Raw genomic sequence first — 70512 nt, 5'->3', positions numbered from 1 at the left:
ATGCTGTTCTGTGTTTCTTCTATGATTTTGGGGGGTATTGTGTGATAGACTCTCTTTCTGTTTTCTGACCTCGGAGATCAAAATGATCAATTGGGTAATTATATATTTAATTTAATACTGGTTACGCACATGGTGACTTATATTTAATTTCAATGAGGAAATAAAAAGGGAGTAGAGAAAAGAGGTTTATGTAACTCAGTTTTTGGTCCGGTTATTTAAGTAAGAGAATAAAGATCACTTATTTTGAAGGCAATGGTGGACCCAAGATCTAGGCTTCAAATTCTTCTTTTCTTTTTCCTATCCTTCCCTTCATATATGAATCAAACATTGAAGAACAAGAGGATTTTGAACGCAGTATACATATGTGTTGAATAATTTCAAAATGTTATCCTTATTTTCTATTTTATTTTGTTTGAAAAGATCCTAGATTTGAGCTGCTTTTATTCTGTAATCTATTCTTCTGTTTTTTTAACTTGTTTTCTAATTATATGTTGAGTATGTCCATCCTTTTGACATTAGTTTTATCTTTATGATCCTTTTTTTTTTTTTTTTTCTAATTATCTGGTGGGTACTATCGTTATGGCTCAGTTGTATCTTCTCCTATCTCCTTCTCTTCTCTCTGAAAATTCTTCTGGGTTCTTCATCATCAGGTTTCTGATGTTAAGCCAGATATTGTGTATCTGGTTTTGAGAATTTATAGACAACGCAATATGTAACATGAAAATGAGAGTCTACAAACACAGTTCTATGATAAAATTATTAAATGGACTATATTACCATTTGCAGAGGTATTGTGTTTGATTTTTAAACTGATGCAGTTATTAAAATAGAGGAATAGACTCATGCTACAGAATTGGGGCAAGCTTGAGGTCATTTGAGGGTCAGGCCAAATATGATGAATCCAAGCTAACTTCACAAAGCTTGTCTCAGCTGGCTTCTTTGCATTACTTTAGTATATTGTTATACGTTTGACCCATTCTTCTCGTTTAAACTGTTCTTGATGGCATAGAAACTAAGTATAGATATGCTCTGTCCTATAATGTCTTCTGTGCAAGTTGAATTACAGTTAAGGAGTATTTGCAATCTGCGAAGAATCCTCATTCATGTAGACATTTAATAACCATTTCACGTTTATTCCTTTTTTTTCGTTCTTGATTTTACTTTATTCTTTTTTCAGTAGTCAAATTGCAGCTTCTATGCAAGTTTCTTTCTTGTGCTTTGTATTAATTAACCTGTAAGGTGTGCAAACTGAGTCAATTCATGGTGTGCGCTTTATATTAATTAACCCTTAAAATCTGTAAAATGGCTCATGTGATGGTGTATGCTTATAGCAATCTTAGATCCTGAGAATTTCAAGGATTTCAAACTTGCCAAGCGCACACAGCTGAGCCACAATGTGGCAAAGTTCAGATTTGAACTTCCGACATCTACTTCAGTATTAGGTCTTCCAATTGGACAACACATAAGTTGCAGGTACGAGTGATTGGGTTTGGTCTTATTGTGTTTGTTGTATGGTTCCTTTTCTTAGTCTTTTTGTTGATAATTTAATAAATGATGCTTAACTCATCAAATAGTCATCAAAAATGCTGATAAAATGAAAGGTTGTCATAGTTTTATCTTGCTTTTATCATTCAACCTCTTACATGAGCTACTTTATCAAATAGGGGCAAGGATAGCCTAGGTGAAGAGATTATCAAACCATATACCCCTACTACATTGGATTCTGATGTTGGATATTTTGAACTAGTTATAAAGGTATTTTCCAATTTCTTTCTGGGGTTATAGAGACATGCACATAGCATCTTGAGGTCCTTGACTTTATTGTGACACAGAAACAGAAAAAAAAAAAAAAAATGTTTATGTAGTTATTTTGAAAAGGTATCATATGTTGGATTTTTCTTTGTCTTAGATGTATCCTCAAGGAAGAATGTCACACCATTTCCGTGAGATGCGTGTTGGAGATTATCTTGCTGTGAAGGGACCAAAGGTACATGTTTTCTTTACCTAGTAATTTAGGAAATCTCAACTTATATTCCTATGCTATTCCTTAATGCTGTGATTTATTTGTGAAATATCTTTCTCTGATTCTTCCCAAGTGTTTTGGTTCTTTGAAAAGGTGTCCTTGACTTGGAAAAGATATGTTACCTTACTGCTAGAAAATATCTGATATTATTATATGGCTAACAAAAGTTGCCATTGTTCTTGTAGTTAGAAATATTAGAATAATAAATGTAATGTACATGCATCGTTTTCCCCATAGAAATTGCTATTTATCCCAACTTTTTCTCCAAATGTTAAAGAACCCAAAGTAAGAATTCCACTTAAGTTGGGAAAAAAAGTTGGGTTCTACAGCATTGTCATTTTCCCATATAGTTTGGAATATAATTTAAAAGTTGAAGAAATGCAATGTAGCCTGTCGAAGGAGTCCAAATCTGTTGTCCCCAAATTGTGTCTCCTCTCTGTCACCGATCTAGCTTAATGACATCTATCCTTCTACTTAACAAAAAATTAACACCATTTAACTCCTATCAAAACACAATAAAAAGAAAAAAAATATTAACTCCTCTTTGTCATCTTCCCCATCTCTTAACGGCCATCACTGCCTCGGCGGCCTCCATCACACTCCAAATTCTACATTACACCTCCACCACAACCACCACCATCGCCACCACCACAAACACCATACCACCACCATGCTTCCACCTCCACTTATACAACAATGCAACCACCATGCGCTCTCCTCAGCCTCAAATCGATACACATGACGGCAAGACTCCGTACCCAAGCCAGCAATTGCAATCAATCCTCTCCACTCCACTATCTCCCTATAACTGTTACGTGGTTCAACTACCTTGTCTTCGTCTTTCAAATTTCTCAACTTTACCTTGACTTTTATTTTTTTCTTGTTCTTTTTATTTCAGTCAGTTTGGTTTCCAAGAAATGACTCAATGAGATGAATTGGGAGCGGCATTTATCTTTTTCTTTTTCTTATTTTCTTTTTTTGAAATTGACGGTACTAATTTGCTTAATTTTGAAGTTTTTCTTTAAGGTAAAAGCTAATTCCTCATAAAAAAGATTCACCCGTTTTCCTTAATTTTTTTATTATGTTTTAACAGTGTTAACTTACTGTTAAGTGTAAGGATAGATGTCATTAAATGAGATAGGTGACAGAAAGGGGACACACAATTTGGAGATAGCAGATTTGGACTCCTGTCGAAGTGATGCCATTTGCTACAGTAATGAGAATTGATTTTTTTTTTTTAATTACAATAATTTAGTTATACGGCTATGAATGTGGAAGTAAGTAAATGCTTTTATGTGGGTTGTTTTATGTTACATTATACGATAGAAACATTATAGTGACCATATTACATAACCTGTGCACAATAGATGTATATTTTTCTTAGCCTAATATTTGTTAATTGATCTTGCATATCTTTTAACTGTTGCACTAAGGATTGCGATTTTTGCTACCTTTCTGAAATACCTTACTAAATGTGTTTCGTAACATAATTCATATACGTCTTATACATAATATTTTCTAATATGTTCCTTTTCTCCAAGTTGATCTCTGAAACTTTACTGCTTCCAGGGGCGTTTCAAGTATCAACCTGGCCAAGTTAGAGCATTTGGGATGCTTGCAGGAGGCTCTGGAATCACTCCAATGTTCCAGGTATGTATTTGTGACTACAAAAAAGTACATTAAGTTCTGTAGTTGCTCTAGTGTTGGAGAATGTTTTCACCTTATATGCATCGACTTTAGGTTGCTAGGGCAATTTTAGAAAATCCGAAAGACAAAACAAAGGTGCACCTGATCTATGCCAATGTGACACATGAGGACATTCTTTTAAAGGTATCCTGCTCTCCTATTTGTATCATGCATCATCTATTCATCTCTCCTCTCATCTTTGCATCTTTTATTTATTATGTTTCTTAGAGAATTTATGCTTTTGACAATTGACTGGTTTTGGCCATGCTTCTACCATGGAACCAACATTCCAGTTCTGTATATAGTGCCGGAAAGCTTGCCCACTAATTTACTTTGATTTTTTTTCTTAGGTGATTAAAAAATCCCCACTAATTACATGCTAGGTACACTTTGTTCAATTTTGTGGTTGACGATATGAGAAGATTAGGTATATCAATTAAATTACTTTTTAGAAGACACCTAATTATCACGCAAACCTCCTGGCTTAAGCACAATACGGTGGCATTTGGTTTAATGCTTGATTCTATAGAGCTATCCTATCTTCAAAATATTTTCATTTTCATGGTGAGATGAGTTCGTCTATGTATCTGCTTTGGGATTAGAATTGTGGATCTGCTTTGCGGGTTATAGAGCTATCTTCAAAATATTTTCATTTTCATGGTGAGATGAGTTCGTCTACATATCTGCTTTGGGATTAGAATTGTGGATCTACTTTGCGGGTGTTTTAAAAATTTGAAGAAAGTTGCTATCTAATTCTGAATAGATTACATAGAACTGGGAAGTAGGAATTGCTGTATTTAATCTGTGGTTGATGCATATCTGCGACGTGCAGGAAGAGTTGGAGGGCCTTGCTAGTAACTACCCTGATCGCTTCAAAGTCTACTACGTCTTGAATCAGGTTAGTTGCCTTTCTCATGCAGTATCTTTCAATATCATTTATCGTTCCTTTTCCTCCTTTTTCCTGGTTTTTTATTTATTTATTTAGCAAATCTTTGAATTTGATTTTATCTTCTATTTCTTTTTATTGGAGTTTTAGCTATGCTAGGGCAAAGTAAATTAAATTTCCATGAAATCCATTTCATTTTTTCATTGTTTTATGTGTTGCGAGAAGGATGGTCCTTCAGTCCCAGAAAAAAGGGATAGTCTTTAACATTGTCTTCACCTCCCAAAAGTGTAATTCTAACTTGAAGGAAGAAGACACTCTTCATGTTCTTCCTTGAATACACATGAACTTAGCTATTTATCCTATCCAATCCTATCATATGCACCAAACGAGGCCTATGTGTATCTTTGAGGGATGTAAATTCAACTATCTTTGGGGACTCCTTTTCTTATGTTGTATGTCATGATTGCCTACTATTATCCTTTTTCCTCCTAACAGAACTGCCTTTGAAAATTGTTTCTTCTCAGCCTCCAGAAGTATGGGATGGTGGTGTTGGTTTTGTCTCAAAGGAAATGATCCAAACCCACTTGCCTGCCCCTTCACCTGATATTCAGGTAATTAACTAATTGTTAATTAATTGATTATTATATTAATTCGTTTATTTTGGCGACATGCCCTGAAACCCTTGCAAACTGCAGATTCTAAGGTGTGGTCCACCACCTATGAACAAGGCCATGGCTGCTCACCTCGAAGCACTTGGATATGCACCTGAGATGCAGTTCCAATTCTGATCCTTTTCATGGGTTGAGCAAAGGATATATTCATGTCCTCCATTGGAGCAAGTGAATTTAACACTCTTGCTATTAAGTTGAATAGAACTGAGCGGTTTTACCCGGCAATGGTACTTTTTGTGCAATTAATCATACAATGTTGAACTCCTTGCAAGATTTTCATCTTTAAATGTTAAGTGGATGTGTTGGGATTGAAACAGCCCCTTATGGTAGATGATTGAATAAAGAGGAAAATGGTTTTGCTTAAAAGGAAACCAGACTCCATAAGAAAATAGTTGATAAAAACTCAGCATACCATATCATACACAATAAATCTCTCATACAAATTAGTTGATTATAACTCACTTCCCTATAAAACATAAATAACTCTTGCTCTACCCAAGACCTTCACAAGGTCCCAAAGACTCCCGGCAGCATTTTACTTGTGGCTCCGAATCAAGTTTGACCTTGAACTCAAGATCCAATGCAAGGTATCTTGCCAGTGGATTAGCAACTTAATCTAATAATTTATTTAACTAAATCATTAATTTAGTTAAATACAAACTATTTGGTATAATAATTGATAACCAGACCTCTTTTTGTCAGACTCATAGTAGATCTCAAGTTCAAAACTCATGACAACAATTGGTTAATAAAAAAACTCATTAATTTAGTTCACCAATTTGTTTGCTTACACATGTTAATAATTTATTTGTTAGATTAAATAAAGCATAGGGCTGATTCAGATTTTAAAAATATGAAATACTGCTTGCTATTTTATTTAGAGAACAAATTCAGTGAGTAAAGCCTATTGTCCACGTCCGATGTAAAGTCATTTTACACCTCTCCAATCCCAAGCCAGCTAAGCAAGCTAGTTATCAGTATTAAATTATTAATTTTTTTGGCCAATACATTTCATGTAAGAGTGTGTTGCATGAAGATACTATTGGCAAGGTAATCCTAAGCCTATAGGATGCAGTGCCTGACATAGGTGAACTTATAGACCACCCAATATTTTTTAAATACGATATATAATAGACCGCGATTATTCCGACCATTCTAAATTACTAAGTTGACTATATTTACTTTGTTTACCACCTATAAATTTGAATTTTTTAATCTTTGTTGAGTTAACCACCTAATATGACACAAATACCCCTAATTTCATAAAAAGCACAATCTTTACTCTCTAAACCCACCAATCAATCCTACCCCACCCCGCAGAGATCAAAAGTTTTGGTTGGTGCTTCCCTTCTCCGCCGCTTCCTCCGTCGTCGGTGCTTCCCTCCATTGCCGATTCCTCCGCTGCTGGTGCCAAAAAAAAATTTTGGGTCTTAGTATTCAATGGGAAATCACCGAATATATATGATATTCGGTGCCAAAATATCGAATATACTTACATAATTCGACAAGTCACTATCAAATGAAACAATAAAAAATGGAATACGTTTATTTGTTCGACAAGTCACTACCGAAATCTATACATTTATTCAGTGGCCATCTACCGAAGGTACTGGTTTATCAAATAAAAACGCGAACTAATAGTTTTGACACGCGAAAAAATTCAAGAAAACTTTTAAAAGACCAAACTTTCTTCATTTGATGACTCCAAATTGTCGTTATTAGTATCCATTCGTCAAAAGTAGGTGATTTGGGTACAATGAGATTGTTTAAAGTAAAAATCTATGTCTAGGGTTTTGGTTGAAGAGGGTGAAGGTTGAATATGGTGGTGGTGGAAGAGAGTGGAGTGTTGTTTGAAGATGGTGGTGTACGTGGGTGGAGCCAGCTTGTGGGATTGTTTAAGCAACAATCAATGTCTAGGGTGAAGGTGGAAGGTTGAAAATGGTTATGGTGGAATAGACCCGGCCTATATAATAGGTGGTATCTTAGCCCAAAATAGCCTAATAGCCTACTATCCTCCTTAGTTCTTATTCTTAAGCCATTACCGACCCAGCTCTAGTCATTCCCTTCCAAGGCTTTACTCATCCCATTAGGCCCAATTACCCAACCGTCTTCACTCTTCAGGCAATAACATGAATGTAGAACTTTGTCGTTGTTAATCTCTCCTCTTATTTGTTCCCAATATCTATTCTCTTCCTTATTTTTAAATTTTCTTTGATTCTTCTTCAGTTCTTTCTTCAAAAACTTTTTCTTTAAGTTCCCCACGAACTTAGCCCCAAGTAGATGGTGTATGTTTCAGAACTTTCTTTTAAATTCTCATCGAATTTCTAACTTTTGTGTTTAATTTAGGGTTTTAATTAGTCAAAATAAAATTTGTTTGGGTCTAATAATACACTCCATAGGCTAATAAAGTTTGAGAGCTGCTATTTGCACACCTTTTTCTCACTTTTTCTCACTTCACACCCCCACACTTCTCCCACAATTAAAATTTCTCATATACACACCCCTTCCAATTACCAAAATATCCCAACTTATACACACCCCTCCCAAAGTTTTCAGTTTAGTGCTTTAGCCCAAAACCCAGACAACACACACCTCACCTCGACACCTCCCTCAGCCACCCCACCGCTGGCAAGGTCGCCGGCGGCTCAACCCTTCCCTTCTTTCTCTCCCTCTCTCATTTCCTTTCTCTCCTTCCATTTCTCTTCTTCCCTCTGTCTCTTCTCTCTTTCCCTCTGTCTCCTCTCTCTCTTTCCCTCTCTCTCCTCTCTCTCTCTTTCCATACACAACACACCCCCTCCCTCGCTCCTCCCCTCACCCAACTTGCACACATGCATACAGACCACGCCGACCACCCATCCTACCTAGCTTGCCGGAGAAGAAAACCAACAAAAAATAAAATTTGCAAGTGGTTCAGCGGACTAGTGCCGAAACCAATGGTTTCGTTCGGTAGGTACCCGCCGAACAATCCTATTCTATTCGATGACTACCTGCCAAACGAAACCACCGGTTTCAGCGCTGGTTTGCCGAACCACCTACATATATATATATTTTGGATGTTCGGGGGTGGCTGAGTTACTGTCGCCGGAGTATGTGGTCGCAGAGAAAGGGAGAAAGGAGAGAGGGAAGGGAAGAGAGAGAGAGAGAGAGAGAAGGAGGTGGTGCGCGCGGGGTGGTTGGGTTGAAAAGCCAGAGAGAGAAAGGAAGGGAGGAGAGAAGGAAAAAGAGAGATAGAGAGAGAGGGGGAGGGAGAGGGAGGTGGGCAAGGTGTGGGCATGTTGCAGGCGGAGGGCCAGGGTATGGGTAGGGGGAGGGGTGGTGGAACGAGTAGGGGGAATGATGAGTGTTGCAGGGGAAGATGGTGCGGCAGGGGAAGGTGGATGGGAAAAGGGAGGGAAGGGGGATGACTAATTTGGGAAGAAGAGAGAGATGTGTGTAGTGTATTTTCACATTGGGGTAAATTTATAATTTCACTAATTAAGTAACAGGGGTGTGCATAAAGAAAAAAAAAATGGTGTGCAAATAGCAGCTCTCTAAAGTTTAATTAGCCTAAAAAGATCTACTGTTAAAAAGTTTTCGCATTACAGATTTTCAGAAACTTGAATCTTGACATTTTCTTTTTCCATTTATTATTAGTTTTTTTTTTCTTATATAGTGGAATTGTCAATTGATATATACATGCAACTAGAATTGTATTTTTAGCAAAATTCTCACTAGCTTGTATTTTTAGTCTACGCCATTTTAAATTCATGGGTCCGCCCCAGAGTCCCTCATCCCTTTTTCAAATAATGAATTGTAGAAAATAACGATTGATTTCTAAATTAAAAAAAAAAAAGCGAGGTGAATAAAAAAAATGCATGATCAATGTGACCTTAAGATGAAATGCTATTTACCTTTTTTTTTTGTCTTTTCTCTTCTCATACTTATATCACATATTTATTTCAAAATGTAGTTTCATTTATTTTCTAGATCATTCTGTTGGAACTAGCGCCTTAAATGTCATGTGTCATCCCCTAGCCTTACCATGTGGACAAAAGCAGTGATGCAGTTACTAATTCATGATCTGTATAGAATGAAAACTTCATTCTCGATTCTACGAGATAGATAGAGAGGTAGGAATTTATCGAACGAACCGCACTCCTTTGTATACGTCAGGAGGCCCTCTCTTCTATCTATCCAAGGGATGGAAGGGCAGCAATAGTTCGAAAGGTTGACCTATTCGGGAATCTCCGAATCTACGCTTATTTTCAACTCCCCGAAGCATTTCGTCGCTTACTACGCCCTTCCTCGTCTCTAGGTGCCCTATCTCGTAGGTACATCGTTTGAATCAATAGAGAACCTTTTTTTCTGTATTTGTATAAATGTATCTATATAAATTGATATTATCACATTCCAATTCCTTCCCGATACCTCCCAAGGAAAATCCCGAATTGTATCTCGAAAAAGTGTGGATTTTCAAGAAAGGGAATCTTATGATATGTTGGGAATCTTTTATGATAATCATCTACACCTTAAATGTATCTTAATTCCTGAAAGTTGGATATGATGGCCTTTACGTAAGGATTATATTGAAACCCTTTTCACTCCGCTTAGCCCTATCCTTCTCTAGGGGTATTTTAGTGATAGGTTCTATAAGAACTGGACGATCCTATTTGGTCAAATATCTAGTGAAAAACTCATATGTTCATTTCATTACAGTATTTCTGAACAAGTTCCTGGATAACAAGCCCTTTTGTGTATTTGTATTGTAAAAATATGTTATGTAAAAATAATAAATAAAATAATTAAATTATATATTTTATTATATAAATATTAAAATTAAATCAAAATAAATATATGTAAATATGTATTGTATTATAAGAAGTTTTAATTTAATTCTAAGTATTGACCAGGTCGGGCCCGCCCTTTTTGTTCCAACGAACCGTAAATAAAATGATTTATTTAATTTAATTTGAAAACTAAAATACTTGCTTGTTATTGCGATTGAAAAAATAATAAAGAACTATTTCGATTTCTATGATATAGAATCAAAGTGTCATTTGACAAGTCTTTCTTCATTTTTAAAGCAAGAAGCGATGAATCTTAAAAAAAAAAATAATAATAATTTAAAAAAAAAAAAAAAAAAAGGTAGACCTCTCGGCTGAGGTTAACATAGTTTCGGCTAAAACAAGAGCTTCGGCCGTACCAAATCAAGCAACAAATCTGGGCCGAAGTAAACAAATAGACAAGGAGAATCTAATGACATCATATGAGGGAACAAAGTCTAAAAAAGCATATTGATTTACCAACCAGCAAAGGATAAGAGGTGGCATGCAAAATGTTGGCAATAGTACAAGGATTAGGTGGGGGTAAAAGAGAATCAAGATAGGCCGTACAAGTGTAACACAACCCCAAAGAGGCCATCTGAAAACCTTAATCCCGAGAGCAGTATTAAAGCTAGCCAAGCTACAAAGAGAATGAGCATCATGAACAACCCCAACAAACAACCAAATCCCAAAGAAGGACCTCTGAATATTCAAATCGCTATTCACTATCTTGTCGCCTTAACTTAATTTCTTGGGTCATAGGTAGTTATTGTCTTTAAAAGTAAAGCCTTGTTGCCTTTATTTTCTTTTGTTGCTATTTGTCTTTATTTCTTTTCCCTTTCTAGTGTAATTTATTTATGAACAATGGAAATAAGTTCTTGTTTTACTTTTATAGCATGAGTTAAATGCAATAGTGTTTCTTAGATCCATTGGCTCTTGTCATTACTTCGCTAGTTCTAGTCCTTTTTAAGCATTCAAAGGTTATTTCTCATCTGTTAGTTCTAGTCCTTTTTAAGCACACTAGTTAAAATCCATTTATTTCCTAGATCAATTAACTTTTAGGCTTTACTTGCTTTGCTTGTTGTTTTTAGTATTCAAGACTCCTTGTCTTTTCCTTCTCACAAATATAGTGTGACTGGGATGAAACCATGGTTAGATTTGTGGTACGAACTACCATTAGCTACCAACTGGTCCAACCCCACCCCCAGTACATTGTCTTTAATTTTCATTTTAAGCTAGGTATTTTAATTTAGGTCAAGAGACATTGAGTTCAGTCCAGTATTTACTTCTTTTGAATTTCGTCATAGGGCTAGAGTAGGCACAACTAGATAAAGTCCTTGTTGGAAATAATAACCATGAGATTGATCATAATAACAATTATTATAGAAAACGAAGCGAAAAGTGTAAATTAAATTTTTTCTTATCAAACCCAAACCTTGGATGCATGTCGATCATATGATATATGGAAATCAAACAACGAACAATAATAGAAACATATCTTCTTTTGTTCATCGATGAAGCTATCTTTATCCATGGTGGCTTCTTCTACCTTTTCGATTCACCAAAGCACCACAAGTGTCGTGCCTCTAAGAATAGTCCACAAGGAAGTGATCAGGGACGGATCATCATAGTGGGCTGGACGTGCTCCAGCCCACCCTCATAATTTTTTTTTTTAAGCTATGTATGTATACAGCCCACAGCCCACCCCAATTAAAAAAGACAAAACACTACTTACACATATCCAGCCCCTGCCAACCTTAATTGTTTGTTTTAAAAAGCGAAGCCCACTGCTCACAACCCACCTAAATTAAAAAGGAGAAAACAAACAAACATCACCACAGCTCCCCAACATATTGTCGATCATCACAGAGACAGAAAAGTGCAAACAGCCAAAACTTTCTTCTCTTGTCTCTATCGCCGACACGCAGTGGTTGTGGCCCCAATCTCTCTAGTGCTCTACATCTGCTCTCACGTGCCTCTCTTTGCAAGTGCAACAATCAACATCTTCTCTTGGCTCTTGCCTCTTGGTATTTATAATTTCTAACTCTATTATATTTCTTTTGTTTTTAAATTTAATTTAGATTTAAATATTTGGGCATTGGAGCTGAATTTAGATTTTTTATTCTATTATTAGGGATTTAATTTAAGGTGTGAATTTAGTCATTTAGGGATTAAGTTATGCATATATTGAGACTCAATTGAATTTACAAAGTATTATGGAATGTGTATTTTAGTATTTATCAATTTAGGGATTTTCATTTTAGCATATCCTTACATATCATGTTTATAATATATGGTGAATAGGTTTTAGTTTGTCATGTCGGAGTCGAATCATCAACAAATTCCGAAGAAAAGAAAAAGTATTCTTTCATATTTTAAGAAAACAAACGATCCTTCTTCATCTACACCAATTTGTGATGAGCAACATCATTCTGAGTTTCAAAGTGAAAGAGTTGAGACTGAAAGAGTTGAGGCTGATCCAAATATTGAGATTACTACTAGTACTCTTGAACGTGATCCGGGATTACGTCAAGCAATATGGAAGTATCCTGTTAATGAACATGATAATGTTCGAAGAGCTTATATTCACTTAGGACCATGTCAACCGAAATTAAAAGATTACCCTTCCTCTTTTGACGGACGACAAATGCGCCGATTTCAAGCTTCTTGGTATTCTCAATGGCCTTGGCTTGAGTATTCAATTAGTAGTGACAAGGCATTTTGTTTTCCTTGCTTCCTTTTTGATACTAACCCGCCTTCTCATCCTACATTTACTATGGATGGGTATCCACATTGGAAAAGGGTTAATGATGGGAAAAAATGTGGTGTTCGTAAGCATATAAGGGCTGTAAACTCAACTCATCATCAAAATATGCAGAATTGAGATCTCTTGAAAAACCCCTCTACACATATTGATGTACAGATGAATACACAATCATCAAAACAAGTGGAGCAAAACCGATTGCGTCTTAGGACAACAATAGAGGGTGTTAGGCTTCTAGCAAATCAAGGATTGGCTTTTAGAGGTGATGATGAATCTAGTAGCTCATCCAATCGAGGCAACTTCATTGAACTTGTTAAAATGTTTGCGAAATTGAATACTAACATTGCAGATGTTGTCTTAGAAAATGCTCCTCATAATGGAAAGTATATTGCACCCGAAATTCAAAAGGAAATCCTACATATTATGGCTAACAAAGTGAGGAAGAAGATTCGTGAGGAAATTGGGGATAAACCATATTGTATTCTTGTTGATGAATCAGTTGATGTATCTAGTAAGGAACAAATGGCTATTATTTTGAGGTTTGTTGATTGTAATGGCCTTATTCAAGAACGATTTTTTGCCATTGGGAGTGTTCCCAACACTACATCCATAACTCTTAAGAATCATATATGCAAGGTACTTACTAGCTACAATCTTCAAGTGGAAAATATGCGTGGCCAAGGATATGATGGTGCTAGCAATATGCGTGGTGCATGGAACGGGTTACAAGCATTATTCCTTCAAGATTGCCCATATGCATATTATGTGCATTGTTTTGCTCATCGCCTTCAACTAGCTTTAAATGCTGCAGCTAGAGGTGTGTCTGATACTTGGGATTTTTATTCTATGTTAACTTCCATTGTGAATTTTGTTGATTCTTCTGCCAAGCGTCATTGTGAATTACAAGCTATTCGGCAAGAGGAAATTCAAGATTTGTTAAATGTTGGAAAACTTGAGACAGGTACAGGGAAAAATCAAATGTGTGTTTTGTCACGAGCAGGAGCTACTCGCTGGGGGTCTCATTTTCGTTCTAGTAGAAGCTTGATTGAGTTATTTGCTTCAACTAGTACAATGCTTCAAAGAATGCTTTTAAGTGGAATCAACAAAGATATGCGTGGGGAAGCCAATAGTCTTCTTAATTGGATGACATCTTTTGGTTTTTTGTTTAACTTGCTTTTGTTGAATAAGGTTATGGAAATCACTAACTTTCTTTCTCAAGCATTGCAGAACAAATCTCAAGACATTGTACATGCTTTGAATTTTGTTTCTAACAACAAAATTATTTCTCCAAGAGTTGAGAGAAAATGGATGGGATACTTTTCTGAAAACAGTGGAATCATTTTGTGAATTACATGAAATCATTATGCCTGATTTGGGTGCTCGTTATAGGGTGGGTACAGGTCGTTCTTGTCAACAAAGGAATTCTATAACAGTTGAACATCATTATTGTGTAAATGTATTTTATGCTGTTATAGATTTTCAGTTGGTGGAGTTAGATACTAGATTTAACCCCCAAGCAGTGGAACTTCTTACTCTTAGCTCATCATTGGATCCTCGTGATAGTTTCAGATCATTTAAAACTGAACATATATGTGATCTTGCTATGAAGTTCTACCCTCAAGATTTCACTCATGCTGAGTTAGTTAGTTTAAGAATGGAATGCCCATTTTATGAGGTAGACATGCGTTCTGATCCCAAGTTTCATAATACATCTTCTATTTCTGATTTATGTCATCAGTTAGTTGAAACAAGGAAGTCAGATTTTTTTTCCATGATATATAGATTGATTTGTCTAGTGTTGACTCTTCCTGTTTCTACTGTAACAACGGAGCGAGCATTTTCATCTTTGAAGATTATTAAAACTCGACTTCGAAACAAGATAGAAGATGAGTTTCTTGATGATTGTATGATTCTCCACATTGAAAGAGAGCTTTCTGATACTATAAGTACAGATTCAGTAATTAAGGATTTTTATGTTTTGAAGAAGCGCAGGGTTCAATTTGCATAGTCTTATCTTGTATTTGCATTGCATGTTTCATTGTTTTGTTGTTATTTTCTAGTCTATGTTTTTGTATAGATATGCATTTTGAGGGGTAAGGCTCACTATGTCCCCCCCTAACTAGGTGTATCTTTTTTATTTATTAATGAAATTTCATCGTACCGTCGATGTTTTTTTTAATTTAGCCTCCCCGAGTTCTAAATCCTGGCTCCGTCCCTGGAAGTGATCAAGCAAGGTAGATGAGAGAGGTGATCGGGAGTGCTAGCTTCCAATCAAATCACTTTTCTCTCTATGGTGGCCGGCTGCCCTATGGATGGTACAAGAATTTTTAATTTCGTTAGAAATTTAAACTAAAATAATTGACACTTTAACAAAATTTCGATAATTTTGTTTTGATAATGTTTCGAAACCTCACAAAAAAGGAAATTTTTGAAATTTAATTCCATGGTGGTGGTTATGGTGTTAGGTGGTGATGAAGATGGAGTTGGGTGTTTATGTTGGGTATAGAAAGTAGGATAGGCTGAATGTGGTATAGGGTTTTAATATGGTTATTTTGGGAAAACTTGTTGAGTATACTAATAAATTTTTTTAATTTGGAGTAAAAAGTGTGTTTGGGTTACTGATAAAAAAATTGTGTTTGAATAGCAGCACCCAATAAATAATCTAATTATCGACTATAAGCTCTCTAAAATGGGCTTTGGTTCTGTCATACTTGCACATGATTAAAATAAGATTCAATTTCACTGTAGCTATGGCAGACCAAGTCTTGGCTATAAAGTTTTTCTTAGGGACACTTTGGTACTTTTAACACAAATGGGTCATGTTGAATTCGAAATTTCTCAAAGATGAATTTAGTCAACTATAATAAAGATTAATACACGAACGTCTGTCGTGGAACGGATTGAGTGGCTGAAATTTCTTTTTGTTCTCGTCGAAGCTTTAACTCCTTGTTGATGGGGTGGATTTTATGCAAAAGCTCTCTGATGCTAAAGTCAGAGAAATGAAATTCTCTAATTGGTAATTAATCATTTTTCACTTCCCTCTCATCAACGATTTCCATGGGTTTTATAGAGACTTTCCTCATTAATTTCCGGATTTTGGAATAAATGGGGGAATTCATGGGATTTTCTTCCATTACTGTGTTGACCGTTGACTTTGATGATAACATGAGGAGTTATTTCTCACGTTTTCCTCCTCATTAAATCGCTCAATTAATTTTCGTCATCATATATTACTATAATAAATATAAGAAATCCTAATCACTCTTAATTATTATTTTAAATATCTAATTAATTATGAATTTATTTCCTCTTTTGACTGGGTCTCCTTTATTTTCAACAAATAGGAAATCGCCGCGTGTCACAGCGATTTTTTGCTCCAACAGATGCCCCATTTCCTTTTCTTCTGACATTCAAACTCCTTGAGTTATAAGGGAAAGAAAATTCTCTCTCAAACCATTCGCGTGGAAGTAGGATTCTTGATTTCTTGGGTCTATGCCACAAGTTATTTATCTAACCTTGAAGCACACAGGTTCAACACATCAACATGCGTTACTTCTTCTTTGTGCTGCAAGTCCTCTTTGTTTCTTCAGGACTTTTGCCTTGAGGCCGAGAAGAGAAAGTTGGCTTAGAAAAAGGCGCGTGACTTTGATAACCAGGTTCGAAAGCTTGAAGCTTCTACTTGTGAAGCTTTAGGAAAGTTTAGTTTGGCAGAAGTGGAGAAAGGTGCCTTGGCCGAACAACTTTTGTCTTCTCAAGATCGGTGCCTCGAGCTTAAGTCCAAATTGGAACTTCTGAAACGTGTGGATGTCATGAAAGACTTAGCGAAAGATGACGTCGTTCCCTATCCTCTAGCCTCGAAAGAGTTCGAGTTTTTTTTTCTCCCGAGGTCGAGGTTTAGGTCGTGGCCGTTTCCAATGATGAAACGATGGTTGATGCCACAACCTTCGAAGATGGCCTGTAGGAGTCTTAGTTGTGTCTATCCCTGTAGGATTTTTCGTGTTTGCCCCATCTTCAAGGGTCGGGACTTGCTTTGAGGACGGCGATCCTGAGTTTAAGCCTAAGTGCCCTGCCTCTCCTAACAAAGTTGATTATGTTCAACATCCTTCAAGAGATCTTTCATTGGCCTCAGAAAAACGTTCTGATCAAAGCCATGCCCCCGGTCCGACTTTAGAACAGTGTTATCTTACTGCTTGTGTAAAGCTCATGGCAGAGTAAACCGAGGTCGAGCGCTCGAGGACTGAGTTGAACGAAGCTAGTCGATCCTTGAGTGATGGACTGAATTTAAAACGCCGTCTGTCTTGAGCGACGTATTAATGTACGTTGGAATTTTTCCTTTCGAATGTGGGCTTTGCCTTGAGTTTTTCTCTTTGATGCTTGAGCGTGTACTTCATGAATTTTGCCCAAGTCTTTTTTGTGTTCTCGAGGGTTGCCCCTGAGCTTTTTGCCTCGAGATTTGCTTTTGCATGCTTTTTCTCGATTTTTTTGGCAATTTTTGTACGTTTTTTGTGCCTCGAATTGTTGAGGTCTTAAAATAGAGTGTTTCCATAAAGAACATTCATGATGTTTTCTTATTGAACTCATGCATTTACAACGAATGAAATGGAAATAAAGATTTAGCGTGCCTGACATAGCAACTTATTAATCATAAAAAAGTAAGAAATGGCTGACCTCATAGAAAGTGAGATCTAGCACACTCGGTACAACAGTTTATTTTGTATAAAAAATAAAAATAGCCAACTTCTAGAAATAATACTTTTTCAAATAGATTGCGTTCTATGGCTCCAGGAAATACTTGCCCGTTTACACTTCTCGAAGCCTATAATCTTCTTTTATGATGGTTGCCATGATCTCGTAGAGCCCATCCCATGTCTTCTTGAACTTTCCAAATTCTTGGCCTTTCTTCGGATTAGGCCTCTTATGGACTGGTTTATTTGTCTGACCCAATCTCCAACTCAGAACACCCTATTCTAGTCATGAACAGTTCCTTGTTGGAAACTTGGGTATGGTTAGTGAATGGGTAGATAATGGCGACTTGGTGACGATTTGAGGATGATTCCTCGAGGCGGATGCATCCGTCAGCTCGAGTGATCAGTTCTTGCATGTTCTTCGGGGGCCTCATGACTAGAGATTCGTGTAGCTTGCTTCCCTCGATTAGGCCTTTGCGAAAAACTATAGTGGCGGTGTGCATACCGCAACTGTCGAGGGTGGACATCTGGACCACGAATCGAGCAAGCTAGTTGCTCAAGCTCTCACATTTCTGTTACTTAGTGCTGAAGAGTACATAGATGTCGTTCTTCTGTTTCTGATTGCAGATGTACTGTGCGATGAATACTTCGCACAATTCAGCAAACCCCCTAATGGATTTTGGCTTGAGCTGCCGAAACCAAGTAAGGGCTGGTCCAACGAGACTCGAGGGGAAAACCTTGCACATCAAGGCTTCGTTGTCTGCTTCCAAGATGAGCTGCTATTGGTAATGGTAGATGTGCTCGAGAGGGTCGGTTGTTCCCTCAAACAGATTAAACTCTGTTTGTTGGAAACGCTTGGGCTTTTGGGCCTCCAAGATGTCGTCTGTGAAAAGGGAGTTACAAATACTTTTTGCCACCTCGAGGGTGAGCTCGGCGGGGGTTCTAGCCGTTGCATAATTCTTCATGATCTTTTGAAGTGGTTCGAGGTAATATATGTCCTGTTGTTTCTTCGTTAAGTGGGGGCCGCTTGGGTCCTTGATCTCCTCGATGTCATCTTGCTTGGTTGCCTTGAGATCAATGCTTGAGGTCGACGCCTTGCGTTTGTCCGTTCTTGGGCGAGGCTCCTTGTGATGTTCAGATGTCTTCGCCATTACTTCTTGAGCAATTTCTCGAGCCTTTTTGGTTTCCTCAACCATTCTTTTTATTATGGCCATGAGTGCTGGATCTTGGATCGAACTCAGGTCGATGTCTTCAAGATAATCAGCTATAGTCATTGCTCTTGCGATTTTGTTGGATTAAGAAAATATCTATCCCATAGACGGCACTAACTTTTGAATTCGAAATTTCTCTTTGAGAAATTTAGTCAACAATAATAAACATTAACACACGAACATCTAACGTGGAACAGATTGAGTAGATGAACTTTTTTTTTTTTTTTATCTCGTCGAAGCTTCAACTCCTCCTTAATGGAGATTTCCTGAAAAAAAAAAAAAAAAAAAAAAAAAAACTCTCTTGATGCTAAAGTCAAAGAAAGAAAATTCTCTAATTGGTAAATAATAATTTTTCACCTCTCTCATCAACGATTTCCATGGGTTTTTATAGAGATTTTCCTCATTAATTCTCAGATTTTGTCTGTTTTTCTTACCTTTCAAAATCATGGAATTAATGGGGGAATTAATGAGATTTTCTCCCATTAATGTCTTGACCGTTGACTTTGGTGATAACGTGAGGAGTTATTTCCCACGGTTTTCTCCTCATTAAATCACTCAATTAATTTTCGTCATTATTACTATAATAAATATAAGAAATTCTCATCACTCTTAATTATTATTTTAAATATTTCATTAATTATGAATTTATTTCCTCCTTTGACTGGGTCTCCTTTATTTTTGACAAATAGGAAATCGCCACATGTCACGGCGATTTTTTGCTCCAACATGTCATATGTTTTTATGTGTTTTTTAGAAAGTTGAAAAGGATTATATTATAATGGATCACTTTGATCCCCATTGTTACTTGCAATTGCAAAGGGTGTTTTAAGGATTGAAAAACTCTTTAAAATTACTCAAAGACGCTCACTTGATTTGTTAATCTAAATGACAATCGGTGTGTGTCCGTCAATTAGTTAAATTGTTGTGCGTGCAGAAAATTATTGGGTATATCCGATACACTGTTATGTGGTGTAATCAATTTAACATGTAAGAGTATTATTGAATGATATATTTATATTAGTAATGTATAATATTAATAACATCCACCCATATTATGAAACGTTGCATTAATTATAACATATAGCAGTGTATCGAATACACAGAATAATTTATCGTATGCTTTTGTCTAGAATTCCACAGTTGCATTTGTATTTATAGTTGCCAATTGATATATATATATATATATTTTTTTTTTTTCAACTTGAATTTGAATCTTAATATTTGTGGGGTTGATTAATATATTTTTATTTTTTATAGTTAGGGTTCTTTTTTATTAATGGGAGCGGTTCTGTTGCGGATAAATGCGGGTGTAAAAGCTTGGCCGTCAGATCTAATGAATGGCTTAGATTTAAAATTTTAAAAAATTATTTTTTTTCCCCTCACCAGTGAGTCCGTAAAACCTCCCCCCCACTCCATTTCTTTTTTTCATTCTTCTTCTCTTCTCGTGACCTCACCCTCTGTCAGTCTGTCTCTTTCTTTTTTCATTCGATTTTACACCCGCATTCATCCGCAACAGAACCGCTCCCTTTGATTAATTACAAGTTTTTCTTCACAAAAAAAAAACATCGCATTGAGCCAATGGAGGCGTTAGCCATCCCGACGGAGACGTACAAGGTAGGGTTCATTGGAGCAGGCAAAATGGCCGAGAGCATCGCCCGAGGAGTCGTCAAATCGGGCATTCTGCCCCCCAATCGTATCTCTACCTCCCACTCTAGTCCCGTTCGACGCGAAGCCTTTCAGTCCTTAGGAGTCCAAGTCCTCCCTCGCAACTCCGACGTTTGGTCCCCTCCCCTTTTCCTTTTATTGTTTTTGTTTTTTTGTTTTTTTGTCCTGTTTTATATTAGCATATATTATTTGTCTTTATCAATATTGTTAACTTTTTTGTTTGGTGATTAACAGGTGGTTGAAGAAAGTGATATCGTCATTTTCTCTGTCAAACCTCAAGTTGGTATTACACTTTTCTCATCGCTCACATTTAGATATGATTTATCTGATATAATACACATTTTGATGTATTGGGTATTTTTTATTTTCTTCTTTTATGATTGAAACGTATCTGAGTTCTAGAGATATGGACATTGACTTGTTACATGGTGATTTTTGTGGTTCTTTACTGGATAATGATATTGTTGTGGCCTTTTTCTGTTCATGCAGTTAAAGATGTGGTTTTGCAGTTGAGGCCACTTCTTTCCAGAAAGAAGCTGCTAGTTTCAATTGCTGCTGGAATCAAATTGAAAGATCTGCAGGTCTCTCAATTCCAGCTCTTGTTACTTTTATCTACCTTGAATATGTGTATTGGCTAAATTGTTGTGTATTTCATCCATGAACCTCCATAACTGTAGTGACTTACCTTACTGTGTGAATTATGAATGAATTCTATTATGTTTTTACAAAAAAATTTTCTCTAAACATGTTACATGGGTTAAGTGAGTTAAGTATCAAACATGGTGTAGCCAAATATTTATATTAGGGTGCGCTAAGCTAATTTTTTTCTTAGCAACCAGTAACTCCCAAGTAATATGTAGATTTTTATTTTTTTAAGCGAAACTGGATGATATGAAGAATTCTATTAATGAACAAAAAAAGAGACACCTCTCTAGGGGACATAAACCATAAACAAAAAGAAAAGAAAAATTTCCAACAGGAAAAAATATGCAATGCCAACATAAGGGGAGTTAGGAATTGGGTCAACCAGGCATTATGATTTATTTTTTTACACATATAAATTTGTTTTGACATCTAGCTGAGCCTTCTACCCTCCCTCTCCATTCCCACAAAATTAATCCCCCTCCTTTCCTACCATTCCACATCAAACAACCCTTCATCTTATAGTGCTCTTTTGCCCCTTGCTTAAGTCTCATCTCTCAACCGCTGGCCAGCTTTCAATCCCTTCATCTCGCAGTCTCGTGGTTGGTAACCCCCTCTCATTTCTAATTGTTTTTTTCTCTTACATTTTAGTAATTTTCTTTATTTTCATTTTTTCCTTAATGTATAGAAATTTGAAATGAGAGAGGGGTTTACTGGTGACAAGACCACAAGAGGGAGGTGGTGACAGTGGGCCAAAAGGAGAGAGATTATGCTTTAGAGAGTGTCTAAAGGGCAGTGAAAGATGAGAGAATAGGGTGTTGGGTGCAGAGTGACAGAGTGTGGGCAATTAATTTTCTGGGAAGGAGCAACAGAGGGCAGAAGGCCAGCCTAATGTCAAGAGCAATAGGATGGCAGGGTAGGTGTCATTTTTCTTTTTAATGTTTAAACTTTTTTTCAAAGCCAAGCCAACTCTTAGCTCTGCCTCTGGTAACATTTTAGAAGTTGACTGTAAAAGAGTTCACATTTTTTATTCACAAAGATCTTCAAGGATTGCCCTTTCTTTTTCTAATGCCATATATGGATAAAATCCATTGTTCACAATTTTTTACTTGCAGTGTCGAATTATTATATAAGCATATGGCAATGACTATCTAATTTCATTTATGGTTAACAACGTTGAATTGACTTTCTATTTTGGGGAAAAGTCAAATTGCCAATGTTTAGTCCACTAAACAAAGGAAGAAAAGAGTAATATTACAATAAATACCTACTTTACACTGAAGGAGTAGTATGGCATGTGGACGCTAACGTTTGGTTCAAGTTTTTGAGGCTTGGGAATGGGAAATCCATTCCAACGTTTGGTGTTTGGTAAGTGCAGGGAAGGGAAATGGTTTCCTGACCCATGGGAATCTGATGCACCCAAAAGGGGGAAAATGAATCCTCCTTCGAGCTTGGATTTTGTTTTCCCCCCTTTTGGGAAAGTATTTATTGCACTTTTTTTTTTTGGCAAATATGCCCATGCTAATATTTGAAAATGCCAAATTTTATCCAAAACAACTCTTCACATTCTTTTTATTCTTTGTTTAATAGATGAGGGTATAATTGGAACACTAGACAATTTTTATTTCCTATTCCATTCCAAACCAAACATGGGAATGGAAATAAAAAGTTCAATCTTGGTTTACTTTCCCAACATTACCAAACTCAGTAATGAGAATCTTACATGCCCTTCCCCCTGGAAAAGGCATAGGAATTGATTTCCCAAGAAATCAATTCCGTGAACCAAACGGGCTTCACCTTAGAATTCATTCTTGAATTTTAAATTCATGTGACTCGTAGTTCCCCTTTAATCCTTTCTGTAGGTAAATATACAAGTAGTTATTTTTGGAAAGGTATCTTTAGATGCTTGTAGTGCCAACGAAGGGTAAGGGTGTTGCAAGTCAAGATCTGTAACCAACAGCCTAATTACCCCATTTATGAATGTGCCAACAATGAGAAAGAGTAGGATGCTGTTTTTGACAATAATAGTGCTGATATTGAAGTTGGAGAGATTCACAAGGCAGTTTCTCTTTGGATAAGGTCAATTGCCCACGGTTTACAGAACTTAGCCATTGCTAAGTTTAGCCTGTTCTCACCCTTCAAATCGTGACAACATGATAATGAAAACTGAAGTTTCTTATCTTTTGTTCCAGGAAAATGTAGGGCCATTTTAATAATGGAAATGGATCCTTTTCTGTAGGCTTTTTTTGATCGTGTTATTCTTAGCCATGCATTATAAATCCGAGGGTTCACATTTGATCCCATCCACACCCAAAAGGTTACAAATCCACCACTCTTTAGCTCACACACCCTTGAATTTACAATACACGACTAAGATTAAAAGTCAAGAAAAAAAAAGCACATAAAGAACAAACAGAGGATCTGGATCCTTTAATAATATGATTGTAGGTACACAGTATAATTTGTTCTGACCTGCATTTATTGATGATGACTGTAGTTTAGTGATTGCATGCTCTTAATACCAGGGAGACCCAATCCAGAAATGAATTTGAAAGATTAAACCTATTTGACATAAACAATTTTATCATTTTCTACTTTATAAATCATAATGTGAAATGCTATGGCTACCATATTTTGTGCTCACTATTTCTTCTTCTTTGCTGACTGCCATGCTCTGTGTGTTTGGTTTCTACCTGTATGAATATATTTTTTTGTCTTTCATGCATGTAATTGTATTTCTAAGTTTAATATATATAAAAAATATAAAGTTTGTGTCCTTAGCCTTCAGGCTTTCTGTATTTTATTAACAGAATTGTTCATTTACTTTAGGAATGGGCCGGTCACAGCCGATTTATTAGGGTAATGCCAAATACTCCTTCTGCTGTAGGCGTGGCAGCGTCAGGTACTTTGGCTATCCTTGCAATGTTTTAACTTTGCATTTATAACAAAACAAATATGTATGATATAAATTATTTTAACTAATTTGTAAACTATGATTGGTATTGTTTTTAACTTCATTAGCTACCGGCATGGGAAAGATTCAGTGCTGAAGAATTGTCTTCTTGATTGTGAACCAAAGTTTTATTTGTTTAAGTGAATGTGTTATTACCATGATGTGGTCCTTGCACTTATCAGCATTTCAGTTTAAAAATAATGATAATGGTAAATGGCCATTTTGTTTTAATAGGTTGATAGCATATCTAAAGTAATATTTGCTAAACTTAACGTCTTCTTCTGCTTTTGGAGCTCTTGCAATATAATCACTAGCAGTTTTTCACATACTGAACCACAGTATTTTTTTTCCTAATATTTTAGAAAAGAAAAAAGCTGGAATTATGAGAGCTAGACACCCTAAATCATGCTGGTATGACATGCGACATCAGTGGCAAGACTTGTGAAATGCTGATTACAATAATGCATTGGATTGATGTACATGTTTCTAATATGCTATTAAAGAAATTGATGCTTTTTGTTGCTTAGAAACTTCGATCTCCTTTATGGTTACCATATGTATCTTCCAACCTTGAAGTATCGCTCTGGTTCTTATTTCCTTTGTGAATTTTTCATATTATTGTTAATTTGGTGTGCCATATTTTAAGTAAAATGAAAATGGTTACGTCCCTAATCTTGTGTTCAAATAGTTCTGAGCTTGGGAGGAGCTGCAACAGAACAAGATGGAGACCTGATAGCTAACTTATTTGGATCGGTTGGCAAGATATGGAAAGCTGATGAAAAATTATTTGATGCAGTTACTGGCTTGAGGTATGTGACTTTGTGTCATAATGTAAAATCATACTGATTCATACTCCACTGCAGAATATCTTTACTCACCTCTTATTGCCACTAGACATTTTTTTTATATCTCTATTTCTCTTCAGTTTATCTTTCAGAGAGGTTCCTAGGTTCATTAATCAAACAGTTATGTCCACAAACTTGTACTTGTATTTGAGAGATAAAATCATAACTTGTGCTTTGATTACACCTTGGAAATGTACAGTGGCAGTGGTCCTGCATATATATTTTTGGCCATAGAGGCTTTGGCAGATGGAGGCGTAGCTGCAGGTCTACCACGAGAACTTGCATTGGGTCTTGCATCGCAAACTGTAAGTCCAATTGTACTGCATGGTATTTTATTACAAAAGAAATCATGTGCCATCATTACAGATTCATACCATTAGTGTATGTGTATCTTTTTCTCAAAAATTTAACCATGTAGGTCTAGATCTCCTCAAAATGGACAAATTGCATGAAATATATGATTGTAGATATTCACTTCAGTTTTAGAAGTTAAACCCTTTTACCAACATAGAAACAGTATATAAAGAAGGGAGCTGTTATTGGCACTCCCCCAAAATCATTCTGCACTCCATAATCTTTTATTCTTTTAATCTTATTTTACGGTTGCAATGCTACCCTTACTTTTAATGTTCTTGAACCCCAGCCCTTCTCTTTTTCCTGCTTGTTTATCTGTTTGAAGAACAGGACAGATCCAAACCCCATTGATGTCTCAGCTTCTATTTCTCCCAGCCATAGATCCTTCTTCATGCTTCCCTAATTGCCTTAAGGTTTTATTATTACTGCCGCCAATTTCTGCTATTTCTTTGATTTTGCTTAGTTGGATTGTTGGCTCTGAGAAAGTTCCCTATTTGGTTGGGAATATACTTTGGATTAATACTGATCATAAATGGGTTTTAGTGTCCACTCTACCACTTTATTGATGTTCTTTTTTTTGGGTACATTGGGGGCCGAAGCCCCAAAAAGAAAAACTAGACTAGATTAGCTCTAGCACAAAGAGTGCCAAGAGCATCAGTCTGCATAAGAGGACCAACATCAGGGGGGAGCTCTTTCCCCTTTTTAGCAGCAAATCCTGGAGGTAAAGATACATTAAAGAAAAACTTGCCACTAACATCATGTTGAACATCAATTCCCTTAACCTGCATGCCAACAGGAGCAATAGCGCCTCCTCCACTAAGACCTTTAGCCTTTGCCTTACTTTTGGACTTAGGCTTCAAAGCAGGAGCTTGAAATTCAGAATGAGCTTGAGAGCCAGAAAGAGTCTTAGAGCCAGAAGACACCTGATCAATAGGAATGTCTTGTAAAGTTGTTTTCTGACTATGAGACTTAGACTTACCAGTAGAAACAACCTTCACATTTTCCGGATCAACCAACTTAACAAACCTAAAAGGACCATCAGGAATAATTTTGGGTAAAATATCATTCTGAGAAGACCCTCCAAACTCAGAAGCATTCTTTAGAACATTAAATCTAGAACCAGAACCAGCATTAGTCATATCTTTACCAGGTTCTATACTAGTTTTAATCATTCTAGTACCAGAAGTAGAAGCACCATCAGCGGGGTTCTTCCTCCATTTTGGCTTGAGAAACATCCACTCACCATAATGGTTCTTTGGACCCTCAGTCCCAGAAAGAATGGGGTCACTACCAAACTTAGTAGAACCAGCAGTCATAGTCTGATGCTCACCATCTTGAACAATAACATAAGCTTCCTTTTGAGCCTGGGTCTTAGCTGCCAAAAAACTAGAACAATTATCCCTACCATGCCCATAACAACCACATTCAAAACAGACCAACTTAATACCCTCATAAACAACATTGAAAACCCTCCCCTGAACCTTTATAAAAGGAATCAAAGGTTTATTGAGATCAACCTCAACACGTATCCGAGCAAACTTCCCTCTAGACTCTGCCCCAAGGTATGGCCATCCACCTTAATGGTATTACCCAGAATGTTACCAATAGCAGAAATAATCTCATGGTTAAAATACTCGAACGCCTAAACCAGAAATTCGAGCCCAAACAGCCATGTGGGTTACCTTATCTTCCAAGGGGTTGAAATCAGGTCTCCATCGCTGAACCACAACATGTTGACCAGCCACAAACCAAGGACCACCAGTGAGAACTCTCTGCATATCCTCCTCCAAGACAAATTTAGCAATATAGTAGCCATTCTGGATATCAACCAGAGACTTTGGCCCCTGCAGACTCCACTTCTGCTTGAGTTTCCCCAGAATGAAGGTATAGGCATGAGAGCGTCCCATAAATTTGACAATAATAGAGAACCTCCAATCAAGGCAGAGATGCTCCTTCACAGCTTCAGAGAAACAAATCTCAGGAATTAAACCAGGCATAACAACATCACCCTCTCACCAAGCACCAATTGGTCCTGCTCCATGCCTTTCAAACCCGTAAGACTAGGATTAAGAAGCTTATCTTTGAAACAAACTGAAATCACAGGTGGATTAACCTCATAGGAACATCACCGGAATCAATATCAATAGCCATGGATTCAGGGCGAAATCGCTTGATTCCAACTCCATGAGAAGAATCCATCACTGTCAGGTTGCTCTCCGGAGGCCGGAGAGCAGAGGAAGCAAGATCGGACAGATCTCCCTCATGCCGCTAGAGAGAGAGAGAGCAAGAAAAGTCTTCTAGCCTAAGCTCCCCTTTTTGCCCTTGATATTCTTTATCTTGCCTTGTATATGAAATTGGTTTGTATCACTAATATTGCATTGGTTTGATTATTAGGCAATCTGATTGTGACAGTGGTGAGGTTATAGAAATTAACCAATGGGATGTATGGTGGGTATGATCTTGAAGCATAAAAAAGTGAATCATATCATTCAAAGAAACCATACTCCATTGAAGTTGCTTGGGCTATATCAAGTAATGAAAATAAGGAGTGGAAAATGTAAATAAAGAATAATAGCAGAAAGAAGGTTATTTGTTGAATGTATGAGATGAGGATGATCAAACGATGGAATAAAAAAGAAAAAGGAGAAACGTAACAGAGTATGGTGTTAATGTTGAAAAGTAACGTTTAACCAAGGAGAGGATCAGGTTAGAGTGAAAGCAAGGGTATTATTGACAATTGCAATGATTAGATTAGATTGTGAGTATAAAAAATTATGGAGTGCATGATGACTTCTGGGGAGTGCCAATAACATCTCCCTAAAAGAACTAGAATATTTTATAATTCTCAACTGCAATTTTGGTGGCTCTAACATCCGAGATACATTTAAAAAAAAAAATCCTTTTCTTTGTAAGGTTTACAGAGTTTATAGTATATTTGTTGGCTTTACATTTGTGCATTGTCAATTTGTTTCTTGAATTTTCATGTTGTGGGGAGATCTAATTCTTTGCTTCTTTTTTCAGGTATTAGGAGCAGCATCTATGGCTACTAGTACTGGGAAGCATCCAGGTCAGCTCAAAGATGATGTAACATCAGCTGGTGGAACTACCATTGCTGGCATTCATGAGCTGGAGAAGGGTGGATTTCGTGGAATATTGATGAATGCAGTTGTTGCTGCTACCAAGCGAAGCCGAGAACTTTCAGAGAGCTAGTTAGATATTCTAATATCAACACATATAACTGGTTCTGGCAATGAAAACGCAGTTTAGCTTCCCCGCTTTCAAAATTTTGAATTTTTGCTTGGCGAGGTGAGCTTTTGCCCCTCCCTTTTCATAGGTCAGGGGCTAAGATATTGTTTTCAGAGGATGTTATAGATTCTTATATGCTGTCCTCTGATGCAATCTACTGAATTACAGGTTGATTGAAATACCAATCTCTTAGTAGAGGTGCGACCCACATGTGTGAGACCCACTTATGAGTTAACTTTTATTAGGGATGAAATTACACTTTTATTAAAGGGATGGTACAAAATGTGATTACCATTTTTTTTTTTTAAATTATGGCCACCTCATGTAGTACAAATAACATTATTCTTAAAGTTTGAGACTCTTCCCAGCCGGCAAGTTATCTCAAACTTTAAACTGAGCGCTCATCAACAGTTGAAAAATTGGACGTGGCCTTGGCTCTGAATGTTGATGCCTCATGATGTCTAGCTGCTTCATTCTCGAATTCATGCTTTCCCAATTAATTATTTCACATTCGTTATTGTTTTGCATGGGAATTCAAATCTTCTCAAGGGTAGAAGTGGGTACTTACTAAAACTCACATCACATCACATCACGTGCAATGATTCTTGTCGTCCATGCGACGATATAATATTCAAATATTAATTAGTTTGTCCCCCAAAAGTTTACGCATATGCCAAACTTGCAATGAAGTTAAAGTAAATTAGTCAAAATCAATACTATTGATTATTTGACAAATTTGTTCACTACAAAATATCAGTATAGGTATCAATATTTTGTTTTGAATGAGTGAAACACAAAGCAAAAGCACTCCCCCTTCCTTTAGTGAACAGAAGTTAGTAACCCTTTTAGTGTTCAATGTGAGATTTATTAATTGTTAAGTACAATTCATCTTTTGAAGAGAAAAACTTGTCTACCCCCTGTAATAGGGGGCAGACTTGTGTAATGGTAAAGAGAGAAAGAAAGAAGAGGAGAGAGAGAAAAAAAAATCACAGGAACATGCTTGTGTAACGATAGAGAGAAAGAGAGGAGAGAGAAAAAAAGAAAAAGAGGAGAGAGATAGAGAGAGATACCACAGCATGTGGTATTCCTGGGGCAGGTAAGTCCCTCTCTCTTTTGAATAATAAGGGTGGCAACACCTTTATTCTTAAAGCTATTGTATGGAATATTGTTTTACTCTAAATGTGATTATTAGCTAGATAGAATTAGCAAAATAGCGCAAAAGGCCATGACAAACCCCGTGGCCTCCATGGAGGAGAAGAGATTTGAAAAACTGAGAGAGGCAGAAGAAACATTTTTCGATCATCAAATTAGCTCAAAATCACCAAAGATCCAAAGCGTTCCTCGGATTCTCCGAGCTACGCGGAGAAATTTCGAGAAATACTTCGAGCCAAGGGCATTAGCAAATGGTCCTATCCATCATCATGGGAAGTACCAGGAGGCAGATGACTTGAAGCACATGTTGGCAGCAAGGTTTATCCAAGACAGTGAGCAGAAAGCTGAAGCTTTGTACAGCAAGATCAAGGAGAAGATTGATGAGCTGAGGAAATGCTACGATGCTGAAGCAACATTGTGCTATGGGGATGAGACTCTTGCCTGGATGTTGTTCTTAGATGGGTGTTCAACCTTGGAATTCATGTACAAATATGATGAGTTGGAAGATTGTTTTATGATGAAGACAGACCAAGTGTCCCTTGCGGAACAAGACTTGTTCTTGCTAGAGAACCAACTCCCCTTTAAAGTCCTCAAGCTGTTGACAAGTTCAAGCAGCCAATATGAGCAGTACATGAAATCAATCGAGTCATTTGTTCAGATGCACATTTTCAATGCCCCCACGGATCAGAAAGGATCAAAAGTGGTGCAATTCCGGCGTAGCGATACAATGGTATGTATGGGAGAAGAGCACGCGCCCATTCATCTTCTTGATCTTCTCCGTACGAGGATGCTAGGTCCATCAAGTGAAGGCCCTAGGGCAATGGATAGGAGGGGCGGTCGTCGTAGACAATCTTTTCGCAACGTGCAAGAGCTCAAAGCCGCTGGCATCCATTTAAGGCCTAGTAAGGATAAGTCCTTGAGAGACATATCTTTTAGTACTTCTCTATGCTTTGCAGGCTACCTTCATCTTCGTCCCATAAAAGAAGATACAATGCCTTTGTTCTTGAACTTGATAGCCTACGAAATGTGTCCTGATTTTCGAAACGATTTCGGGGTCACCTCTTACATGAGCTTCCTCAGCTCACTCATTGCTCATGCTGACGATGTTAAGCAGCTCAGGTCGGCTCGCATACTTCACAACTTGCGTGGGAGTGATGAAGCTTTGGCCCTTCTCTTCAATGAGATAGGCCTTGACTTGGTCCCCAACACTGAGATATACCGTAATGTTAAAGACCAAATTGAAAAGCACTACAAAACCAAGTGGAAGACCTGGTTGGCTCAGTTTTGTGACAACCATTTCAGTACCCCTTGGGCCATCATGGCTTTTCTTGGTGCTCTAGTGGCACTTGGGTTAAGTGTCATCCAGACTTGGTACACAGTCAACTGTCAAAAATAGATAATTCAATTAATATATATATATTACTGCTTTATTAGATTGTGTTTATGACGAAAACAATTAATGCCTGTTTTCGTTTAGGATTCATACAAATCAGAAATCACTTAGCTAGTTTTACATGCATTTCTGCTTTCTGCTTTGTTTAGGTACATGCATGGTTGTACTCCAATTGCAAGCTGGTGCTGACATATTTTTTAATTATAGGGTCCATTACAATCCAAACTTTCCACTTCTGACTTATTTTACTGTGTGCATGTGTGACCAAAATAAGTAAAATTGAACATCTAGTTGGATTTGTAAGTTCAAATGGAATAATTCACAATATATGCAATTCCATATATGTTGCCTATATTATGATTTGCTGTGAATTTTCTGTCAGGGGTGCGGAGCCCAATACCATTAAGATCTTATAATCAAGTAATTGATTTTAAATTTAATATCAAAATTGCAATCCTACTTGTCGATCACAACACATCCACGACATCAAGTGGAGTTTGATTGGATTATTGGCGATTGTGGCTCGTCCCAAATCTGCCACACTTCTCGAAAAGACTAATACAAACCTTATTGTGGCTTGCCCGATTGTATAAAAGGACTAACACAAACCCAAGTAGATAGATCATGGTGGAGTGAATATAAAACGACGTTGATGACAGATGTGTGAGTGGGTTCGACAACATGGTGGAGTGGTGAGTGCGGTACGGTGGGTGCGATAGTGAGAGGTTGATTTTCAGAATGTCAGAAGACGTACTCAAAGGGAGTTTTTCATTTAAGGGTATTTAAGTCTTTTTAATTAACCTCAATTTTGGTCAGATTTCTAAGAGTTTTAAAAAGTAGGTTAAATGTCTTCATACGCTTCAAAAAAGGATTATTTCTCCAGATTTCTCAATGTAGTAAGTGGGGAACTAGTTTAGTGCAAGGTTCTTTTCTTGGTAGGTTAGACTAGCTAGGACTTCAAATTCATCTTGAAACACAAAGAAATGCTACCAAATATAAAGTGCAAAAAATGTAAAGAGCAAGAGATATGAGTAAAGTAAAGTGCAAGAAAGTGAGCTGGAAAAAGAAATACAAATTATATATTAATCAACTTGTACATGAACCTAATCAATTCATTATTACAAGGTTTCAAAGCAACACATGCTTCAAAGGCTAGATAAAACAACTGCAGTGGTAACTAATTTACAGTCATTTCACCATTTTCAAAAAAATCTTCTGAATTACTTGAATATGTTCTTGTTCCTTGAATTTGTGTGACCTTTAATTCCAACGTTGTCTTAAATAAATAAGGCCAATGCTATCCGACTACCCTAAACTGCTGAGCTGACCACCCTATTTTAAAATTCTAACTTTACCCTTAAAACAAAAAATTTCAATTTTGTTCGTTGGTTCATTCGACAATTATTTACCGAAATATTTATGGTTATTCGACAGTTATCTGCTAAACATTAGTGAATTATTCGGTGGATAACCACTAAATTGAAATGAAAAAGGCATTCGACAGTTATCTGTCGAAATGTTTGTATTTATTCGACACTTATCTGTCGAACATTAATGGGTGTTTCGGTAAATGACCACCGAATGAATCTAGAAGATTTAATTCTGTTTTTGCAATAAAGGATAAAATAGGAAAAAAAATTGGATAAAATATATTAGGGTGGTCAACTCAGTAGCCGAGAATGATCTACATAGCCTCACTCAATAAATAAACCTCATTGGGCCTATTTTTAAGTCATTCTCTTAAGTCAGCATGGTAGGTCTTTTCAATTTTTGCTCAGAAAATAGGATTATATTTCATTGAAAATTTATTTTCCATCATTCTTTTCAGCTCCTTAAATTGATCTCTTTGGCTGGCTATGGAGTATGGGTTTTGTCAGAACCATCTATTCTTTTTCCTAAGCTTGCCCGATTACCATCGAGAAAGCCACTATCGTCATGGCCTTTGATTATTGCATATAGCCCAATTGGGTTTCTGGCCCAAAAACATTTAAAATTCATGGCCCTGTCTTTATTTCCTAATTAGGTCCTACTCCTCACTATATACAATATACCTCAGTTGACTCAGTTCTGAAGCTTTTAGTTCTTAGTCAGACTTGGGATATAAATTATAATTAGACCCTGTCAAACACAAAAGCTTGATTGGTCTGTTCCTCCCTGGAATTTTGATGTTGCAGTTAAGCAAGACCATATGATTTTGACTTTGTTTTGTAGAGACAGATTGATGAAAAAAAGAGGGAAGAACGTGGCTAGGGATCATAGTGGGAGAAAATAGTGAAAATATGTGAGCCATTTGATGAATCTGTAGGTGGACATTAATTGTGAGGAAAAATAAAATTGAGACTTCAAATATAAAATATAAATAAATAATTATAATAAGAATTGAACAAGTGGCAAGTTCTTAGTGGAGTTGCTTGCCACTTAGCATGGTGAGGTGGCAAGCAACTCCCTACCCAAGTTTTTCTCTGTGAGCTTAAGATGAAATGCCACTTACCTTCTTTTTATGCTTCTCTTCTCATATTTAGTTTCCTTTATTTTCTATATCACTCTTTAAATATTTCTAAAAAAAAATTAATCAAATCAAAAATAAAAAGAAAGAGCATGATAGACTCTTGCTGCCTAGTTCCTTCCGATAGGTCCTGTCCAAGTCTTACCTTACCTGGTCATATACCACAAACAAATTTTATATTTTTTTTTCTCCATTTGAAAATCCAAATGAAGCTTCAAGAACCAAGATGCATTGTTTTACCAAATATGTATACCATTCTCAAGGAGATCCAACCACTGCATGGTTTTTTGAATGACAATTAATGCGTGGCTGTTGATTGTGTAGAGTTCTAAGTTCTTAATAAATTTTCTACCAACCAAAAGTAAAGGTTTTCTTTTATTTTGCTTCAATTTTGTACTTTAAACTTTTTTTGTTAACTTAAACTTTGCTCCTTATTATAATTAGGTATTCAAACTATTAGTTGTCTTAATTTTATCGCAAACTTTGGTATTTAATGTAATTTCGGTCATATAATACTAACAAACTTTGGTCATGCACCTTGCACATGTCTTATACCTAAGATCACTTTAATTTATTCACAAACTTGAATAAACTAAATGCCCTTTAACGCCATCCGTTAATATTATTTGACATGTTGTATACTAAATAGAAAATTAGGATTAAATACCAAATATCAATAGTTTTTTAATAAAACAGCAAGATACTAATTTTTTTTAGTTTAGGTACTAACCTAGAGTAAAACATTTTGGATTAGGTCACAAATCAGTTTGTTATACAGTTGTGACTGTCGAACAGTCACAGTTGTGACTATTTAAAATTTATAAAAAATCAAAATTTTTAAAGGTTTCATACTTTTGATTTAGGTTTGGGGGATGAAGTCCTATAACCTAAAGACTAAATAAAAGTTTAAGCCTTGCAAATATTAAAAAAAAAATAAATCAATAAAAAAGTTATGACTATTAGACAGTCACAGTTTAATATAACCATATTTTTTAAAGTTGGTACCTAAACTGAAATTTTGTACCTAAAATAAAATGACATAAATGTTTTAGTAGTTGAAATGAAAAAACATTATAATTTGGTACCTAAAGTCAATGGACCTTATACTAAATTGAGATAAAATAAAATTCCTTAAGATTGTGGTAAACAAAAAGAAATTCTCTTGAGATTAGCCTAAGTGGTGAGAGTGACTAGATTAATGAAGTAGATGTGATAAGCCTAAAGTTCGATTCTCTAAAATGTAACAAAAAAAAAAATTGGATAAATTAAAAGTTTGTGTATAAAAATGTGATAATCGGGTCAATGACCAAAGTTTATGTATCAAAATTAAAAGAAATCTTAAAAATATAAATAAAATGGATTTGGACTAGAAAAATAAAAAATTAATGTGTCGAATACCTTTTTTTTTTTTCCTTTTTGCTAAGGGGTCAAATACCACTTTAAACTTTTAAAGCCATATAATCTGCTAGGTTTTTGTTTGGCTAAAGTTCAACTATAAAGAGTATTTCAACTGCATGCATCATCTACAAAATCATTAAAAAATATACCCTATCTAAAATTTAAATTGAAAAAATAATTTTTTCTTCATATCTTTCTTTTTTACCCCTATCCACCTCACTCACTCACTCACTCTCTCTCTCTCTCTCTCTCTCTCTCTCTCTCACTTCTCTATCTCCGGCCAACCCTGTCAACCCAGCCCCTCCTGACCCCACTCCCACCACCACCACCACAACCTTCTTGACCCCAACTATAGCTCGTGGGGGGATGGCCGGCACCAGGGGGACCCATCGGTGGCCTTGGGCCGCCGGGAAATGGCCGGGCTGAGGTGCGGACATGGAGGGAGTCGCGCGAGAGAGGAAAGAGAAGAGAGGGATGGTCGGGGGGAGAGAGAGGAGCTGCGAGCTGGTGGTTGGTGGCTGGTGGTGTTGCACAAGCTGAGCTTGGCCGGAGTTGGCCTAGTCACGGCCGATTGTGCGAAGTCACGCGAGAGAGAAGGGAGACACGGGGAAGAAGAAGAAAAATGAGAGAAAAGAGAGAAAGAGAGAGAGACTCGGGTAAGTGGAAAGGAAGGGTCCGGCGGGTTGTGGTGGGGATGGGGTCGAGAGAGGCTGAGACTGCTGAGTTGGGAGGGTTGGCCGAAGAGAGGGAAGAGAGAGAGTGTGTGAGGTGGAGAGAGATAAAAAAAGAAAAGAGGAAGATAAATTCATTTTTTCAATTTAGATTTTAGATAGGGTATGTTTTTTAATGATTTTATAGATAATAAATGCAGTTGAAATACCCCCTATAATTTAGTGTTTAAATTGAACTTTAGCCTTTTTGTTTTCATCTATATAGTTTAAAAACATATATATTAGTTTGGTTTGTTAATGGAATGGAGCAGGGACATATGCCTTTAGAATCTTTGGATCCTCGGGCCAAACCCTAAGCATTAATCCCTAGACCCGAATCTTGGCTCCTGAACTCTGCAATAAATCTTGAACCATGGACCTTGGATCCTGAATTTCGGATCTCATTTGGGACCTAGACCTTATAATTTAGTAGGTTAAATAACAACCAAGGATAATTTTGATAAAAAAAACAAAAAGAGGAGCGGATGAATATTACTTTTTAGGGTTAATCAAGTTGGATAGGACTGCAATGGACTTAGTCCTGTCATACTTGCACACGATTACAACAAAATTTAATTTCGCTGGAGCTATGTCAAACCAAGTCTTGGCTATATAATATATATGATGTTTTTCTTAGGGACACTTTGGTACTTTTAAGTTTTAACACAAAATGGGTCATATACTCATATATATATATATATATATTTTAGAAGACTATAATATATATATTCTTAAAGACTATAATATAATGGATCACTTTCTTAAGATCCCCATTACTTGCAATTGCAAGGTGATGTCTGAAGGGCTGAAAAACACTTTAAAATTACTCGAAGGACGCTCACTTGATTTGTTAATCTAAATGACAGTCGGCGCGTGTTCGTTAACTAGTTAAACTGTTGTGGCGCGTAGCGTTTTTACCTAATATTCGACAATTACATTTGATCTATAGTTGTCACTTGATTTTTTTTTTTTTCAACTTGAATATATTTGTGAGGTTGATTAATATTTTTTATAGTGTGATATAGTATGTTATTAAATAAAGTTGGTGTTTTTTTTTATTGAGGATATATAATATAATGCAATGTTGTAACTTGTAAGTTCAGTACTGATTGCACGTCAATAATTTTTGTTCTGAAATGCAATAATGCAACCAACTGCCATTTTGAGTAAGAAAATTAGTTAGCTGGTGAGCAGTGAGCTCTTTAAGGTAAAATACCATCCCTCTCTCTCTCTTTCTCTTTTTTTTTTTTTTTTTTTTTTTTTTCTAGGTTGGCATATTTTCAGTATTATAAGATTGAGATCGGTGGAGGAGGAGGGGAATAGAGGCATATATTATTGAGCTTTCTAGAGATTGAAGGTTTATATTTGTATTTTCCTTTTTCTTAGTGAGAAAAGTGTGTTCATTTCTATAGTATAAATATAAATAGTCATAATTTTGTTAATCATGGTTGAGTTAAAATTAAGTAGCAACATTAGTACTTTGATTACTTGTTACTCTGTATTTTTTTTTGGACACTACTTGGGTCACCCCATGGGGGTACCCCAAGGTCACCTCTTTCCCCAAAATCGCAATTTTGGTAATGCCGGCGCATGATCGGAACCGTTCATTTTTTAGATTACCTATTATAGATCATCTCTGTAAAAAATCAAGTCAATCGGAAATCGTTTGATTATATAATTATTGTTGATTAAATAGAAAAAATCAACGGTTTGGTTAAAAAATCACTCTTTAATTGAAAACCATCAATTTTTTTTACTTAATTGACAACAGTTATATAATCAAACGATTTCCGATTGATTTGATTTTTTACAGAGATGATATTTAATTGATTATCTAAAAAATGAACGGTTTCGATCATGTGCCGGCATTGCCGAAATCGAACTTTGAGGGGATGGGGTGACCTTGAAATACCCCCTAAGAGTGACCCAAATATTATCTTTTTTTTTTTTAAATCTTTTATTTGCATCTTGCCAAATATTCATTTCCCTAAGAGATCCGAAGTTGAAAGGGTAATACTTGGGTGCACCTCTGCGCATCCACTCCCTCCCAAAATTCTCATTTGGTAGTATAGGTTTAGGATAAGAACCGTTCATATTTTAGATCACCTATTAAAAATTATTTTTACAAAAAATTAATTTAATCGAAAATTATTTGGTTATGTAACTGTTATCGAATAAATAGACGATTTAGTCAAAAAAATTACTATTTAAATACAGATTGTCTATTTATTCAATAACAGTTATATAATCAAACAATTTTCGATTAAATTAATTTTTTACAAAAATAATCTTTAATAAGTGATCTAAAAAATAAACCATTCAAATTCTAACTACACTGCCAAACGAGAATTTTTAGGAAAAGGGTGGATGCGTGCACCCAAGTATTGCCCAAGTTGAAATACCCTTAAAAAAACAAACTCACTACTGAGTACTGACTACACCGGCTATTCCAATAACCCAGAAGAAAAATATGACTACACTAGCCAAAAATGTATAAAGAAAAGAAGTAGAGAAGGGTGCATTGAAAGACGAGTCCGCAAGGACAAGAACGGTAGTCAAGCCAAATAGCCCGCTTCAACAGATAGACCCTATTCCCACGCTTCTTCCTAGTCCTCTTTACTTGGTACAGAAGAGAGAGAAACTCTCCATTTCTCAGTGAGAGAGAATTGCTTCCATAATCAGCCAAAACAACACCAACTGCTGCAACAACCTCTATTGTTCTCTTCTGCCCTTGTCTTCCCTCTACGGTACGAGCCCACATTATTGATTCTTCTTCTTCAACAAATCAAACAACCCCCATTTGAATTTGGCTCTGGTTTTCTGTTCCTTCTTTTGCTTTAGGTTGGGTTTTGGATTCTTTCTCTTGGTGGGTTTGGTCAGATTGGATTTCATTCATCTGGGTTTTGTTTGTTTTCTCATTGCCACCTTTTGCTGAGCTGATTCTCATATTTTTTTGTTTCTAATATTCTAGTCAATGTAGAATCAGGGAGAGAAAACAATGGTATGAGTATAATGAGATCTCTTTTCATGGGTTAGCTCACTATCTTGAATCCATCTTTTACACAGGAAACCAATCTAGAGCTTATTTTCTCTTATGGGTGGTGAAAGTTTCTGCATTATACTACATTCTCTATTACTGTGGTGGGCATTGAATGGTTAGAGGGATCTATTCTGATCAATGTCAGATTCATTCAGCTTAATGCCATGGATTTGTTTTATTCTGTAATGTGTTTCCTTGATCATTTAGTTTGATTCTCTTGGGTTTTCATAGTTTTCGATTTTCTGGGCATTAAAAATCATGATTCATAGAACACATTGTTGATCTTTTGGGATGGGAATTGCAATGGCCGAAAGGAATGCTTCGTCCCTCACGATTATTACTCGGAAATCTTTGTTCTGTTTATTTGCAGTTACATCAATACTCTTCATATTATCTTGGTTCTTTGTGCTGCGTTCAACCAGTGGTCCTCACTTCATTGACCATAAATTGTTGCCCAATTCCAAACTTCTTGCCATGATTGACAAAGAGATTTCTGGAACTGGGAGGCAAAATGATGTCGAACCCTCAATTGGGAATCGATCAATCCTTGTGGATAACGAAGAAGAAGAATCATCATCTTCATCCCAAGACAACGAAGCATCCCAAGCTAATGGTGGTGTAAAGTGTAACACCAATGAAAAAGTAGTTCTCAAGGTATTTATGTATGATTTACCCCCTGAGTTTCATTTTGGACTCTTAGATTGGAAACCCCAAGGGAAGAGTGTTTGGCCAGATCTTCAAACTAAAGTACCTAACTATCCTGGTGGGTTGAATTTGCAACACAGTATAGAATATTGGCTGACATTGGACCTCCTTTCTTCAGAACTTCCCAACCCCCCAAATGCACAAACTGCAATAAGAGTGCGCAATGCTAGTGAAGCTGACATTATATTTGTACCATTCTTTTCTTCCTTAAGCTATAACCGGTTCTCCAAGACAAATCCACACCAAAAGAAGAGCAATAACAAGTTGCTACAAGATCAATTGGTGAACTATTTGACAGCTCAAAAGGAATGGAAGAGCTCAGGGGGAATAGACCACTTAATTGTGGCTCACCATCCAAATAGCCTTCTAGATGCAAGGATGAAGCTGTGGCCTGCAACATTCATACTTTCAGACTTTGGGAGGTATCCTCCAAACATAGCAAATGTGGAGAAAGACGTCATTGCACCCTACAAGCATGTAATCAAATCCTTTGTGAATGACTCGTCTACTTTTGATAGCCGTCCAATTTTGCTTTACTTCCAAGGAGCAATATATAGGAAAGATGTACGTTCTCTTCTCCTTTACTTACTTTTGTTGGTTTCTGTTAACATTTGATGGAAAATAACTTGGTAGTGTATAATTTTCTGGGTTCTGTTTCTAACGTTCTCTGAAGATGCTTTAAGCTGGGACTTGTGTGCTCATAGAAAGGCTTTTGTTTTGTTCTTTATTTGCTATGCTGTGCTTTTGCAATTGTGTTAATGCTGACCATCATATTTGAGCAGATCAAGCTAGGTACTCTGCGAAGGAATTTTATATTACTGACTAATAGCTATATTAAACTAATTCACCTAAGATTTTTAAATAAATTTGAAAAGTATCGAAGATTAGATAAATGATCCACATGCTATACTATGTGAGCTACTAAGTGTTACGTACATTTATTTATTTTCTTTTTATTTTACAAGAGTTACATATATGTTATTATCACTGTAATAGCAATAATATCTAGATTAAATCTGCATATGATGCAGAGGTTCAGATACCTAGAGGAGATTATTCAAGATTCTAGGGTTACATGCTTACATGTAGTATGCTATCAGGAAGGGGGTGCCATATGTGGCATGCAACATAAAATGTTTGATATCTTTTCATGTTAACTGGTTCAACATCGTATTTTCAGAAAGTGAATCATGAAAAGCAGAAATCTGTGTAGGTTTTTTTTTTTTTTTTTTTTTTTTTTTTTTATTTTTATTATTTTTTTTTTTTTATCTTCCAAAAATCTTAAGAAATTTTGTGGCGAAACATATTTTTAGAGATGCTCAGACACATCTATGCTCTGCATTCTGAAAGACAATTAACGGAATAGGAGAAATATATACAGAACTCAGCTCCCTATTGCAGTTAATTGCTAGATGATGATTTCTTAGTTATTCTTTTCAATATTTGCCTGAATAACTTGTGCCTTATTCAACTCTTGTTTTTATCCTTCTAGTGGCTTACCCTTCACTTGTGTACTTGGTGCTCTTTTTCGTATTACGAGTTTCGTTACCTTCGAAAAAAGTAAAAATGACTGGTGAAATAGTCTTCTTCTATTGTCAATTTAAGTTCACAATTCATATTCATCAGGTAGCTTATGACTTTTTACTATTAATACATGGCCTCTTTAAGGTTATTTGACCTGCATGTGGACACCATTAAAATTCCTTTCAGCTTCCCAGCCATAGTCTTTGATTTCTCACGGTCTGACCATTTTCTGTGTTGGCTTAACATTTGATATATTTCTGTACACAAATACTTCAGAGTTCTAAAGAGGAAACACCCCTCTTGGACTCATGGTTCTGTAGGAAGCATCATGCTGCATTTAATGTAAATGAGCAAATGAAGGCATTCATTTGATTCCTCAAGCTCTCAAGTGTTTCAATTTTTTTCCTTCTGTTTCCTTCATTGTCTTTCATTTTCTGGTTTGGTCTAGGCTGCTTGTTCATCATTTACTCGTGGTTCTTGACTTTCTGGTTCCATATGTTCAGGGTGGCTTTGCTCGGCAAGAGTTATTTTATCTTCTAAAAGATGAAAAAGATGTGCACTTTGCATTTGGGAGTGTTCAAAAAGGTGGAATCAACAAGGCTACCCAGGGAATGCACTCCTCCAAATTCTGCCTTAACATAGCTGGTGACACCCCGTCATCAAATCGTCTTTTTGATGCTATTGCTAGCCACTGTGTCCCTGTCATCATTAGTGATGACATCGAGCTTCCATATGAAGATGTGCTTGACTACTCAAAGTTCTGCATATTTGTTCGAACAAGGGATGCTCTCAAAAAGAACTTTCTCGTAAACCTCACCAGGAGCATTGGGAGGGATGAGTGGACACAAATGTGGAAGAGATTGCAGGAGGTTCAAAATTTCTACGACTTTCAGTACCCATCGAAGGAGGGCGACGCTGTCCAGATGATATGGCAAGCAGTTGCTCGCAAGGTTCCCCGTATCAGAATGAAGTTACACAAGTCTAAACGATTCTCTCATTATCACTTCCGCAAGGAGAGGGGGTTAAGAAAGATACCATCACCAAGTAACTTTTGGTAAGAATGGGAAATTTGCATCCTGTGTGGCTCTGCAGCTTTTTGGTGCTCTTGTGAGACAGCTTTAGTAGTTTGCTGTTTTAGAAAAGTGAGAACTGCTGTGTATTCTCACTGCAGATTTTAAGGCTGAGATTCTTGTAAAAAGAGGGAGGGGGAGATTGAAATTTTCAGGCATTCGACTGGTACTCATGGTTAGAAATGTTTGATAACATTTTTAAATAATTAAATAGAGATAATTACACGGACTCTTAAGCATTTCAATTCATTTTCTTTGTTTTTATTTAGGAAAGCGAGATTCGAACTTAAGACCGGAGAGATAAATATCACTAAATTAATAACTAGTTGGGAAGAGCCAAATTCATTTATCTCTGGGTTGACAATTATTTTATCCACAAATTCATTTTATTTGTGCAACCCGTATTTCTAACCTACTAGCCTACTAGGACTTGAATCCTCTCCTAATATTATTGATCATTTTTTTTTATAAACTATTATTAATCACATTTTTTTTTTGACAACTCTATTAGTGATCACTTTAAAAAGGACAAGGAAAGGGAGAGTGAGTGACAATTCTTATCCCTTAATATTTGGGTAGTTTATTCTGAGCCTCCACCACAAGAATGCAGCCAAAAAGAAAAAATATGGGTAGACCTGTAAAAAATTTCCTCCACTAGACCATCATCACCCCATGGCTCTTCCATCTGCTCTCAGTGTTGTAGGTCTCTCATCATCAATCTCAGCTGGCCATGGCCATCCTCAGTACTCTCTTCTCCCTAATTCTCAAACCAACCCAGCAACCTGCAGCTTCTCTTCTCCCTCTCCACACAACAACACTACTGCTTCTACTTCTCATTCATCAAAGCCTTACACAAATCCCAGCAGCTACTCATCATCTAATTCCTTTCGCATTTCGTATCGATTCTCTGCTGTTGAAGGTGAGCAGTGGCCTAACAACATGAAGGCCTGGAGCCACCATGGCACCCCAAACTTTCATGTGACTCTTCTCAATCTCTTACAAAAAATTTGAAAAAATATATGTAATAATTTGGAAAATTTTGTAACAAATATGTTTATTGGCCCCAAACAATGACATTCTAGTTCCACCTCTGAAGGTGAGGGCGATGAAGCAGAGGACTGTAACTTTGATGAAGCTGTGGTCCTCTTCAACACAAGGGAGTACTACAAGTGCCATGACTTCCTTGAAGCACTTTGGAACAATGCTGAAGAACCCACCAGAACTCTTATTCATGGCATTCTACAATGTGCTGTGGGATTCCATCACCTATTCAATCAGGTTAGTTATCTGTAGACGTATACTGTTAGTTAGTATCTTGTTAGAAATGAATGAGATTCAAAGGGGGCTTAGGTTTTCTTAGTTGAAATACTGACACATCATTAGTGAATAAAATTTGAAGAATACATTTAACACATAATCAGGTAACTGACACATCTTTCAGTAGTACCCATTAATTATATGTCTGTATCAATGTTAATATTTTGTTGATAATATATGAGATTCAAAGTGGGATTTGCATAATCAAAATACTGTCACATCATTTTTTTAAATTTATTAATTGTCATTGATGTTTTCCATTAAACCAAATGGTCATTGGCACCGTCACACTATTTAGTGAGCAAAATTTGATAAATAAATTAGGTGAGACAATTGCAATTAATTGGTTGGTTAGTTTTGAATGTTGTTGTGCATGTATGGTTAGAACCATAGAGGAGCAATGATGGAGCTGGGGGAGGGACTGTGTAAGCTGAGAAAGATGAATTTCAGAAGCGGACCATTTAGTGAGTTTGAGCAGGAAATCTCTGCAGCCCTGGATTTTATTTACCAAACGCAGATAGAGTTAGCTGCCTGTGAGTTACTTTCTTTCTCCATTCAAATCACATTAATTCAACTTCATCAATCATACAATGGCCAAAAAAAAAAACTTCATCAATCATAGGGCTGCAGCACAACCCACATAATTAGTTGAAATGGTGCATAATTATTTGATTCAATCTATTTAATATGCTTCTAATCTGGATTGTTAAATCATCAACGCTACATCTACCAAATCTGTTCACCAAATAATGTGACAGTATTTCATTTATTCAAGTCTGGACCCACCCTGAACATCAATTATTTTTAACAAGACATGTCCTAACACATCATTAGATTTGGTAAACAATTTGGTGCCTCAAGCATTTTTCCTTAATCAAAATTTGGTGACCCTGGACATCAACATGTGGGAATAGGCTGCTGAGCATAATTACTAAATGTGAAGTTTATTTATTTATTTTGATTTGATGATATATAAGGTGGGGATGATGTTTGTGTTGCAATGGATCAATCAGAGAGATCATACCAACTTCTAGGGAGGTATGGTGCAGGACAGCTACTATATACATTGCAAGGTGAAGGTGACCCAAATGATCAAAATAGTCAAACCATGTACATTGTGTTCTACCCTCAGAGGTCTTATGCAAGTCATGACCCACCAAAGGTGAAGCTTCCCACCCTTAATGCCACCTCAGAACATCTCATGGCCTGTGAATATATATAGGTGATTGTGATTCTTGTTTTGAGAAAAAGGCAACCATGTATTTAGGGTTTTTAGCTGACTAGCTTACCAGTGTTGGTTTTTCTTTATATAGAATGTACAGTATTCACTATTCAGAGAGCTCACTTTATTCCCTATCAATGTTTCTGAATAATACTTCAAATTATATATGCATGCATGCAACACTTATCTGGTGACTGCTAACCAAAAAGTTATTAACTGGCTTTATTTACTGAACTTAATTTTCAAATAAAATAGAAACACTAAATTATAAAATTAAACAGCCTCCTGAACAAGGATATGTGAACCTAAATATTGATGGTTCATTATTAAAAAATGGGCAGGCAGCCACAAGGGTTTATTATTCGAAACAAGTTTGGGCAACCTATTGTAGTATCCCACTCCAAGTATTTTGGGTGAATGAGAGGAGAATAGTGAAATGAATGATAGAATATTGGATGCAAGTGCCTAATTCTTAGCTTTAGTGTTTCCTCTGTAAAACAACCTCCGAATTTTGCTTCAAGAGTTCTAATATTTATTGAGATCGGTTTTTAACTTTTGCAATCTTCAAGTCCTCTGAATAATTGATGGAGATGCTTGCTGTCTCCACCATTTTTTATCACATTTATCTTTCACGGGTCTTTGCATTCAAAATAAAAAAATGTATTCCATGCATTATTGGTTTTCATGAAGATGTTGATGATCACTTCATGTCTGATATGCAATAAGCCATCATTTCTTTCGAGTGCAAATGGGAAACTTGAATAAAGTGAAATAAAGTTTTCTGTCCGCGTAAAATTGTCTAAGTTCTCTTTTGTGGATAAGTTTGTGAAACATGTAAGGTTCCACTTTTGTTCTTTTGTTTCTTTATTTCAATCTTTCATCTTTTTGACAAGCTATACAGACTCATGCTATCAAGGCCTTCCTCCAAACACCACTTGTATGATAATATAATTTTTGAAGGGGTATGAACACTTGGCCCAAAAACTAAATGGCAAGGGAAATCTATACAATTTATGAGAAATGTCTAAAACTGGTAGGGTGTTCCAAGTTTCAGATTTGGAAACACCTAACTTATACAATATACCGGCTGTTTTTGCCAACAGGAAGTATGAACCTGACAGTGAATTGTAAATGAACCAATACCTTGGGAAAACCATATTGACCATGCACTTGTTAGGCCATTTTTTTTTTTTTTAAGGGAAAATAGTTGGACCATACAATTTTTTACTATGTTATTTAGTAAAATATATTGAACATGCACACCATTTCACTTTGTAAAATATATTTCTAACTTACAATACAAAAGGGTATTTACTCACCTACTTATGAATCAAGTTTTACAGATCAAAATACTAGAAATTGAAAATGGGACTATTGAAGGCAGGCCTTAATCTGGAACCACAGCAAACCACTGATACCTCAACTACCATTAACTATTTCAGGTCATGCTAAGCAGACTTAAAGAAGGTGTTGCTGAATAATATCCTCATCAACCATAGATCGGATAACAATTGATACATTGTTACATACCATGTCAAATCATCTCTCCTTCGTTTTCACAGGGACATCTCTGTACATTTTCACTTGGTCTTTCAAAGCGTCTCGCCGTGGTTGTGCCACCTTGTTGTTAGGATCAAATAGGAGCACTTCTTCAAATGCATTCAGAGCAGCCTTATAGTCTTTCTTCTGTTCATAGGCATCGCCAAGGTTGTTCCAAGCTGTGACATAGCCCGGCTGAAGCTTCACAGCAGTTTCAAACTGCTTAATTCCCTTAGAAAGCTTCCCATCACGGACATAACTGACACCGAGGGCATTGTAAACCTATTCAAATATATGGAATGTGAAAAACAATATCAGAAAATTCATAAGCCAGGCCCAAACAAGATGATTTAAAAAACGGAATGGAAATACAATCTTGTTTAGATGTTCTTAATTTTCACTCTATTTTCCTCAATTCTTCCTATGAATTGCCTCTTTATTTACTTTTAGGGCAGGGTGGATAGATTTTAAAGTCCAAAACTATTGGTAAATGCTACATCGGGAACATTGGGAAGTGTCAACATAATAAACAGGTTTTCAGTATTTATATGAAGATGTATAACCTTGGACACACCAACATATACAACATCACTGAGCAGGCATGAATTATAATGAAAAGTTAGTGCTGTTTTCAAAGCATTTACACATACAACACCGAGTAGGCATGAGTCATAGTGACAAGTTAGTGGTGTTTTGAAAGCATTAACAGAAACAACAGAAGCAAGTACCAAGTATGCATGTGGTGTCACAGAAGTCACTAGCTTTAGGAGATGGAAACACCAACACATACAGTAGAACTAAGCAGGACCCAGTACAATATGCATAATTTCTAAGGCCATAATGCATAATTTCTGTTTTTTGGATCCAGTACAATGTGCTTTACTTGACCATAAAAGTCCAAGAATTCATCACACCTGAGCGAGATCTTGGTCATCCCCATCCCAGTTCTCAATTGCCTGAACCAAGTACTTAGTAGCAGCTGGGTAAACTTTCCTCCTTAGCATTACTGCCCCAAGTTCAAAAAGCTCAGTTGCATTAGCATCACCACTCCTTACCTGCTCCTGATATTTAGAAAGGCAATAAAAAGAAAAAACAACAAAAGAGGTAAAGATAATGTGAGTAACTGGTTGTAGACAACCTCTGTCCAATATCAATTATAGTAGCAAAAGATTAAAGAATTGAGCATGCCTAAATTTACTGCACATAATTGAGTTAGAATGTGTGGTAATTGTCAATGTTAATCAACAGTGTATAATGGAAAGCACAGGTTCTTACCTGCAATTCTTTGGCAGAAAGATCAAGTTCTCTACGCACAAGCACTTGACGAATCACAAAGAAGGTTCCAATCCCAAGAAAACCTAACAATAGTAGCAAGTATGATAGTTGGATTCCTAATTCAAAAAACTCGCCAATCTCATAAACCGCATTTGTTTTGATAATATCACGTGATTGTGCCACTGGTGTAGAAATCAGCCATGAGCTTTGTCCAATTAAGAATGAAGATACCCATACATATGGCCTCTTCACAACTTCAATATCTCCAGTAACCAAAATGTTCCTAATAAATTCTGCAATAAAATTATGATATTACAAAGATGATTCACAATAACTAAATAAAAGGTATTTACTTGAAAAAACTGAAATGGGTGTAAGCAAAAGCAATTTTCCACAATACTAGACACATGTCCTATCACATTATGTTCCTGGATTGAACAGTCTCCCATTATGAGGAAATAAAAAACAATACAAAATGAAACAGAAGTCACCACAAGGATACCAAATTCAAATATTTCAAATTCATCTTATAGTGAGGATATGTGATGAAATTATACTGGATTGATCAATTTGAAGAACTTATAGATTCACATATATGTTAAGCTTGTAAAGTAAACTTATGTCATGCAATTTAAGTCCTTAGTTTTCCATCTGAATATAAATCTACATTCCAACTTAATACGTTGCCCTACTGTATTTAATAAATAAAACATAAAACAGGAGAAAGAAAAGACAAAACTGGAAAAATAAAAATTGAATAGTGTCCAGGACTTGAATTCTAACTTTCTACATAACCTTATCCATATTTGCAGACACAGGTAAACAAACACACAAGCACACATGTTTTGTGTATATGTAAACAGACATAACAATTAAAACTAAAGGGCATGCACATGACTGCCATAGGTTATAATTTATCGTTTTACAGACCAGTCCTGATTAATAAATTAATTAATACACAGCTTAATTTGTTTGTTATCCACAAATGAAACATTTAGTGTAATAACAATGTCATGTTACAAGTGCTTTCAAGTGATCCCAAAAAGTATCATGCCTATGTCAAGAACAATATTTTTAGAGCATAGAAAATTACTCTGCCAATTGGTTGAGGTAAGGGTTTCCACTGCTAGTTCTCCTCGGAATATCTGCCTTCACCCATGATTAACAACATGTTAGTAAAAACAAATGGCCTTTTCATAGCGGAAATTTACTCAAAACATAAAAACAAAACAGAAAAAAAAAATGGCAAGACTACTGCAAGTGAACAGAAAACAGTACTAGACTAGGAAAAGCAACCATTGACTTTCAGGCACAAATAATAACTTACGGTTTTTCCATCTGTCACTGTAACAGCAGCACTAGATTGTCTCCCAATATGACCTGTCTCAACCAAAATCTGTAAAAAAATTCCAAATAAATATTACATGATCATACAATGTAGCTTAATTTAGTGTATCCTTTTCTATTAAACAAGTAACTATGCCACAAATCTCAATAAAATACAACTAAACTGATAAACAACCTATTAGAAACTAACGGCATTTTCAGCCACTATTTAAAAAAAGGTTTGAGAAACTATTATAACATCTTGTCTCTAGCCCATTTCTCAAGATTGCCACAAATTATCACTAGGTTGTGGAGTTTAGCAAACTGAACAAATTTCCAAGAAATAAGTTTACAAATGATAAGAGCCCTTCAAAGAAAACATAAGATAGCTCAAACGAAAATAGTCTTACAACATGAAGTAACAGATTAGGTTTCCTGACGTTTGCTTGAAATGATAAGCAAGACCCACAGTTTTTATTTTCCCTTTTTAGCTTGTTTCATTTTCAAGTTCTTTATTTTCTAGGCCATGTTTAATTTTCAAGTTTGTACGCCAACATTTTTCCCAAAATGGGTTTTCCATCCTATTCTATTCCACATTCAATAGCTCATCCATTTCAACTATTATTAGCAGTAACAGAAGAAAACATACATAGTTAATTTTCTACAAAAGCTTCTAGCACCATATTTAGTTTAGTTTTAGCATCAATTTCACACAATTTGGTACTCACAATATCTATAAAATAAACAAAAGATAAAAGATAAACCCAATAATAAAATGCATATATATACATTATTTCAAATTAGCAGTAAACCAAATTTCTCAAAACTGACTCACATGTCTATCACCAACAGGGATTTTGACAGAGAAGGGCTGAGGGTAACCCTGAGGAGCACCAACCGAAACTTGGGGCTCGGCCAAAGCTCTGCTGCCAAACCCCTTGCCATTCTTTCTGGGCAGAAGCAGGGCCACAGTGCAAAACTTGGACTTGCTGCTGGTGAAGCAAGGAATGGAGCGAGAGCAGTTTGGGAAGAGAATACATTTGGGGCTGCTTGGGTGCAGGAATTGGGAGGGCATAGGGCAGCGCAGTCTGCCACTGTTAGGGTATGCCAACATTTTTTTTTTCTTCAGTCACTGTGGTGGCTTCACTCTCTGGTGGCCATGGGAGAAGTTCAGAGTGGGAGAGATAAGGGTGGCGATATTAGAAAATGGAGTGGAAATAAAGATACCCAAACTGGGTAAAGGATAATATGGAAAGGGTGTAATCTGACTAGGACAGTTGGATGCGGTTTTTGGGCAGTCTGATTTAGTCTGATCATACGGCTCAAATTTAGGACTTTGGTAGAGAGTGCAGACATTCTTGTTATCTCGGTTTGATTTTTTAGTGAGAAAAACTTATGTGTATATATATTCCTTTACTCTCACAGGATAATCTCATATACTATTCATGTGATTATTTAGAGAAAAACTTCTCTATAACATGCATATTTTTTTGGAAAAACTAATTTATGTAATAAAATATAAAAGTATAAGTGTCATCATGTTATTAGATTGTTTAAGATCAAAATTTATCACATCAAAAAAATGTGCTAACACCAAGTTATGAGAGAAGTTGGACAACAATGATGCACCTTCAAACTCCGCGAATGGGGGTGGTGTATCTGCAAAAGATACTCCAATGCCTAAGTCAATTGAGTGCTCTAATAAGTGGTAAGCTCTAAATTATAATTGTGTACCTCAATTTGGAGCATGATTTCTCTATTTATAGTTGGATCATTCTTGAAGCCCAAGCACCATGATCTCCATGATGGGTTAGTGGGCATGTTCTTGCTGAGCTCTAAGAAGTGGTGGCACTCCTTCTGGGATCACCCTCCACTTCTCAGTTGTTAGTTGATCTCTAAGATCGTGTCACATTTATCGACATTTGTTCCCATGTCTTTAGTAGTTTTGCTTGTTTGGCAAGTCCAGTCAAAGTCAAAGAGATGACATTAACTAACCCGTGTGGAAAACCACATGCTCGAGCATGACATGCATTCATGAATAATGCGTTCATGCATGTTCATACGAACGTTCTTGCGTTTATATCTACGCGTAACGCATGCTCATGCATTATGTGTTATATACGGATAAAATTTAGTTCTTACATTGCCCTTTATTTTTTCTTCGAACATCTACCATGTTTGGAGGATAGAAACTGTAATTATGGATACGAGGATTGCATGTTGAAATGTTGTAATTGAGTAGTATTTGTGGGGTGGTTGACTCTATGCATGTACGGATGCGAGTAGCGCGCATTCATGCCTTGCACACCGAACGAGCAAGAGGCAAGTTATGCATAGAACCCGTTTTAGGAACGGAGGCAAGATTTAAAATTTGGGTGAGCTGAACTTTCCAATCTCATTTATTTATAAATAAAAACTCGATAGTACGAGTGAATTTTATTAATTAAAAATAAAATATACATCTAATAGGGGAACGTAATGAGCCTTACCTCTTAAAATGCAAATTCATACATAAAGGAAAAAAAACAACAACAAAACAATAAATAAAGATGTCATGCAAATACAAAACACAAACTATTTGAATTGTGACCTACGCTTTTTCAAAGTGTAGGAATCATCAATAATTATCTCTAAATCAATACTATGATCAAAGAAATTCTTTCTCAATGTGAATAGTCATACATTATGCAAGGAAGTCATCCTTTATCTTGTTCTGAAGTCGATGTTTAATAATTTTCATCCTTGAAAATGTCTGTTTTGTTGTTGCCATAGAAACATGAAGAGTCAACACTAGATGAATCAATCTATCAATCAAATGATAAAACTTTGACACATTTGTTTTAACTAATCGTCTGCATAATGCAGTAATAGAAGACAAATCTTGAAACTGTGGGTCTGTGGCTAAGAAATCACATCAAAACTAAAATATTTCAATTATTGTCTTAAAGCCAATATCTCAGATTTAATGAAATCTTGAGGATAAAATTTATTAGCAAGCATCCATATTTCATCAATATTAAATGACTTTAATCCATCACTAGGATCCAATGTTGAGTTAAGAATAAGGAGTTTCATTATTCTCTCTGTGAATCTGCTATCTAACTCAACCAATTGAAAATCTATTACCGCATTAAATATATCACTTCGATAATAATGCTCAACTGTAAAAAGATTTTGTTTTGTACATGTCTTATAACGAGTACTCTATCAGGCATGTCAATATCATGGTGTTGACAAAAAGATATATAGGATACTTTGAAGAAAAGTAACCTAACCATGTTCTCTCAACTTTTGTAGTTGCAATTTTGTATATCAAACTAAATCCAAAGCGTTCACTGTTGTGTTTTAATTATTACTCGCAAGTGTACATGTCTATATTATAGACGACACTTTACGAGGTCGATCGTCAAAGAGTGTTGCAAAATAGATACACTAACTTAAAACTCTAAATCAATTTAAATCTAACCTAGCTAAGAGTTGGTTGGTGATTATTTGATGAAGACTAAAATAAAAAGGAAAATAAATGCAAGAAACTAAAGTGCAAAAAAAAAAAAAAATACAAGAGAGAAAGTTGTAGGAATTTAAACAATGGTAGAAACCAAGGTCTTGGATTCCACATCACCATTTGACAACCTAGAGCATTTATCTAACAAATTCTCAAAGGAGAGCATCAAAGAATCAACTTGATGCTCTCTCCAAATATTTTTATATTTTAAGCACAAAAATTATATCTTTAGGTATATTATTGTCTAGCTTAAGGATGTACAACTTCTAAGTATTCCATGTGAAACCAAATCTAAGGTAACTACAAGGAATCAAAAAGGGATGCTTATAAAAACTACAAAACCAAGCATTTGGTAGGAGTACGTTCCAACTACCCAATATACATGACATAATGGGTGAAAGAAACCATTTTCCACTTTAATGACAAATAATATTTATTAAATCTAGTTAAGCACATAGAGGAAAAATATTAAATAAATAACTAATGGGTCATACTATGGTGGTGTTTCCTCAACCTTGATGAGGAGGTTAGAAACCCACCATGATGAGTTTCATCCCTATAAAATAAAATGTAAGAAATAAAATAAGAAAATACTAAGTTAAAGAGAGCAAGATAATGAAATAACTAAAGGATAGATATTAAATAGAAGAATAAGATAAAAATGTGCTACAAATAAAATAAACTCTAAAACTCTTCCATAAATTCCAGTCCCAAGGGGCTGGAAATTTGCTTACCAAACTAGAAAATAAAATTCATAATTCAAAACTCCTCAAAATAGGCTAGAGATGTGTCTTATATAGGCCAACACATCTCTAGGGGAGGAGGAAATTGCATGGAAGCTTCAGCACACATATCTAAGGGGAAGGAGGAAATTGCATGGAAGCTTCAGCACAAATATCTAGGGAAGGAGGACATATGCGGGCATTCATTGGGCCAGCAGAAGAAAAAGAAACCAACACCAACAACAGCTGATTCCAGGTTGTGCGACTCGTGTCGCGTCAATAGGGGGAGATAGAGGTTGCGATTGGCGGCTTGGTGATGCGGCTCAGTGCCAGGTTTTGTGTGAACTCCCAGTGACTGTTCGGATGGGCTCTCTTTTCTCTTCTCTTTTCCTTCTTCTCTTCCTTTTGGGCCTGCTTCACTTGGGTTGATTTCCCTCTTCTCTCTTCTTTATTTTGGGTTGAACATCTTTTCTCTTTTCTTTGGACTTTTCAAATTTAAGGCTTACAAAATTACAAAAGCAAAAATAAAATAAGTCTAAAATAGAAAAATAAGTAAATCCTAATAAAATCTAGGAAATAAAACAAAAACTAATAAAACCTAATAATTGACTAGTTAATTAAAATGAGAAATAAAATTCTAAAAATGCTAAAAGACAAGGACTATAATGTAACATTTAAAGGTTAAATAAGTGCTATAAAATGAGCTCAACATTCACAATGTCTTGAGATGAGACTCTCTTTGCAATGCTTGAGAAAGAAAATTAGTGATTCTCATAACTTTATTCATCAAATACATGCAAAACACAAATTCAAAGAACCTCAATGTTATATAAACACATTTAGCCTCCCCACGTATAATGCCATTGAATCCACGATTCTTCAAATTTTCAAGAACTTCACTAATTGCATCATAGAAAACAATCAAACTATTAGCATAATTAAAAGGCTTTTTAGCAAGATACCCACCTGAACTTTGAATTGATTTGTATGTTACCATCTAAATTAAAAATTGAAGCAAGTTGTCCCCTGAATTAAATTTTGTTTGCAAGTTACCACCTCCATCCAAATCCTCATGAGTTTTTTAGTCTTTTCATAGAGAAGAACTTGGTTGGGGAAGCTTTTGCCACCTCAGCATGTTGAGTGGTAAGGCCCAACCAATTACAAGTGGCCACATATACAACTATTTTTTTTTCTATTTTTCTATTTTTACAAACTTTAAAAATTAATTAAAAATAGCTCCGGATTCAGAAAAATATACAGAAAATTCTTACGGACTCATCTTGAATAATACTAATTTACTATAGAGTCAAATTACCAATTTACCCTCTAAGAGTTTCCAGAAAATTTGAGAAGTCCAAATTTATTTCTAAAAAATTAAAATAAATTTTCCTCCATAAAATAAATTCTATAAAAATTATAGAATTTCCGTAAAATCTCAAAAGAATTCTAAAAATGATTTTGGAAATTACCAAAAACCTAATTTAGAGAATTCTTTCGAGACTTTTCGAAAATTCTAGAATTTTTCTTGAATTTATTTTCCTCTAAAACTGAGAGGTCTTTTGGATAGCAAGTGTTCCCGAGAAAGGTAGTGTTAGTTTTTAGAAGACCAATGGTGCAAACCTTGTATTTTTTGGAGTTCGGGAGATTATCCTATGAATTTTTAAAGAGTCTAGTGTATTTTAATTTTTTAGAAATAAATTTGGACTTCCTAAATTTTTTGGAAACTCTCAGAGGGCAAATTGGTAATTTGACTCTATATTAAATTAGTATTAGTCAAGACGAGTTCGTAAAAATTTTCCATGTATTTTTCTGAGTCCGGAATTATTTTTAATTAATTTTCAAAGTTTGTAAAAATACAAAAATAGAAAAAGAAAAATGGTTGTACACGTGGCCACTTATAATTAGTTGGGCCTTGCCACTCAGCATACTGAGGTGGCAAAAGCTTCCCCACCCAAGTTCTTCTCTATGAAAAGACCAAAACACCCATGAAGATTTGGATAGAGGTGGTAACTTGCAAATAAAATTTAATTCAGGAGGCAACTTGCTTCAATTTTTAATTTAGGTGGTAACATGCAAATTGAATCAAATTTCAAGTGGATATCTTGCTAAAAAGTATAATTAAAATGAGAGCTCCATCGAGTAGTTTCAGCTCAGCTCAAAGAACGAGTATGATTAAGCCCAGTGCTAGTCTCAAGATCTCTAGATTCTAACTTTTCTGCAAGGTTAGCTATTTGAGTATATCTTAACTCAGAAGCACGCTTGGTAGAAGAACCAACAATATTCACAATGAAAGTTGGTTTTGAAAAGAAAAGGAGAACATCTTACACATCTTTAGCTGCCGCATTTCAAGCTAGTTGTAGACGATGAGTAAAACAATGCACATAATATGCATATGGGAAATCATTGAGAAATAATGCTTACAATCCATTTCATGCACCACACATATTATTAGTGTCATCATATCCTTGACCACGCATGTTTTCCACTTAGAGGTTATATTGGGTAAGAACTTTGCATATCTCTTTTTAAAGAGTTAAGGCAACTGTATCTTGAACACTGACAATATCAAAAAATCGTTCTCGAATAAACCCATCACCATCAAGAAATCTTAGAATGATAGCCATTTGTTCCCTATTAGATGCATAAACTGATACATCCACAAGAAGACAAAATTTCGCATCCCTAACTTCCTTGCGAATTTTCGTCTTAATTTTGTTAGCAAGAATACATAGGACCTCTTTTTGAATCTCAGATGCAATGTACTTGGCATTTCCATGAGCATGATCTAATACAACACTTGCAATTCATCATTCATTTCAGCTATAAGATGAACCAATTCAATGAAGTTTCCTCTGTTGGATGAAGTATCAGATTCATCACGGCCTCTAAAAGCAGAGAAATTATTGTGTGTGACCGTAATACCACGTGACATAATGACGTGGTGTTACTAATCTACTTAAATTATACGTGTACAACTATTAATTTATAAAACCCTAAATTCTAAAAAATACCTTAAAATCGTACAAGTATTATAATCTAAGTAGATTGATAAAACCACATCATCATGCTATGTGGTATTACGGTCACATACAATAATTTTTCTTAAAAACACATGCTTGCTTTGCGAGCCACCTAATAGTTCGTATTGTAGTCTTAAGACGCAACCGATTATGTCTCACAATTTTCGATGATTGTGCATCCATCATATTATCAATATTTCTAATTAAGTTCACTAAGTTACTTCACTCCTGCATAGCCTTGTTATGATTATAATTAAGACCTCATATATGTTGCAAAAGGCTACATTTAATCCTATTGTTGTCTCTCTTCCAATAATTAAACCCTTCATGAGTGAATTAAAGATATTTGGTGGATGACTTTCAAAAATGAAGCATGGAAAACAAAATGCCAAATCTTTCTCAACAGAATACTCAAGCTAAGGGAAGTGTGTGAACCAAGAATATTGAAAAAACGACGATTTTGATTTCCAATAAAGGTGTGTGGATAATCCCTGAACTTAGGTTGAAATGGTCACATAAGAATATATGCTCTTCGAACATTATCTTGCTCATTAATAGGATATGTGTATATTCGATCACGTAATCCCGGATCACGTTGAAAAGAGGAATTATCAACGTAGGTTCCTTGAGATTGGACTCGATCTTTGGGATTCAACTCTTTGAGATTTAGAAGAGTGTGGTTCATGAAGAATTGGAGCATCACTTATAGATGGAGAAAATATATTTTTCTTCTTAAAAAAAGAAAGAATAGTCTTTCTTGGTTTGATACTTTGATGATGATTTGACATGTGTTGAATTCATAATTCAAGCAAACAAAATAAATTATAAATTTAAAACTTTTTACCACCAATAGTCCCTCTACTTTCACTCAAACATTAAATTGGTTCCTAAAGTGCATTTTTAATCAATTTTATCCCTTATCTTTGCCATTGAACATCAATTTGGTTTGTAGACATACTTTGAAAATTTGCCAAAAATAGCTCGGGATACGAAAAAATTCCTATGTACTCGTCTTGACTACTACTATTTTTATATGGTGTCAAATTATCAAATTAATTTTCCAAAAATTTGAAATTTCCAAACTAATTCCCCAAACTTTCTGGAAAATACTAAACATCAACTTGATAATTCAAAATACTAGTAGTCAAGACGAGTTCATAAAAATTTTCAGAGAATTTTTCCATATTCTAAGCTCTATTTGGAGGATTTTCAAAGTGTGTCTAGGGACCAAATTGATGTTCGGTGGCAAAGATGAGGGATAACATTGAGTGAAAATGTACTTTAGAGACCAATTAATTTGATATTTTGGTTAAAGTTGAGGGACTATTTGTGATAAAGAGCTCTCGTTGATGTTTTGGTGAAAGTTGAAAGTGCTCTCGTTACTGAGGGATTGGTCACAACAGAACAACATGCAAGCACCTTGTTCCACTCTCTCACAGGCCCACCTAATAACAACATGTCTAACCTTGTCAGATTCGAATGCCCCTGTCTCAGAAGGATGCAAAAATGTCATGTCTAATAGAGGATGCATTGTGTGTGGCATGGTACGTATCAGGGCAGTGCACCAATATTTTGTTCACCTAAAAAATGCCTTGTCTAATAGAGGAGACATTTTGTTGGACGGTGGTTGTCATTGAATGATGCGATGTTGGAATGCCCAACAACACTACTGTATTTCTGTTAATTCGGTGTGTTTAAATTTCATAGTCTGTAAATTTTGTCATGGTTTTGGTTCCTTGCAACACCATAAGAATTTCCAGGACTCTTCATGTTTATGGTACTCTCGTTGAAGGGAAAAAAATCACATAAAAACATGAATATAGACAACAACAGTGATACGTAATATACTTGTGTCCACTTATCAAAGGCTTATGTTAGAATATGGCCAGGTTGATGAAGTTGTGTTTTAACCGTCTATTGGCGACTCGTGCAGTCGTAAAAGTATGCATATTACTCTTCACCAAATTTGTATATCCATGTCTCCTTTGCTACTTTTGGTGACTTCAAGTTAACCATAATAATTACAAATTAATCCTTACACGCTAAAAATGTGCAGGCAAAAATTCAAGTGAATCAGTGCGCATACATAATAGAATACCTCATGATGTCTTCCAATATGTGGTATGATTACTATGGTAAATGATCACTGACATGTTAGACTGGTAAATAGTCATGGTCGGTCTCGTCAATGTCAATACCCTTGGGGTGGAAATGGAATCCATTTTATTGGCAATCCTGACCAATCTGAAGATAGATAATTATGAATGCATATAATAGCTTGGCAGTGATTTGATGGGCTGTGATATAATTATGACTACGGGTCCAAACGCTGTGGATGTAGATCACGGCTTTGAGCCTGAGGATTACGAGTTCTTTTACGGAGGCCCAATGATGGGTTCGAGGAAGAAGCAGACCGAGGAGGAGAGCACCAAAGTTAAAAAGATGAACATAGGCTAACATAAAAGTAGGAGTTACAATTGTGGTCTTGATCATTCTGAAGACAGTTCCAAGACATGGTGTAGATAAGGAGAAAGCTTCTCTCGAATGTGTGAAGGAAAATGGATACCCGAAGGCATCTTTTCAAAAGCATTTCTTACCTTGATAACTCTTATGTGTTCAGTGGGTTGTCGCCCATAATCTAGTTTTAGCCCGAAAATTCTCATCTTATTTTTATCCCTATATGAAATCAAATTTTAACAAGATAGTTCTCCTATGCACCATCCAATGTAATAATTAAAAATTATAAACTTATTTCACGCTTGTATTATATTCACCAAGAGTTGGAAATCTACAAGACTAGAGTGAAATGCCTTCAAGGCAAACTTAGTCGCGCTCATCGAGCGATCAACAATGGCGCCCATGTTGAAGGGTATCGTGATGGGTTAAAGTAGGGCATACAGACTAAGGCTTGGTCTACGTTCCCCAAAATTAATTGGAGCATCTTAGATTAGGTCTTTTCGATTTGTTTACTCGAATATAAATGTTTTTGTTGGTTTTTGTGGCATGTAATAAAGGATGGCCTATTTTGAGGCATTCAGTTAGGCATTTCTTGGGTTGCAGATATTTCTTACTTTGTAATTTTTGGAATTTTGGGTTGTAACTTATTTTCTTAGTTTGTAATTTGTAAACTTCGTAAGGAGTTAAGCACCTTCGCACTTAGCAGTTAGCACCATAATTGCATAACATTACTATTATTAGAATTAAATCAATACAATTTCAATTTTAAGGGTTGGATATGTGCCAACCTAGTTGAGATGTACATTCTATAGTGATGAATTTTCCCCTTTGTTTATAATTAAATTATGTGTTGTTACAGTTGTGAGTTGTGACATTTCAAAATTTAAGTAAAGGTAAAACCAATGAATTAGTCATCTAATTATAGGCAAAGTTAAAACTGACATAAATTAGGCTAGTTGAGATAGGGGCCCGGCTCGGCCCAAATTCTTTCAGGTTCGGGCTAGGCTCAGGCTTGAATTATAGGAGTCCAATAGGGCTTTTGGGCAGGACCGGGCTGAGCTTTGGCTTTAATACACAAGCCCAAGGCCCGCCCATCAGGCTTTGGCTTGCAGGCTTGGAGGGCCAGGCCGGGCTAGGCCCAAAGCCTGTTTAGACACATATATATCTTTTAAAAAAAAAAAGGATTTTGGCTATCTTGTGAATTGGACATGAGACCTCATATAACAAGTTTCAACTCTTAACCAACTGAGCTGACTAGTTTATTTGTTAAGTTTGTGAATCATAACATATTTAATAGCTCTTTCGTTTGTTTACTTCAATAAATTATTAATATACTTATTAAGTTATTATATAATACTATTATGTTAGTAATAGTGTAATACCATAAATAATAAATTTTTAAAATTATATACAATATTACAACTATAATAAAACATAAATGTACATATGTTTTCTTATATATTTTATTACATATTTTTATAAACAAATGATGCCATTGTGTTTTCAACGATCCGAACCGTTCAAATTTTAGTTTTTCACTCAAAGATAATTCGAGCAAAAAATGAGCTCAATCGGAGATGTAAAAGTGACATAACGGTGGTCGAATTAATGAGCGATCTTGGTTTTTCTAATGATAATCGAATGGGTAGATGAATTTTAATTTGGCCGATTTTTTGTAAGGATGATCTTTGACTATGAACATAGAAAATGAACGGGTCAGATTGTTGAAATCACATTGTGATCTTCATAATTATGGAAACAGTAAGGTTTCAAAGGGAAAGTTATTAGAATTATACTCTTCAAGTGTATTTATATGTAGAAGCTCACATATCGATTGTGTTTTCAACGATCCAAACCGTTCAAACTTTAGTTCCCCACTCAAAGAGAACCTTTGCAAAAAATTAACTCAATCGGAGATGTAAGAGTGAGGTAACGGTGGTCGAATTAATGAATGATCATGATTTTTCTAATGATAATCGAACATTCAAACGGGTAGATGAATTCCTATTCGGCCGATTTTTTTAAGGATGATGTTTGACTATCAACATAAAAATTGAACGGTTCAGATCGTTGAATTAATGAACGATCGTGGTTTAATAACTTTAATTATAGTTGTATTATAAAAGTTTATTATAATAACTTTAATAACTATAGATGTAAATTTGTAATGTTGTATATAAGTTTTAAAATTTATTATTTATGGTATTACACAGTTTATACTATTATTATTTACTAATATTATATGATTATAGTATTATATAATAACTTAATAAGCATATTAATAATTTATTAGAGTATACAAATGAAAAACCTATTAAATATGTTATGATTCACCAATTAAACAAATAAACTAGTCAGCTTAGTTGGTTGAGAGTTGAAGTTTGTTCCATGAGGTCTCATGTTTGATTCACAACATAGCCAAAATCTTATATTTTTTTATTGAAGATATATTATGTGTAAATGGGCTTTGGGCCGGGCCTAAACGGGCGGGCTTCGGCTGGGCCTAAGCAAGCCGAGCTTCGGGCGGCCCGTGGTCTTCAAGGGGATGGCCCAAGCCCAGCCCAATGACTATTCGGGTCGGGCCGGGCCGACCCAAATTTCGGGCCTGATCGGGCTTCAGGTCTAATGGGCCGGGTGGGCCTCGGGCCTTGGGCCTTGGGCTTTTTGGTGACCCTAAGTTGAGAAGCCAAAAATTCATGTGCCCTAGTCTTTCGGATTCGAAACCCATTGCCGACCCCTAATGTTGTCCCATTTTCTCTCTCCACAACATTCTTTTAGGTGGAGGTGGAAAATGGTTCTTGTTCAGCGCCTGGTTCCTCATTGCAAGTCAATATAGGCATGTTCAAGTTTTTCTGTTTAGCAGTACGTTTTGAATGGTGATGCTTTGATTGAGTGTTCTAAGCCGTAGAATGTTCACGTTCTTTCATTGAGTTTTCATTTGGTCGAACCTTTGGTCTGAGCGCTTATGCTATAACTTGTAAAGTTTTTGATTCTAGTCATGGCCGCTAAAGCTGTTCAGGAAACTTAGTCCCGTTTTTGGTCATTCAACGAACCATGCGGGCCAGTTTAGACCCTTTATTCTGGCCTTAGTAAGCCATTCAGGAAATTCGATACTTTTGTTATCTCTAACTTGGCATTTTTGGTTTAGTTTTTGCATAATAACTAAAATTCATTCATAATGAATATTTTCCACATAACAGAACGACAAATGGTCTAAAACAACTAAATGAAATTCAAACATAATATTTTTGTAAGTTGATCGTGTTCCAACTTTCAATGATGTGGGACTTGCCAATCCGTTTGTACCTCTTTGAGTTCATAGGATATTTTACCGTATGCTTTAGTCACTTCATACGAACCTTCTCAATTCTTTCTGAATTTTCCTATTGCCTCATCTTTTTCTCCATCAACGATTTTATGAAGAACCCAATCTCCAACTCGAAACACGCAGCCTGATTCTGATAATTGGCTAAGTGAATAGCGGTTGGCTCCCATCGTTATTCAATCAGGTCCAAGTTGTAAGCTAACTGCAAGTCATTTTCTTCACTTTTTGTTGTCAGCGTTTAGGTAGTTAGGAGGCCAATCTCCATTGGTATCACTACTTCAGATTTGTATGCTAGGGTTTCCCAAGTTAGCTGCCTTCTCGTTGTGTGATATGGCTAAAGCACATTATGTGGCTCATTCAGCTATGTAAAGTATTCTTGAGTTAGAGTTTTATGGGCCAAGCTTCTGTTGCACACATGGTTCCCACATGTTCCTTCATTGATCTCCCTTAAGGTTCACTATTCTTGGTCTAGGGTTAAACACCGCAAATATGGTACCGTAAAAGATTTCCTGAATAGCACATCATCAATGATGACATACCTGGCGGCTTTCAGGAGAAGTTTCATGTCTTCATTCAGATCGTTTGGCAACGTTCCTTCTTTCAAGTAGTTGTGTCATTCAATTATCTTTTTTAACTTTGCTATTTTCTTCAATGCTTAGCATATCCAATTAAGTACTCTATGGTGGTGACCATCGTCATGTAATCTCCAAACACAGATGCTGCACATGCAAGCAGGTCCGCTCTTACGTTCTTATTTCAAGGGATCTACATTCTTGAAAGAATTCATAAGTTATTTCGCTAATTACTGGTATGAACCTATCTTTTCATCCTTCATTGCTTATTCCCCTAGCATTTGACTCACGATCAGTTGCAAGTCATTATGAATTTTGAGCTGTTCCCCTAGCATAAGTTGTTTTGCCAACCTTAGCCCCGTTATTAAGGATTCATATTCTCCTACGTTGTTCTAGGCTGGAAACCCATTCGGATAACAAATTCAAGCTTCAGCTTGTCCGGCGTCCGAAAGAATATTCCTGTTTCTGCCCCCTGTTGGTTAGCAGATCCATCCACAAAGAGTTCCCACGTACAGTTAGGTTCAATTTTGTTTTGATTCAGCAACACGCTTTGCAACTAGGTAACATTCCACTAGAAAATCTGCCATCACTTTTCCCTTCCCCATCGTCATGGGCTGATACTTGATGTCAAAGGCACTTATCTCAATTGCTCACTTTATTATTCTTCATGAAAAATCGGGTTTTGATAGGATGGTCCTTAAGAGGTGGTTCATTATTACTACAATCTCATAGGCTTCAAAGTAGTGTCTTAGCTGTGAGAAACGCGAGTATGATTTTCCTGTCGCACTATATCTTTTCTTTGTATCTAGTAGGCGCTCTTACTAACGTAGAAGATTGATTACTGTTGTGAGTCTTCTTCTTTAAAGAGGGGTTCGTTAATCGTTGATTATGATACGGTTAAGTACAAGAACAAAGAAATTAAAGATAACCCCTGAGATTTTAAAATCACATACATCAGCTGAGGTTTCAAAACTGTTGCACATAACATTTTACAGAGAAACAAAAATGATGAGAAAGTATGCAAAAAGGGCATACTAAGGGGGTGAAATGACCTAATAAAATTATTTAAGGTGTAAGGTCCAACGTCAATAGAAATATTTTATTCTTTGTTTATTTATTGTTTTCTCTTGTATGAGGTTTTATGCAACAGTTTTGAAACATCAGATGATGTATGTGTAGTTTTAAAATCTCAGGGGTTATGTGAAAAGACGATAAACCTAAAAGAATATAAATGTAAATAACTCATAATTTTAACTCTTTTTTTTTTTGGCCAAGCATAATTTTAACTCTTTAAATTCCCACATAAGTTAACAAAATGAGATTTTTTTTTTTTTGGCCACGAAGAAAATGAGATTTGAAGATTAAGGAGGGTGTATTCAATTAGGATTTTAAATGACTTTGGTGGAATTAAAAAGTCTGGTGGTATTCAATCAAAACTTTTAAAGAGTTTATAAAAGTCTGGTGATATTCAATCAATACTTTTAAAAAGTCTATGATATTTAATTAAGACTTTTAGAGAGTCTATAAAAGTGACATGGTATTCAAAAAGTCATTGACTTTATTAAATGATAGACTTTAAAAGACTTTCATGGACTTTATAGTGTAAATTATGTTATATCAAAGTCAATAATTCTCCAGTACTCCCCCTACAGATTTCAAAGGATTTTAAATATTAAAAAACTATTAAAAAAATAGTATTTGTTTATTTTTTAAAGAGTGATACTAAACCCCCTAATCTTATTTTTTCACACACCTCATAATTTATTTTTTTCTAATTACTATATCCTCTTATATTAATTTTTTTTCTTCTTATATTTAAAGTTTGAAAAATCTCATAGAGATGCTATCTATTGATGCCCTCTCATAGAGTCGCAATATTAACGACCCACACGGGCCACACCGTACAGTAGTGTACATGAAATTCCCATCTAAAACCCCCGAAAAACCTTTTTCTTAACCAATGGCTATATTATCAGCTCCTCTGCTTCTTCCTCATCCCCATCCCTTCTCATTTCGCCCCCAACGGCGCCGTTTCTCATCCTTCAAGGTTCCCAATACCATTTCATCCACTCATGGAGCTCTTCTCAGAGGACAATTCACTAAGCGGTACCGTTTCGTGTTTGCCAAAGCCTCCTCTGCTTACGCCACCAGAGAAGAGCTCGACACTGTCAATATTGCTGAGGACGTAACCCAGGTTCTGTTCTAACCTCACTATTCCATGCCACTGGTTTTTTCTTTCGCTATAACATATTTTTTAGCACACATTTGTTGAATTTTCATCTGAATAATCTTTCTCAATGCAAAGATTTCAAATGGGTATTTTTGCAATTTTTGCACTACGTTGGTTGGTTACTCAGGAAAAGGAGACGGAAAATTTGTTTGTTGAATCTTTTGTTATGTGTGTGGGTTTGACAATGTCAGAAATTAATGTCAAGTAGGTGGTTGTTGATTTCTTGCTGCATGAAGGACTAGAAATTATGAGGATACGAATTTTTACACTATAATATAGGAAGTTAGACAATGGAAATTTGGGACTAAGTTCAGGAGTTAAAGGGTATTTTTTATTTTTTCTCAAATTTTCTCATTTAATTCGGAATTTTGTAGGTGGTGTTATTATACATTGTCAGTGTAACTGTTGAATGTTTATACTTTACCGATTTCATAAGAATATACTATTTTGCTTTGATAAGCGTATTTTGTGTACATATTTTTTTCATTCTCAAAATTTTTGTTGACTTGAATTGTTCTAATAAATCAATATAGTTGATTGGAAGCACGCCCATGGTATACCTCAACAAGGTTACCGGAGGTTGTGTGGCGAATATTGCTGCAAAACTTGAATCTATGGAGCCGTGCCGAAGTGTCAAGGATAGGTAACCTGCTGACTGGTTAATTGGCATCTTACACCATTTTCTAAATCTTACTAGATTCTTTCACCATTATGTACCAGATTTAAGTCTTACTCTTTTTTTTTTTTGGCATCCTGCTGGTACAAGATCCAGCAGGTAATTGAAATCATCTTATTGATGAAACTTTAGGACATAATTGGCCCATGTGGTAGTAATCAGTTATTAATGGAACTAAGTCTCTTAGCTGTCCACTGTCCAGTAATAATTTCCCCGCCATACTATAATTTGCACATCATTAACCTTTCTGCTTGCTGGCAAATGCACTGCAGATGAACTCATGTAATCTATCCTTTATAACATTTCAGAATTGGCTGTAGCATGATATCTAATGCTGAGAACAGTGGATTAATATCTCCTGGGAAGGTGAGCTGTCTTATTGTCATTACGTATAAATCAATATACCACTCTCATTTGAGATGCTTTTGCAAATCACAATTCAGTTATATATAAGAATTGCATGTTCTTCTATAACTGTGCAGAGCGTATTGGTTGAACCAACTAGTGGAAATACAGGACTTGGTATTGCTTTTGTTGCAGCAACTAAAGGGTATAAACTTATAGTCACCATGCCTGCGTCCATAAATCTTGAAAGGAGGGTTCTTTTACGTGCATTTGGGGCAGAAGTTGTTTTGACAGATCCAGAGAAGGGTTTGAAAGGGGCTTTAGATAAAGCTGGAAAAATTGTTCTCAGCACACCAAATTCATATATGCTTCAACAGTTTGATAATATTGCGAATGCAAAGGTTATTTCTGCTTTTTTCTCCAGCCAGACTTCACTAAATGCTATTGGTTTTCCTATACATTATATTATTAATAATATAGATGTTTGATTAAGATTCACATGCATGAATTACAGATCCATTTTGATACTACTGGGCCAGAAATATGGGAGGATACCATGGGCAGTGTTGACATATTTGTTGCTGCTATTGGAACTGGTGGTACTGTTACAGGCACTGGGCGTTACCTGAAGGTGATGAACAAAGAGATAAAGGTCAGGATGGTTCTTCAAAGATAAGAGTTTTCTTGTAGATATACATAATGCATATTATGTCTCATAATTGTAAATGAGCAACTAAATTATGAAACATACTTTTTCAAGTTTCTGAAATGAATGCGTTAATAAATGCACATGATAACTGTGTGACTTACAGAGTAATTTTGGTTATGTGTCTCATAATATTATTTAGTAATTTTGGTTATCTAGGTAGTAGGTGTGGAACCTGCTGAGAGGAGTGTGATCTCTGGAGAAAATCCAGGTGAAATGCTCTTTATATTTAATTACATCAATTTTCTGTTGCAGTTACTTCTTCAAGAATATGGTGTGCCTTTACCACTTACTTCATGCAAGTTCTTCGTGCAGGTTATGTGCCAAGCATTTTGGATGTTAATTTGCTTGATGAGGTCATCAAGGTAAATTAATTGTTGCTTCTTAGTTATTATTATTGTTACTGTTATTGTTATTGTTAATGATAACTGGGGGATAAGGATGGCTAGTTTGATGGTTTGGTGGGTTTAAAGTTATTGGATAGTGGGTTGGTGATTGTGTAGCACATGTTATTTGGTTTTATTATCTTTATTAGGGTTTGACTCTTGGGGATTTTGTCATTGTGGTAAATAATATATATCCTTTGTCTCATTTTTTTTTTTTGTGTGATAAGAAACACAATTTTGATTAAATAAAGGGATTAATACCATTTTGCTCCTCAGACTATTACACTTGTATCAGTTTGCTCCCTAGACTTCTAATTTAGAAAATTAAGGACTCTGACTTTTTCAATTTTGCCAATTGAGGTTCTTCCGTCAATTTGCACATTTTTTATCCAAATCTTTGAAGGCAAAATGGTCCCTTCCATTTAGATCTTATCATTTTTTCCTCATGCATCATTTTTCCTCTTTTATTTCCCGCTAAATTCTGGTTGATCATCTCGACATTTTTTATGAAAAATGTATAAATTGACGGAATAACCTTAATTGACAAAATTGAAAAAGTTAGGGTCCTTAATTTTCCAAATTAGAAGTATGGGAAGCAAACTGATACATGTGTAATAATCTGGGAAGCAAAATGGCATTAATCCCTTAAATAAAAGATAAAAATTACAACGCAGAGGACAAGGTGTCCCCTTAACATTCACTCGAGTCAACATCTAACGAAAGAAAACAACAATCAAAGAAAAATCAAAATCACTCCAATAAAAAATAATAGCATGAAAAGACCAATCCCTAAACTCAGAGGAAACCAAAACTCACAAGAATGTTCAGAAACGAACTGTATCCCACCAATGATCCACATCCTTCCCCCTTACACCTTAAAAAAATCTGCTAATCCTCTCCATCCAAACCAAAAAATTGCTAACATAGCACATCTCCCTAGTACCAAACCCCTTCTTCTCCAAAAAAGTTTTAACTTTTCACTTAATAACTTGTCCCAAGAATCTGGAATTGCCCAACTCAGTTCTGAAATAATTCCACAAGGAATATACAACAGGACAATGGTGAAATAATTGGTTCAAACATTCTGCATCTCTTTTGCTCATTACACACCATTGAGGAGATAAACACCAAAATGGTCTCCTCCTCACATGTATTCACTTTCCCCTGGGTTAGATTCAGTGAGGTGGTCATTTCTATGGGTTTACCCTGTGTCACTCAAATCATACTTGATTTATTGGTCGGAATGTGACCGGTGGATGTATTGGTATTATGCTGATGATACTATTGTTACTGGAGATGATGCACCTGGTATTTTATAGGTGAAGACATATCTTAGACTACCCTTTGAAGTGAAGGATTTAGGGTCTCTTAGATATTTCTTAGGGATTGTCTTTTATTATTCTTTATTAAGGTTTCACTCTTAGATGAAACTGTTGAAATGGGAAGGAGTTAAATGAACTATCTGATGTAAATTCTTTGAAAAAATTGTAGGTTAGCAATGATGAAGCTGTCAAAATGGCAAGGAGATTAGCATTGGAGGAAGGTTTGCTGGTAATTTGTGATTATTCTTTGATATGGAGTATTTTATAAGCAACAGATTCCATCTTCTGCTATAATTTATCATCTGTTTAACTCAGAAATCTTGGCATTTTAAGTTCATCTAACCTCTTGCTTGCTATCACAATGCCACTGCATGATTCTAAAAGCCACCCCACCCCACTTTGTATAATTCTACTGGAAGTGAGCTAATTTTGATAATTCAATATGCAATACTTGGCCGTAGGTTGGTATTTCATCAGGAGCGGCTGCGGTAGCTGCTATATGTTTAGCAAGAAGGCCTGAGAATGCTGGAAAACTTATTGCGGTGAGTTTTTTGGTTTTTTTAATGTCACCTTATTCCCCCCCCCCCCCCCCCCCCCCCCAATCATGATTATTCATACAATTTTACTAGCTGTACAGTGCACTATTAATGTTATTAATTTACTAAATTAGCTAGTTCTCCATGTTATTATAAGTAACATGGAGAATGAGATAACTGATACATAATGAATTAGTTGAATAAATATAAAATCATCTTGAAGGGCATATGATGTGTTTTAATCATGATAAGAAGCAGAGAAGTTGATGGCCATTTTTTGTGTTATTTTAATAAGGGAGAAAAACTGGGCCTCCTATACTATTGCAGCAATGTTTGAAATGGAATTGACAGAGAATATCTTTGACTTCTCTAGGATCCACTTCCTTGCATCCTCTCTGTTGCTGCGAAGATTCAACCCTTACAGTGACTAACGAACTAACCAATTTCCCTGACTTCCTCGTCTCTTAAATACCATATTGACTGTCAATAAACTATTTTGAAATCTTCATATCATGTAACACACTAGATCGCCACACTTGCAGGAGTACATGCATGTTCATAATGAATTAAACCAATGCATTTTGTATATAACTATAATTGTACCATTCCTTGGAGTATGGCATCTATTTATTTATTTAGTTTTCTTTTTGGTGCCTCATCATGTTATACTTGGCTATTCTACTAGGATATACTATCTAACCTTTATACTACAGTACTTTTATTAAAAAATTTCATGTTGTAGGTTATTTTTCCAAGCTTTGGGGAGAGGTATATTCCCACTGTACTTTTCCAATCAATATATGAAGATGTGAAGAAGATGAGAGGAAGATAAACTATTTCAGACAATTGTCGCAAAGATTGACACCTTACATTTTATCAAGCAAACAGTAACCACCATGTTTCTTAAAAGGTAATTGATTTTAACAATTGTACTAATAATTTTTATTTTATTTTTATCATATCTCAATAAATAGTCTGTGTTCCCAGATCATTTTATATATTTATAATTTCGATGCTGTTGTGATTCACTGATGGCAACATAACCCAGGTTTTTTGTTTTGGCCTCTAACCTAATCCAGGTTAGGTTTTAAAAGGAATGCAGAGAGTAGCTGAACAAATATAAAGTTGGTAAATTGAATTTTTTTTTGACAAGTAGCATGGCCTCTTCTTGTCCATTTGCTTCTTCCACAGGCATTATTTTTGTGTTTTGATTCAGATGTAGGATACATATTTTGTTCTGTAACCTGCATTGTTCCTTGTATGTAGATCTCAGAGCTGAAGAATAAAAAATGGTCCATCATTAAGATCTCTGTGTATACAAATGGTTCGTGATCATCTAGTGGAGTTAGACTATATCAATAATACATTGGGTGACATATCATCTAATCTCGTTCATGTTAGAAATTTATGATAGTTTTTGTACTCGCACTCACAGGGATTAGAACTGTTACCGATCAATGGTTCGTAATCACGTATCCATGATTTGCCCACATAGGTTGTGGATACCGACCTAGTAAGGAGATTAAATGAAGATTGTGGATACCTAATAGGTCGGTTTAAATGAAGATTTTGAATAGACATGACTCTATCCTATCACCTTATTATGTCTTAATTTAAGGAGATTAAGAGAAGTATTGAATGACTACTCCCTCAGAAAATTTCATGCTCCCTTCTTCCACTTACCAGAGGGTTTTTTCTCTCCCTAGACACTCTCCAATAGCTCTTGCCTTTACTCTTGGACTTGGGTACTTGAATACTGAATACATAAGGATGAACTCAATTCGCCACTGGAGGACCTAAGAGCACAGCATATGGAAGAACAACTCCAAACTTGAGTGCACGTGGATCGTGTGTGGCACCAGTGGTTTGGTAGCAAGCAGATCCATACAAATTCAAGTTTTTCCGTTAGCTATACCTTAAACCCGAATATGTGTTGTGGGGAATGCATGCATTTTTGTGACATTGGTTCAGAAGTTGCTTGATTCACCATTAGGATTGTTATGCATAGTTTTGCCATGCTCATGCATGTTGTTTTTCAAAACTCAATACGGAACACCTTTGAAAATTGGTTTTATTTATTTATTTTAATATGGTCTATTT

General features: G+C 35.8%; 7 protein-coding genes and 1 pseudogene across 10 annotated transcripts in view; 7 read left to right on the top strand and 1 right to left on the bottom strand.

Annotated features, from left to right (window-relative positions):
• The window catches only part of CBR (NADH:cytochrome B5 reductase 1), a 5949-nt gene extending 458 nt beyond the window's left edge, over positions 1-5491 (top strand). Inside the window, exons 2-9 of the mRNA XM_086248100.1 lie at positions 1332-1473; positions 1665-1755; positions 1910-1987; positions 3593-3673; positions 3764-3853; positions 4542-4607; positions 5120-5206; positions 5291-5491. Coding sequence (XP_086104226.1) covers positions 1332-1473; positions 1665-1755; positions 1910-1987; positions 3593-3673; positions 3764-3853; positions 4542-4607; positions 5120-5206; positions 5291-5383 — 728 coding nt within the window. The 3' untranslated portion in view covers positions 5384-5491. The remainder of the gene's footprint in view (positions 1-1331; positions 1474-1664; positions 1756-1909; positions 1988-3592; positions 3674-3763; positions 3854-4541; positions 4608-5119; positions 5207-5290) is intronic.
• Positions 5492-12385: 6894 nt separating this feature from the next.
• LOC147282814 (uncharacterized) lies at positions 12386-14840 on the top strand (annotated as a pseudogene).
• Positions 14841-20176: 5336 nt separating this feature from the next.
• On the top strand, positions 20177-28936 carry P5CR (pyrroline-5- carboxylate (P5C) reductase). Its single transcript, XM_086246638.1, has 7 exons — positions 20177-20504; positions 20628-20676; positions 20883-20974; positions 23865-23937; positions 24677-24797; positions 25033-25138; positions 28209-28936. The coding sequence occupies exons 1-7, from the start codon at positions 20307-20309 to the stop codon at positions 28395-28397; spliced, it is 828 nt and encodes a 275-aa protein (XP_086102764.1). The 5' UTR covers positions 20177-20306; the 3' UTR covers positions 28398-28936.
• A 719-nt stretch (positions 28937-29655) lies between these two features.
• LOC147282812 (UPF0481 protein At3g47200-like) lies at positions 29656-31033 on the top strand. Its single transcript, XM_086249021.1, has one exon. It carries the CDS (start codon positions 29659-29661, stop codon positions 30979-30981), a length of 1323 nt encoding a protein of 440 aa, XP_086105147.1. The 5' UTR covers positions 29656-29658; the 3' UTR covers positions 30982-31033.
• Positions 31034-38202: 7169 nt separating this feature from the next.
• LOC147282811 (putative arabinosyltransferase ARAD1) lies at positions 38203-42160 on the top strand. Its single transcript, XM_086248037.1, has 2 exons — positions 38203-39901; positions 41365-42160. The coding sequence occupies exons 1-2, from the start codon at positions 38924-38926 to the stop codon at positions 41917-41919; spliced, it is 1533 nt and encodes a 510-aa protein (XP_086104163.1). The 5' UTR covers positions 38203-38923; the 3' UTR covers positions 41920-42160.
• Positions 42161-42492: 332 nt separating this feature from the next.
• On the top strand, positions 42493-44679 carry LOC147282810 (DUF309 domain protein). Its single transcript, XM_086247963.1, has 4 exons — positions 42493-42850; positions 43028-43209; positions 43634-43781; positions 44226-44679. Exons 1-4 carry the CDS (start codon positions 42604-42606, stop codon positions 44468-44470), a joined length of 822 nt encoding a protein of 273 aa, XP_086104089.1. The 5' UTR covers positions 42493-42603; the 3' UTR covers positions 44471-44679.
• Positions 44680-45700: 1021 nt separating this feature from the next.
• Positions 45701-49843, bottom strand: LOC147282809 (Tetratricopeptide repeat (TPR)-like superfamily protein). Of its 4 annotated transcripts, none has more exons than XM_086246924.1 (6): positions 49446-49843; positions 48612-48680; positions 48378-48433; positions 47285-47567; positions 46924-47070; positions 45701-46291 (listed from the first exon to the last, which is right to left on the bottom strand). In XM_086246924.1, the coding sequence occupies exons 1-6, from the start codon at positions 49722-49724 to the stop codon at positions 46010-46012; spliced, it is 1116 nt and encodes a 371-aa protein (XP_086103050.1). In that variant the 5' UTR covers positions 49725-49843; the 3' UTR covers positions 45701-46009. The 4 variants fall into 4 exon arrangements, with proteins under 4 accessions (XP_086103050.1, XP_086103051.1, XP_086103049.1 ...); XM_086246925.1 differs by having other exon boundaries at positions 47285-47367; positions 48378-48429; XM_086246923.1 differs by having other exon boundaries at positions 47285-47577; positions 48378-48429; positions 49446-49842.
• Positions 49844-64121: 14278 nt separating this feature from the next.
• LOC147282808 (S-sulfo-L-cysteine synthase (O-acetyl-L-serine-dependent), chloroplastic-like) lies at positions 64122-69793 on the top strand. Its single transcript, XM_086247681.1, has 11 exons — positions 64122-64405; positions 64975-65084; positions 65426-65483; positions 65600-65863; positions 65977-66114; positions 66328-66379; positions 66484-66533; positions 68046-68105; positions 68338-68418; positions 69155-69322; positions 69492-69793. The coding sequence occupies exons 1-10, from the start codon at positions 64172-64174 to the stop codon at positions 69242-69244; spliced, it is 1137 nt and encodes a 378-aa protein (XP_086103807.1). The 5' UTR covers positions 64122-64171; the 3' UTR covers positions 69245-69322; positions 69492-69793.
• The last annotated feature ends 719 nt before the right edge of the window (positions 69794-70512 follow it).

The sequence above is a fragment of the Dryas octopetala genome, chromosome 6 (genome assembly GCF_963921425.1).
Source record: "Dryas octopetala chromosome 6, drDryOcto1.1, whole genome shotgun sequence".
NCBI classification, from domain to species: domain Eukaryota; kingdom Viridiplantae; phylum Streptophyta; class Magnoliopsida; order Rosales; family Rosaceae; genus Dryas; species Dryas octopetala.
The sequence above is the reverse complement of the archived record's forward strand: the minus strand, read 5'-3'. Positions and strand labels throughout refer to the sequence as shown.

Excerpts from the sequence above, each read along its gene's own strand:
- P5CR (XM_086246638.1), top strand. The coding sequence starts at position 20,307 with ATGGAGGCGTTAGCCATCCCGACGGAGACGTACAAGGTAGGGTTCATT. Across the intron at positions 24,798-25,032 it reads GATGCAGTTACTGGCTTGAG|TGGCAGTGGTCCTGCATATA; the intron begins GTATGTGACTTT and ends GGAAATGTACAG. Across the intron at positions 25,139-28,208 it reads TGGGTCTTGCATCGCAAACT|GTATTAGGAGCAGCATCTAT; the intron begins GTAAGTCCAATT and ends TTCTTTTTTCAG.
- LOC147282812 (XM_086249021.1), top strand. The coding sequence starts at position 29,659 with ATGACAAACCCCGTGGCCTCCATGGAGGAGAAGAGATTTGAAAAACTG.
- LOC147282811 (XM_086248037.1), top strand. The coding sequence starts at position 38,924 with ATGGGAATTGCAATGGCCGAAAGGAATGCTTCGTCCCTCACGATTATT. Across the intron at positions 39,902-41,364 it reads GAGCAATATATAGGAAAGAT|GGTGGCTTTGCTCGGCAAGA; the intron begins GTACGTTCTCTT and ends CCATATGTTCAG.
- LOC147282810 (XM_086247963.1), top strand. The coding sequence starts at position 42,604 with ATGGCTCTTCCATCTGCTCTCAGTGTTGTAGGTCTCTCATCATCAATC. Across the intron at positions 42,851-43,027 it reads TCGATTCTCTGCTGTTGAAG|GTGAGGGCGATGAAGCAGAG; the intron begins GTGAGCAGTGGC and ends CCACCTCTGAAG. Across the intron at positions 43,210-43,633 it reads TCCATCACCTATTCAATCAG|AACCATAGAGGAGCAATGAT; the intron begins GTTAGTTATCTG and ends ATGTATGGTTAG.
- LOC147282809 (XM_086246923.1), bottom strand. The coding sequence starts at position 49,724 with ATGTTGGCATACCCTAACAGTGGCAGACTGCGCTGCCCTATGCCCTCC. Across the intron at positions 48,430-48,611 it reads CAGTGACAGATGGAAAAACC|ATATTCCGAGGAGAACTAGC; the intron begins GTAAGTTATTAT and ends GGGTGAAGGCAG. Across the intron at positions 47,578-48,377 it reads TACCTCAACCAATTGGCAGA|AATTTATTAGGAACATTTTG; the intron begins GTAATTTTCTAT and ends ATTTTATTGCAG.
- LOC147282808 (XM_086247681.1), top strand. The coding sequence starts at position 64,172 with ATGGCTATATTATCAGCTCCTCTGCTTCTTCCTCATCCCCATCCCTTC. Across the intron at positions 66,115-66,327 it reads TGATGAACAAAGAGATAAAG|GTAGTAGGTGTGGAACCTGC; the intron begins GTCAGGATGGTT and ends TTGGTTATCTAG. Across the intron at positions 66,534-68,045 it reads TGCTTGATGAGGTCATCAAG|GTTAGCAATGATGAAGCTGT; the intron begins GTAAATTAATTG and ends AAAAAATTGTAG.